Consider the following 72,089-nt stretch of genomic DNA (forward strand, 5'->3'; position numbering starts at 1 on the left):
TCTCTCCTTTAACCTCATGTCTCCTTCCATACTACTTTCTTTTCTTTCATGCTAGCTGTGTCCGTTTTCATTTTTCTACTCCATCCTCTGCTACAGATCTCTGCTACCTGCTTCCCCCTAAAACTGTTCTCACCATTCTTCCCCCATACTCATTATTTCTGGATATCTATTACTATCATATGCTGATGGCTCTCAAGACTATATCTACTGGCAGGGCGCAGTGTCTCATACATGTTATCTCAGCACTTTGGGAGACCAAGGCGGGCAGATGGCTTGAACTCAGAAATTCGAGACCAGCCTGGGCCACACAATGAAACCTCGTCTTTACAAAAAATTCAAAAATTAGCCAGGCGGTGGTGACATGTGCCTGTGGTCCCAGCTACTCAGAAGGCTGAGGCAGGAGGATTGCTTGAGCCCAGGAGGTTGAGACTGCAGTGAGCTGTGATTGTGCCACTGCACTCCAGCCTGGGCAACAGAGTGAGACCCTGTCTTAAAAAGAGAGAGAGAGAGAGAGAGACTACATCTACCCAGATGTCTCCTCTGAGTTTCATACTTTGATATCTAATGAGCTCTACCTCTACCCGGGTGGCAGACAAGCGCTTAAACTCAGAATGTTAATAATTAAGCTCATCATATTTCCCATCAAAACTGTACCTTCTTCATATCTCAGCGAATAGCACCATCATCCACTCAGGTTTCCAAACCAGAAATCAAGTTCGAAAACTCCCATGTGTCTCCCTCCCACTGTCACTTTCCTAGTTTAGGTTTCCTTTATCTCTGGCCTGGAAGAATGCAGTAGTCGTTCCTCCTGAAGTGAAGATCCAATTGTATAATACATTGTGAAGATACCATACAAACATTATGGTTTATCTTCATTATAGACCCATATTATTATATGGATTATTGCCTACTCTGAGAATGTGGGCAATAAATCAATTTTATGGGAGTAGTTGCAACCAATAATGGGCTAAGATGAACAAAAGGAAAATACATTTGCACAACAGTGGATATTTTCAGTGTGTTAGACCTGGTGGCAATGCTGTCCATTTCACAAATATTTGTAATTTCCTACCGTGCGCTAGTAAGTGTGCCTGCAGGAGAGGCTTCCAAGGCACTGATTCACTGTGTACTTTTTTCTGGACCCAGCACTATGTGAGATGCAGAGGATACAAAACTGAAAAATTCGTGGTCTCTATTCCTAAGGGACACTCAACTTCCTTCAGTCACTACCCATGTTGAATGATGTCCCAGATGTTCCCACCTAATGCTGAGGTCCTTCTACAGACAGTGTGGTAGTGAAGTTCCCTTTGTGGACTTAATTTTTGAGAGTAAATTAAGTTCTGAAGGGGAAAAAGGTTCCCATTTCAAAGTCAATCTAGAGACACGTGGAGACTGTTGTCTAGATGCGAGGATTCTTTTCTGGTGACACACAGGAACCACCTCCTTGAGACCTGAATTAAATTGCAAGCAATTTCAGTAATGAATTCAGCCTTGGGCTCAGCCCATTCCCAGAACCTCTGGCTTAATTATGAGAAGAAAACCTATTTATTCTGGGACATCACCACTTTGGGATAAATTCCTGGAAGCCCTCAGAAAAGCAAAGGGAAGATCTTTCTCAGAGTCTCTTCTCTGAATTTCTGAGAAAGAAGTGTTTCATGTTTGGTCTGTCAAGTTGCTTTTAGTTTCAGCCCATGGATTTGCCCCTTATTTAATTATCTCTGAACTTAGGTCTCTCTGTCCATCCAAAGGCCTAGGTCACCTGTGGGAGACTAAGTCAACCTTTCTTGGGCCTTCCTCAGAAACCATCTTCCCCTGAGCACATTCTTCATATCCTTAGTTACAAAATAGAGTAAGAAAAATAATAATACGTATATAGTAGTTTACATTTTACTAAACTCTTTTCGGGTGTTTTAGTTCACTTAATTCTAATAGCAACCAGGAGAGGTGCAGCTATGAGGAATCTGAGCCTCAGAGAAAAGTAACTTGTCCATTACATCATGCTACTGAGAATGAAAAAAGAAAGAAAGAAAAGAAAGAAAGAAAGAAAGAGAGAAAGAGAGAAAGAGAGAAAGAGAGAAAGAAAGAAAAGTAACCTGTTCATGATCACACAGCTATTGCATGACAGACCTCAGTAAGAACCCAGACAGTCTAACTCCTATCCTCTTCCCATCTTTTCTCATATATCTGTCCAGGGGCCAAAGTAATTTCTATATCTGATCTACTTCAAAATTATTATGAAAACTGAGTAAACTATGTTGATACTGGGAGTCAAGGAATACTGATGTCTGTCCTGGGACTAGCTCGGTTGTGGGGACCCATTGAAGACCCCTATAAGCCAGGGTCCCAAGGGGATCTACGAAGAGCAAGGAAAGGCAAGGAAAGCTCTCCTGAGACAGTGGTTTGCAAACTTGGTCACATGTTGAAAACATCCCAGGAGCTTTAAAAAAATACTAAAGCTTTGGTTTCAGCCCCAGAGATTCTGAATCAGTTCAAAAGTCTTGGGGGCAGCCTTTCCATTTAGATATTTTTAAATCTCCCCAGGTGATACTATAATAATATGCAGCCAAGATTCACTAACTTTGCCTAAGGGCACCCACAGTTTCTTTGTAGGGCTTGTGGACTCATTCTTTCTCTTTTCTATATGCTTATTATACCAGTTATATTTAGTTATTGAATAAAATCTAGAAAATACTGATTAATTTTTGGAGGGTAGTCATAATTATTCCACAGAGAAATAAATTTTGTTAACAATTGGCTGTATATCTTTCTGGGATTTGTCTACATACATACACACAAATAAATAATCCTATGCTTCTTCTTTAATCAAAAATGATATACATGCTGTGTAATATGCCTTTTATCTTTGACTTTTTTTTCCATGCCAACAAATTCAAATAAGCCTATTTTCAAAGACGTTATAGTATTCCATTGTGTGGCTGTACCTCACTGCACCTCTAATAACAAAGAGGAGTTTTCTTTTTATCCCCATATCTGTTTCCCTTCCAAGGAGATGCTTGAAATCCTAGAATCTAGTGGGGAGGATCAGATTTTGTCAATCCTCTTGGCTTCTGTGCCATTTCAAATTCATCTGAAAGATTTATGATTAATCAAACAATATACTAATTTGGGAAAATTGGTTTTTGGAGGAAAGTTTGGAAACTACTATTAAATCCCAAGCCCTAATAATCTTAGAGAATGAAAGAAACTGAGGGTTCTACAACTCTCAGAATTCCAACTTGTCTTCAGTTGCTTGAGGTCCTTTCTCAAAATTGTTTAAGTCTAGTCAGTTACCTGGGTAAGTTCATTAAGGGAGTCTATGACATAATGCTAAAGATAATAACAACAATTAGCACTTGCATAGCACTTTAAAGTGAATAATTCTAACATAAAAACAATACGAACTAACTACCATTCATTAAGTATTCTTCTAGAGAATCAGTGTGCCAGGCACTGAACTAGGCACTTGACATAGTCTTCTATTTGATATCTGTCATAAAGTCGTACACAGTGGTATTAGTATCTCAGTTTTACAGATAAGACAGCTGAGGCTCAGTGAATTGCCTGAGCTCACTTAAAACTAGACTGTAAACATGGATTGTGTCATGGTTTTACTCAGCATTGTATCTCAGAATCTGGTTCAGTGCTTTGCATTGTGCCTAGGAGAAGGTAGGGACTCAATACATAATTGATGAATGAAGGAATAATTAAATCACTAGCTGTTTCTTTAATTCATATTGCCTCTGGGTAATGCAGAGATGCTCTACCCAGAGCAGTCTTGCTTCCTGTTTCCATCCTCCAGCAATAATTCACATAGTAATGATATGGGCCTTCATCCTCCAGCAATAATTCATATAGTAATGATTTGATGGGCTGATATGGTTTGGCTCTGTGTCCCCATGCAAATCACATCTTGAATTGTAATCCCCACATGTTGGGGGAGGAGCCTGGTGGGAGGTGATTGAATCATGGGATGAGCTTCCCCCTTGCTGTTCTCATGATAGTGAGTGAGTCCTCACCAGATCTGGTTGTTTGAAAGTGTGTGGCACTTACCCCTTTGCACGCTCTCTTCTTCTCTGCCATCGTAAAGATATGCTTGCTTCCCCTTTGCCTTCCGCCGTGATTGTAAGTTTCCTGAGGCTTAACCATGGTTCCTGTGAAGCCTGCAGAACTGTAAGTCAATTAAACCTCCTTTTTTCATAAATTACCCAGTCTCAGTTCATTCTTTTTAGCAGTGTGAAAACAGACTAATACAGTGGTTTATGGAAATGTGCCTTCATTCTTTACATTCTCTAGGGTAATGGTTCTCCAAATGTGATCCCTTTCCCAATAAATTCATGGACCCCACTTCAGATCACCAAATCAGAATATCTGGTCTCGGATATCAAGAAACTGTTTTAATCAGCTTTTCATCTGTAATCTCAGCACTTTGGGAGACCGAGGTGGGCAGATCACGAGGTCAAGAGATCAAGACCATCCTGGCCAACATGGTGAAACCCCATCTCTACTAAAAATACAAAAATCAGCTGGACGTGGTGGCACATGCCTGTAGTCCCAGCTACTCAGGAGGCTGAGGCAGGAGAATTGCTTGAACCCGGGAGGTGTAGGTTGCAGTAGCTGATTGTGGCATTGCACCCCAGCCTGGCAACGGAGCGAGACTCCGTCTCAAAATAATGATAATAATAACAAGCTTTTCAGATGATTCCAGTGAACATTAAAGATGAACATTGAAGTTTGAGGACTTAATAAATAAATGGCCTTTCTGTCCTGAGACTCATAGTAGTAGTTTGGCCTGGATGATTGGATGGAGGTGCCATTTATAGAGATTGGGGAAACAAATGGTGGAGCAAGTTTGGAAGGAGGTCATGAATTTGGGTCTGGTGTGTTTAATTTGAAGTACCTTTGGGATATCCAGGTGAAGGTATCTGGAGGCATCTGGAGCCTGGAGGTCTGGAGCTCAGAAGACAGGACTGAGTTGGAGATACAGATTTGGGAGTGGTAATTGGAGTCATGAATAAGACTGCTTAGGAGAACAGGAAGCATTAGTTTACCCTAAGTAATAGCATTATTTTAAGAGAGTTGGGGAGGGGTACTGAGAGAATGAAGAATCTGAGGACAGTCATTCTTCCTTGTGAGTGACTTGCATTGGAATGTTTGTCTCATCTTCTCCTCTGGATTATAAGCTCCTTAAAGGCAGGGACTGTGTAAACTTTAATAAGTCCCTCAAACAAAAGTACATTGCTGCACAGGCTGTGAATAATCAGTGAATTCCTTCCAGGATTCTGCTTTGCAGAAATCCAATGTGATCAGAGCCACCAGCAAGATATTTTCCCAAAAATCACTTCTATCATTTCCCAGTGGACAGTATGGCAGATTAAAAATAAGTGAATAAATAAAGGGTATCATTGTAATCCACTGATATCTATGCTAATCACATTAATCAGAGTGAATTAATTACACCTGAAAACAGATGCAAAGTTAAATTCCTCAGAAAATCAATTCATTAAACTCATATTGGAATGCACAGTCAACAACCCCCATGTTTAGAAACTATCAGCATGATTTGTGGCAACTTCTGATTTACTAACGAAACTGCTTAAAACATTTTTAAAGGCAATTACAATTACTGTCTGGCATTTGATGGAAAGAAATCTTGTCAGCATTGTCCCTTGTGTGTCAACTGTCACAATTTTCTAAAAATTTTGCGGCAAAAAATAGGCAGGCTCTACTATTTGCTAGCCTCGATTAGGGTTAATTCAATGTGTGTCTGCAAATAATAGTGTTTAATGTAATCTCTCTAATTACAGATAAAACGCATTTTCAGTCATGCTCATCACTGACAGTATTTTGGGATAAGTTAAACTGACAGCTGCTTTCTGAAGGAAAGGAAAAAACAAACCTTCCTTGGGGTTGTGTTGATTTTCTCTCTCTCTCCGCCCCCCACCCCTTTCTTTTACATTAAAGTTGAGAAAAAGATGAAACTTGACACTTTGGCTCTGGATACCAATTTTGGAAATCATGACATCATCTATCTCTTAGGAATTTGACATGTTTTCCAGCTCCTACTCCCATCAATGGATATCTAACTTGAATTCACTCAACAAGCATTTTCTAAGGGTTTCCAGTGAACCAGGTATTGTGCTAGGCAGTAAGGAAATCAAGAAGGAATGATTCTACCAAACCTGCCCCCCTGCAATTGGCCCCATGAGTCAAGTCAAGCTTCCTACTATACCAGACTTTATAGTCATACAGCCCTTATATTCTCAGTCCCTCCAGAGTGAAACTATTCAAGTCACAATGTTTTCTGAAGGACCACAGATTACTGGATCAGGGACTACCCAAGGACATCTGCTCCTCAGATTGTCCAGGCATCTGTAATGTGGCCTCGCATGACAAGTTGAGCCAGATCAGTCAGATTTTCTTTCTCAGGAATAGAAATTGGAAAATACTAGATGAGGTCGTTAGGGATAAAGGTGAAATTAGAAGGCAGTAAGAGAAAAACCACAAGATAGAAAGAATTAAGACCTTGAGAGGGCAGGCATCATCGGGTCTATGAGACTATGAGGAAGCCGAAACACAGGGCCTAGTTCAAGGTTGAATGAATCAAAGGATGAATAAATAAACAAATAATTGTGACCTACGATGTCTTTGGCTTTTTTTTGGTAGCCTCAAAACATGAGTGATTCACACTGAGTCACTATCCTTGATACTCCTGACTCTTTTTTCACCTATTCTGTAGATAAACCATGTTTCTTGCATCCTGTGTGTCTCAGTTGGAATATAATTCAGGTTTGAGGAATGGAAAAACTCAAAATAACAGTGGTTTAACAAGGAGTTTAATTTTTTTCTCATGAAAAGTCTACTTATATGCAATCCAGCTTGGATAGGGTTGCTCTGCTCCATAAAATCCTCAGGGCTGATTCCTTCCAACTTCCTTTGCTACAGTTCTTAGGAGATACCCTTATCTCCATAGTCTAAAGTGGTATCCATGTTCCAGATGAAAGGATGGAGAGACAGTTGAACAATAAGGGTCAGAAGTCACCAGCCATTGCTTAAGATAAGTTTCTAGAACCTGGGAAAGTCTTATTCATGATGTTTGGGTGGAAATTTTGGAAAAGATGTGAATTCTACTTCTAGAGCAACACGAGAAACAGAGATGATACCAGCGGTACAGCAAAAAAAAAAAAAAAAAAAAAAGAAAGAAATCGTTAACAGAGCTAATATCAAACACACGTGGGAGCCTGAAGCCAGAGCTAACATAAAAGTTGTCAGAATTTACAGATATCTTGAGGAGGACTTTCAGGCTCCCTGTTTGTGGAACAAAGTGTTTAAAACAATCTCTTCTGGATCCTAAGGATAAGAGGCCCCAGCAACCTATGGGTTACAATACATATGAGACATATTCCAAGACTAACCCTACACCTAAGCCATCCTAAAATATCACCTATCATGATACCACCCATGACTTTCTCCAAGTTGAAATTTTCATACATAGAGCCACTCTCTGGAGCCAGACAGTACTGATGTTGTCACTAGAAGGCTACTGTCCATTGCCTTCTGGAAGACAGAGAAGCAGAGTGCCCAGATTTCTAGCCCTCAAGATGGTAGAAATTACACCATCTCAGAAGTGGGGGAGCTGGAAAAGGAAGGAAAGGATAGCTAGTTCTGAAAATAAGGAGTATGTTGACTTTGTTCTGTAAAAAGTGAGATACAAAGCACAGTAAGATGCCATTTTATAACCACTGGATTCACAATAATAAAAAATCCTGGGCCGGGCATGGTGGCTCATGCCTGTAATCCCAGCACTTTGGGGGCTGAGGTGGGTGGATCACCTGAGGTTGAGAGTTCAAGACCAGCCTGACCAACATAGTGAAACCCCATCTCTACTAAAAATACAAAATTAGCCGGACATGGTGTTGCATGCCTGTAATCCCAGCTACTTGGGAGGCTGAGGCAGGAGAATCGCTTGACCCTGGGAGGTGGAAGTTGTGGTAAGCCGAGATTGTGCCATTGCACTCTAGCCTGGGCAACAATTGTGAAACTCCGTCTCAAAAAAAAAAAAAAAAAAAAAAATTCTGGTGAATCCAGGTCTTGGAGAAGAGGTAAAACAGTAGGAATTCTCGTTGTTGGTGAGAATGTAAATTGGTGCACTGCTTTTGAAGAAAACTAATATATCTAGTAAAGGAAACAACATGTATGCCACATATCCTACCGACTCTACTTCTTGGTTGGCCTATAGCTGTGGGTCTCAAACTTTGGTATGCATTATAATTACCTGGAGGGCTTCTAAAACACAGATTGCTGGGCCCTTCCTCAGAGTTTCTGATTCAGTAACTCTGGAGTGGGGCCTGAGAATCTGCATTTAGTAAGGTGATGCTGATGCTGCTGATCCTAGGACTACACTTTGAAAACCCCCCAGCCTAGATAAATTATTTCCTGTGTTTATTAGGAGATGTGTACAAAAATTTCATAACATCATAGCTAGTAATAGCAAGAGCCTGGAAACAACTTAAATATCCCTTGACAGGAAAATGAATAGAGAAATTATCGTGTATTAATTATCGTGTATTAATAGAGAGGTACTACAGAGCAGAGAAAATTAAATTAGAGCTATACAACATCATAGATAAAACAAGTTGCAAAATAATATATGCTTTATGATACTAAATACAAAACTCAAAGACATGTACATTTAAACAAGAAATTACTTAGGAATATATACATATATAATGATAAACCAAAATTCAGAATGGTGGAGGGAAGAGGGAAATGGGATTGGGGAGGCACAGGGATTCCAATAGTTCTTGAGTTGGGTGGTAAGCTCAAATATGTTTGTTCTATTATTCTTTCACATGTATAAAATATTTAACAATTATTTTGTGCTTTAAAATCAGTTTCATCAAGTGTGGTAGCTCATGCCTGTAATCTCAACACTTTTGGAGGCCAAGACAGGTGAATCACTTGAGCCCAGGAGTTTGAGACCAACCTGGGCAAATGGTAAAACCCCTTCTCTAAAATAAATAAATAAATAAATAAATAAATAAATAAATATACAAAAATGGGGTGGGCGTGGTTGCTTGTGCCTGTAGTCCTACCTGCTTGAGAGGTTGAGGTGTGAGGATTACTTGAGCTCAGAAGGTCAAGGCTGCAATGAGCCATGACTGCCCCATTGCTCTCTAGCCTGGGTGACAGACTGTGACCCTGTCTCAAAAATATAAAATAAAATCAATTTCACTTTTGTATGTATGAAATATTTCACTTTTTTCTTTTTAATCAGTTTTATATTTTCTTTTTTTTTTTTTTTTTTTTTTTTGGACGGAGTCTCGCTCTGTCGCCCAGGCTGGAGTGCAGTGGCCAGATCTCAGCTCACTGCAAGCTCCGCCTCCCGGGTTCCTGCCATTCTCCTGCCTCAGCCTCCCGAGTAGCTGGGACCACAGGCGCCGCCACCTCGCCTGGCTAATTTTTTGTGTTTTTAGTAGAGACGGGGTTTCGCCGTGTTAGCCAGGATGGTCTCGATCTCCTGACCTTGTGATCCGCCCGTCTCGGCCTCCCAAAGTGCTGGGATTACAGGCTTGAGCCACCGTGCCCGGCCCAGTTTTATATTTTCAACTTCATATTCTTTTAGTTTCCCATAGAATCTTGACAATATGAAAAGCAAAAATAAAAATATAAAGCTGTATCCTTTTTTTAAAATAAGGAAAAATCCCCTGAATATGTATATACGGATGAGGAAGCATGTAAGCAGCTATGTTAGGATAGTGTGTGTGTGTGTGCATGTGTGTGTATGTGTATTTATACTTAAAATACCTTTATGTAGTTCTGAGCAATTGATTAAAAACTGGCAGGAGAAAACGAGCAAGGGAAGAAAGGGCTGGGGGGAAGAAACTATGGTTTTAGGAACAAAAGGTAAAAAGTGTATTTGTGGACACGTAAATTCAAAGGGTAAGGTGGAGGCCAGGCTGCCAGGAAGGAAATGGCTCTGAGATGAGCAAGGATTGCCTGCTTCTCTGCGTTTGTTCTGGTATCTTTTCTCAGGGATAAAAAAGGCAGATCTGGCGGGTGATGGCTTTGTGGGGTTTATGAAAGTAACCGGAAGGGGACAGAGAGGTGGTTGCAGAGTAAGGAGAACAACTTGGAAGATGTGGACTACAGAGCCTGAGTGGGAGTTTTAAATCACCTGGAAATTGGGAGGTTGGCTGGAAGCAGAAAAGAGTCATGAGGGGTTGAATGATTGAAGCCCACTCTGAGGATAGGGAATGTTTGTGTTTAGAGATGAAAGGACTAGAAAGGGATTCCAAAAGTGGAGCAGGGCCTCGTTATTAAAGGCTCAGTGGGACTGAGGCTGGTGAGGGACAAGCTTTGAGTACTGTGGGGACAATGGTGGGGACCTGTTGAGGCAAGAAGTCTAAAGAATTCACAAGACAGTTGATACCTCTGACAGGCAGGAATGATGAAGTTGAGTCAGAGTATTGGATAGTGGCTGCGTTGTTCGGGTAGAGTTCTTACCATTGTTGATGAGCAAGGAACTGAGAATAGAGGACCCCTGTGTCCTGGGAAGGAACGGGGGTCTAATCACAGCTCCATGAATGCAGCCGGGGGCAGTAGAGTCATATTGACCTGTGTTCAAATTCACTTACTAGCTGTGAGGTCCTGCTGCTAGGTACTTAACCTCTCCTGGCCTCTTTCCTCATTTTCAGACAGAGGATATCACCTCCTTCCTAGAAGTAGTAACCATTAAACTAGAGTATAGATGAAAGGGTTTACTAGAATATCTGGCACACACCATAGATTATTAATAAATGTTAGACAAAGCAGGGGTCCTTCTTAGGGGCCTAATGGGCCCCCCAAGAGTGGAAATAAAGGAAAAATTTTGAATCTCTTCAAGGGAAAGTCCAGGCACCCAGCTATCCCTGAGAAATAAAAAAGCAATCCCATAAGAAAAAAAAAAAAAAAGGAATAGCATAAACAATAATCTCAAGCAAGTTAGAGTCACAAGGTGTTTTAGTTCCCTCTAGAAACTAAAATATAACACCTTAACATATGTTCTTGAGTTGTTTATTAGAAACCAAGACTCCCACTGATGAAAAATGCTGGCCATTGTCAGGGAGACCTTAGGTAAAGGGGACCTGAAGATTGAACACTGACCACCATTCTTTGTTCTAAGTTTCTTCCTGTGGGACCTGGATAAGAGTTACACCCACCAGCCAAACATTAACCTTCCTTTCTGCTGAACCCAAGTTTTTAGACAAAACTTTGTTTCCTTCACCAATTGCAAATCAAAGAATTTCTGAATCCACCTCATGACCTGTAAGCCCCCACTTCAAGATAGCTCATCTTTTCAGGCCAAACCAATGTATAATCTCCATGTTTGACTTACAATTTTACCTGTAACTTCTGCTGTCCTGAAATGTACCCCTCCCTTTAAAAACCTTTTTTTGTGAGCCATCAGGGAATTCGGGTCTTAAGTGTTAATTGCCCAATCCCCTTGCTTGGCATCCTGCAATAAATGCCTCACTTTCTATCACTGCAAATCCCAGTGTCAGTGTTTGGCTTTTTCTGTGCACTGAGTGAGTGGATCCGAGTTTGCTTTAGTAACATTAGGTCTGTCTTCTCTTCCCCTCAAATCAAGCACCCTTAGAGGCCCAGCATGGGGGATGGCCAGCACCACAGGAGGTAATCAGAGAAGGGGCTGATGATCCCTGGGCTCAGTGATGGAGCCATGAAATGAGTCAGACAGGGACAGAAAAACTAAAACAGGAAGGACAGCGCACTTGCAACGAAAGCCAAACAAAACAAGCATTGCCCATGTCAGTGTCACAGTGCAACTCAGAGACAACTCTGAGGAAGACTTTGCTGATGCATTTCATGAAGAACTTTGTTCATGGTGAGGGATGGCAACTAATAGAAGGTGCAAAAACCTTCTTTGAAACTGATGGGATTTTCAACTGGTCAGGCAAAGGATGGGCCTTCTTAGAAGAGCGTTCAGAAAAGGTGATAAATTACTTAAGCCTCTTAGATTTTAGTCCTTTCAGTTTTCAGCCTAGCCCTGGAACAAAGGTTTATAAACAGCCTTGTTCATGGAGCAACCTCAGATGCCTCCTGAGATAAAGAAATGGGGAGGCTCTGAAATCAGTGCCTAAGGCAAAAAAACCCCACATAAAACCAAGATTATTCTTGAAAAGCACTTACATCACACTTAAGCTCAAAAGTCAACAATCAAAATAATGGAAAGCAGGATTTGAAGAGATATTTGCACATCCATGTTCACCGCAATTTTATTCATAATAGTCTAGAGATGGAAGCAACCCAAATGCCCATTGATGGATTAATGGATAAACAAAATGTAGTATGTAAATACCATGGAATATTATTTAGCCTTAAAAAGGAAGGGAATTCTGGCACATGAACAACATGGATGGACCTGAGGACATTATGCTAAGTGAAATAAGCCAGTTATAAAAATGCAAATACTGTATGGTTTTACTTACATGAGTAGTCAAATGTATAGAGACAGAAGGTAGAATGGTGGTTGCCAGGGGCTGCAGAAGGAGGAATGGGGGGTTGTTTAATGGGTATAGAGTTTCAGTTTTACAAGATGAAAAAAGAGTTCTGGAAATTGCTTGCTCAACAATGTAGATGTACTTAACACTCCTGAACTGTACACTTAAAAACAGTTAGGATGGTAGATTTTACGTTATGTGTATTTTACCACAATTTAAAGTCAGAAATTAGTTGCTTGTGTTTCTCTTTGCATTTAACCTATAGGAATTCAACCACAGGCAAGTGCCCCTTTATTTAGCCCTGTTCTTCCTGGACCCTCCCCATTCAAACCACACCTTTGTCCTTATTGTCCCTAGAAGAGGGGCTTAACCCTCTCATTTATTTTTTATTATAACCAAGCACTTATATTTGTTTTGTTTTTTATTGATAAAAGCACCTACATTTGAATTTATGTCAGATGGCACTCCACTATAGCTGTCTTTCTTTTCTTACTAATCATAGTTTATGGTTGAGTAGTGAAGGTCCTGTTGAGAAGCAGGAGGAAGTGTTTGGCTCCTAAACCAAACACTTGCATAAGGTATTGTCTGTGACATCTAAGTACTGTGTCTGCACAGTACACAAATAATATATTTATAATTTAATGCTGAATAATATTCTGCTGTATTTATATACCACATTTTGTTTATCCATTCATCTGTACTTAGATGTCACAGACAATACTTTATGCATGAACTGATGAAGTAAGTCATGAGAACTCCCACACTTTTGAGTCGTCAACACACAAAAAGCACATTTGCACTAACTCAGAACACATGATGTTTTGGGTAGAGTTGAAGAAGTATTACCCACAAAGAAGGGGTTTCTAAGTAATGTAGTAGTGATGGCTCAAACAAAAAGGCAGAGAGCACTCATCCATCTTGGAGAACTATAACCCTGATTCTTGGGAATGTTGGTTCACAAACTGTATCATATTTTCTTGATATAAAAATGAATCTTTCTTACCTTTAAAGAACACTTTTAGCCAACAAATTTTAGCTCCATTTACATTGTATACAGTTGAAAGAAAAATGGGAGTTTCACACACTGTGCATGTTTGTATCTCCTCAAAGCACTCAGCAGTGGTTTGCCCCTAGGAAGTAGTCAATAAATGGTGATTGAATTTAGAATGTCCTTCTTTTCAATCAGTAAGGTTTAATATATATCCAATTCAGAAATCCTATTAATTTTTCAGCATTACTAAGCCTTTAAAAATCAATTTTGGGGATGTGCTTAAGAGTTCACAGCAAATACTATTACATAATAATTAAGAGAAAACTGTTAAATGAATCATGCTTATTCAATACACCAGTAGCCATTGATAAAATGTAATTTAATTTAATCATTTAAATTTACATTGTTAATGTACAAGAGCATTTCTTTCAAACCACAGGTTAACACACACTAAAGAGCAATGCTGTTAGAGGAGCAGAGAAACTTTGGAAAACTCTGCTGTCTGAAATAAAAGCAAGGCACTCTCCATTAACAGCTGGTGGCTTCCTGATTTCCGCCCACAGAAGGCATGTTCACACTGAGAGAGCTCTCCCACAAGGGGAGGAATCACCTGCTTTAATACATGTTGTCCTCTTCTGTGCTAGTGTGGTCATCCACTCTGTATAAACTTATGTGCAACATTCAGACAAAAAAAAAAGGGGGGGGAGTTGAGTTGATAGATGACTTGGGAGGCTCTCATAGTTGTAATAACTATGGAAGACAGAAGAACATGCTATCATCTTTATTTTTAGCACTCATATCTGGACCTAGTACTAAAAAAGCTTCTTCATTCCTTCCAACCACTAGATTATAATGGCTAAAAAGTCTTTTCCTTAAATCTGATGGGTGTAAAAATAAAAAGTAACGGCATTTCTCTAGGGCTCTGTTTTTGTTTTGTTTTGTTCTTCCTTTATAGACATGACAAAAACAAGGATTAACTTTCCAAATATTCATGGTGCACAAGAAGGTTATGTATGCACAGTATTTCTAATTTATCCAAATTCAATTTGAATTTGGTCTGAAGCTATCTTGTATGAAATGTTAGCTTTCCTGATACTTAATAATATTTATTATGTTTGCATATAAGCTCAAAAAATTAATGCAAAAGTATACTTTACTCGTGGTTATCTTCTGGTAAATATTAGTGGTTATGTTTAAAAGCCTGATTTTATATAGATGGAGTAAGTTGAGAAAAAAAGACTACGGAAAGGTAAATTAGGTCTTAGTCTTGATTCTGTTACTAGCTGTTTGACTTTGATTAACTCTTCACCCTTCAATGGGCCCCAGTTTGCTCCTCTATGAATTTTAGGGGTTGGACTAGTTGACAGGCCAGGCCCCTTCCAAGTCTAACATTTCAAAATTCTAACATTCCAGGTTCTATCATCTTGATATATAAAAATAACAATCTTTCATAAAAGCACACATAAACATAACACATAATCAAATATTAGAATGACTCCTGGAAAAAAACATATGATTTCCTATCTGGGTTATACTTTGCAGCAGTTAGGCAATTCATTTGGCATTTGTTTGATTGTATAATTTAATGACAATATAAACAGCATAGTTTTGTTATCTTTCCTTTAAAAAGACTAAAGCAAAAATGATTTAAAGCTAACAAAAACTACATCAGTTTGACATTCAAAGTTTGTTTCTTAGCAAAATGGCCAAAGATATTTTGACTTGATACAGAGTATATAATATAAAGACTTTTAGACCTAAAAATCTTCAAACATTATTCGAATTTAGCAAAACATAAGCAAAATTTTAATATCAAAGTGCTAAACAGTACTGCCTTAAAAGTCACTGCAAATGAACCATAAAGTAACGGCATGGGAAGTGACATTTATTGTACAAATGGTTAATAAAAAGACACATTATAAATATATATATGTAACCTGCTATATTTATATATATATATATATATTTGCTTATTTAATTTCTAATTGGTGTATCCAAGTCACTGTGAACACCCCATTTAATTACTTTGTAACTCAGCTTCCAGGAGCTGGTGGTCTTGCAATAAATACAGGCAAAGCTATTACAATATAACGTGCATACAAATGTTTATACAAATAAGGACACTATGCAACAATTATCTCATAGTAATATGGCATTAACAGTAGAAACATACAAAAGGGAGTACGAACACGGAATGTTGAAACGCAGCCCACTAATCCTTCCTAGTACTCACACTCATACTATTTTTTAAATCTTTTCTAGTATTAACATTCATACTATTTTTTAAAAAGAAGATTTGCTTGCTCTCCAAAATTGTCTCCTTAACAAATAACAAAAATTAAATTATATCTATAAAAATCCTTATTGTCCCTGGTGCTTACCCTGTATGACCCAGTTCCTGCTGATTTGAATGTTCTTATCTAGGGATCAAATACTCGACTGACTTATGGAGCTTCTGAATGAATATACTAGTCAGTTGCTATAACTGAAACAAGTTTAGGGAACTCTGGTGGGGTTGATAGAACACAACCAAAACAGTTACATGTAATCCAGTTTATAATCTGATCCGCTTTCAGGATAGCTGGACAGTCAGGGCAGGGATCTGGTTCCATCAGGAATGGCCTAAAAATCTTGGATAGGCCATACCTCAGAAGGGATCTACAGGAAAGGTGAACCCAGCCTCTGCTAGGAATATTAGCATGCGTTATTTGCTAACGTGACTGCCTCCTTTTTATTTCCATATAGAATAAAGGAGAGTTAATAAACAAGACTTAGTAAGACAGCACTTTTAAAAATTGCACTTGTTTATGGAACAGCCATTATTGTTTTGCTATGTCTGATTTGTAGGTAATCCTCCATCTTTCACCATTTGTTAAAATAAAGGAAGAAGGAAATTAAAAGGAAGTTTCTGCCTTGTTTGCACCACATACGTACCTTTGATACAGGAAGCGTATTTTCAAGGGACAAATCTTTAAGACACATCCTACCCTGGCAAACAACCCTTGGCTGTTCTTGTTTTTAAATACAAAGCAACTATAATTGTAGTCCCCAGAAAGAGTTTTAAAACAGTTATATTATCCTTTTTTTTTTTTCCTGCTGGGATAGCATTGTCCAAAAGTGCTTTGTTAGCAATTTCTTAGAAAACCCTCATGAACTATACCCCCCTCCCACCCTATCCCCCAATGCCTAAATATAAAACACAACCCCAACACAATACTCTGCAAGTTTTCTGGCTTTAGGTTATAAGGAAAAGAGCCAGAAAAAAAAGTCTGCTTTCTACAGGAGCTGTTTTTCCTCTTAAGGAAGGACAGGAAATGATAGGTTTCCAGACCTATCCCTTTGCTGCGTAGCAAGCAGGTGCTAGGAGAAGAGGCGGCTCACTGCTCAGGCTGCTCCTGATTAGAAAGGTAGGGTGTCCAGGAAGAGCTTGTCGATGACGGAAGGTGGAGACACCAAGTCTTCCAGCTTCAGGTAGAAGATGCGCTGGAGGCCCAGGGTGCAGATCTTCCTCAGTTCTACCAGGGCACCCAGGACCTTGGACTCGGTGGGCTCCAGAGCCTGTCCCTTACTCTGATGGTCTTTTAAACTGCTTGTGATCTTGTTGCATAGCTCCTCGACTCTCTTTGGTTCTTTTAACCCATGTCTTTCTGCAGAGGGATAGAGAAGAGCAAGAAGTTTAGGAGGCAAATACATCTTAAGACACTGAGGTCTGTGTCTCATTCTGCCAGTTTGGGTGGCTTCTTAACAATCAAAGTGCCCTCCCTGTTAGAGGTAGCTCATGGCCTTTGGTATTAAACAACACCAAGGTTTGAATCCCAGTCCCAACACTTACTTGCTGTGCGCCCTAGAGTAAGTCTCTTTACTTCTGAGCACCCATTTCCTTATGAGATGAAGAAAATGATCATACCCAATTCGGGGTTTCTGGGATAGCCAGCTTAGGTAAGTAACACAAGGGAAGCACAGTTCCTGGCACACAGCCACATGGAATGAATGGCAGGGTGTTTATTATTTTTGCATACATTGTCCTACTAAGGACTCACAAAGCCCTGTCAGTAGGCAACTATTTTTCAGAGTGACACAGAAACACATCCAGGCAAATGAATTAATGTTTCTATCTTGACAGACTCACTTAAGGGAGGTGGGGAGGCTGTAACTTCCATTTGCTAATGCAAGGGCTGCTCGAAAAGACCCAACATAGCAAAGTGCATTCCTGTGTTTTCATGCTAACCAGCACTGAGAAGAATTCAGCTTTTCTTTTCCTTGTTTTGTTCCCCCCAACTTGAAACCCCTATTGACATACACCTGGCACTCTGTACAAAATACACATGTCCTCCTGCTGTGGAGATGGAAAAGTCATAGAGAAGGGGAGGAAGCCCAGAAGGATGTGGTGCAGGCACTTTATAATGTATCAAGACACAAATACCAGTATCTTATATTTTACAAAACAATATATAAAATGATCTCCATGTTAAATACTATGATCTATTTTATGTATAAGGTTAAATGAATTTCCCAAAGTCACTCAGCTGCTAAAAGCTGGGATGAGAACCCAGTTTTCTGAGGCAAATATTGGCCTCTTGTGCGATCTTGGCTCACTGCTCCCCTACTTCCCCCCACCTCCCTTCCCACAGTTCAAGCAATTCTCCTGCCTCAGCCTCCTGAGTAGCTGGGACTACAGGTGGGCACCATCATGCCCAGCTAATTTTTTGTATTTTCCGTAGAGATGGGGTTTCGCCATATTGGCCAGGCTGGCCTCGAACTCCTGACCTCAAGTGAGCCTCCCACCTTGGCCTCCCAAAGTGTTGGGATTACAGGAATGAGCCACTGTGCTTGGCCTCAGAGCCTCATTTCCAAGGGAAGAGCTTGTCCTCTGTTATCTCAAACTTTTCTTCTCTCAGTACATTTACATGTAAAATCATAATCCTTGAGAGATCGAAGACATCCTTCTAAGGGGAAATCAAGCAATAGTTTCTAATTTTTACGAAATTATTATTATTATTTTTTTTTGAGTCACGGTCTTGCTCTGTTGCCTGGGCTGCAGTGCAGTGGTGCAATCATGGTTCACTGTAGTCTGGAACTCCTGGGCTTAAGTGATCCTCCTGCCTCAGCCTCCCAAGTAGCTAGGACTATAGGCATGCACCACCATACCTGATTGATTTTTAAATTAATTTTTGTAGAGGTAGGGCCTCACTATATTGCCTAGGCTGGTCTTAAACTCCTGGACTCAAGTGATCCTCCTGCCTCAGCTTCCCAAAGTGCTGAAATTACAGGCATGAGCTACCGTGGCTAGCTCTAAATTAATTTTTTTAAGTTGGAGACATTTTTGTTAGAAAAGTTATTTCCTGCTGGGCGCGGTGGCTCACGCCTGTAATCCTGGCACTTTGGGAGGCTGAGGTGGGTGAATCACGAGGTCGGGAGATTGAGACCATACTGGCTAACATGGTGAAACCCCGTCTCTATGAAAAATACAAAAAATTAGGTAGGCTGTGGTGGCGGGCGCCTGTAGTCCCAGCTACTCGGGAGGCTGAGGCAGGAGAATGGCGTGAACCCCGGAGGCAGAGCTTGCAGTGAGCCAAGATCGCACCACTGCACTCCAGCCTGGGTGACAGAGCGAGACTCCGTCTCAAGAAAAAAAAAAAAAAGAAAGAAAAGTTATTTCCTTGAAGCAAAAGTTGCAGTGAGCCAAGATCACGCCACTGCACTCCAGCCTGGGCGACAGAACAAGACTCCGTCTCAAAAAAAAAAAAAAAAAGAAAAGAAAAGTTATTTCCTTGAAGCAAAAGCCAATCAGAAAAATGAAGAACTATCCAGATACTTTTCTCTTGTCCCAAATAAGAGGCCTGGGAACCAGAAAATTTGCATTATCCTCAGTTTGGCTAGTTGTGTATGATTTGGGGAAGTTCCTCCCTCTTTGGGGCCCTGTAAAAGGAGAAGGTTGAACTTAATTATCTGTAAGGCCCCAAAGCTCTGAGTTCTGATGTGTGTCTGTCCTTCTGTCCGTCCGTCCGTCCTTCCTTCCTTCCTTCCTTCCTTCCTTCCTCCCTTCCTCCCTCCCTTCCTCCCTCCCTCCTTCCCTTCCTCCCCTCTCTCTCTTTCTTTCTTTACTTCTCGACAGAGTCTCACTCTGTCACTCAGACTGTAGTGCAGTGGTGAAATCTCAGCTCACTACAACATCCACCTTCTGGATTCAAAAGATCCTCCTGCCTCAGCATCCCAATTAGCTGGGATTACAAGTGTGTGCACCACACCTGGCTAATTTTTGTATTTTTAGTGGAGACAGGGTTTCCCATATCAGCCAGACTGGTCTCAAACTCCTGGCCTCAAGTGATCCACCCACCTCGGCCTCCCAAAGTGCTGGGATTACAGGCACGCACTCCTGCACCTGGCCTGATATGTTATAATATCAAAATTCAGGCACACACTCCTGCACCTGGCCTGATATGTTATAATATCAAAATACTACCATGAAGATTGCCAGCGGCATCTCTGTGGATTGTAAGTTGCAGGCATCTTGTCTCAATGCAATATGCTATAAAGAGAAGGGCACTGGCCCTGGAGTTAGACAGACCTGTGTTCTAGTTCTGGTTCTGTCACTTACTAGCTGGGTGACCTAATTTCTCTAAGGCTCAATGTCTTCACAGGAAAATCAGAATTATTGGGTGGCAGATACACAGCCTTTGCCGTATTCTTCCTGTGTGTCTTCAATGTTATGTAATAAATTAAAAGAAAAAGTAAAATGATAATAAAACCCAACTGCATGGACTGTTGTGGCTCAATTAAGATAATGTTATGGAAAAGTGGTCTGTCAACTGTAGAGAGCTATACACTGGAATAACTGGTTCTGGAATAATCAGAACCAAAGACAATGCTTGCCAGTGGGCAAGTGGCTGGCAACTACAAGGTCTAACAAAAGGCAATTAGTGGCCTAATTTCCAAGCTTTGCAGTGCATCATTTTGCTTTCCCTGAGAAACTATTAGCTAATCAGCCCAGGTGCAGACCTGTCTCCTACGGCTTATCTTTACTAAATACATAGGCTCCATGTTTCAGTCTCAGAAGAAGCACCTGAGGGTGAATTTTAAGAGAATCCTGCATGCAGTGGTGTTCTGCCTAAAGTTTTATTTTTCTCCCCAAAACAAAAGAACACGCTGTAAATTTGGCAGTAAATTTCAAGAGCTATAAATCGTCCATAGCCTCTGACTATGTAATCCCACCCTTGGGAATTTATCCAAAGGAAACATTTAACAGAAGAATAAAACTGTATACATGCAGACATTTGATTCATTATTATCTATTACCAAGACAAAACAAAACAAAAGCAAACAAAAAAACTGGAAAAAGGCAAAGGGCTGAAGAATAGGGGAACTGTTAAGTAAATAATGGTATATGGAAGGGAAGATTCTGGAGACATCAAACAGAACAAATATGAAGGCTGTGAAGCAAAATAAAAAAATGTTTACAACATTAAATAAAGAGTAGAGTATTAAATACTAAAGCTGTGATTCCATCTACGCAAATATTATTTCTTCATATAAAGAAGGGTGAAAGAAAATATAAACATGAAAATACCTATGGGGTTTGGGGATAACTTTTTCCTTTCTTTTAAAATGTCCAGGTTGTGCTCTTTGTATAATAATGTTAAAACAGAACAAGATGGATTTCGTCCTTTGTGAAGTCCTTGAGTAGTTATAACATGATCAAACATCACCTTGCTGATACTAAATTCAATTAATAGTGAGAAATATCCAATTAGATTCATAACCTAGGGAGAGTCGCCTTTCTCAGAATAAATACCAGTTCATTGACTTAAGCTTTCCCTTCCTTTCAGTGTCTCATGTCTTACATAACATTCAAGATCTCATATTCATCATCAGGATACAGGAACTGAGCAATATGTTGGCTGGATTTGGGGAGGGGCTAATTGTGGAACCTTGTAACCAGACTTTCTCATGGCCAGACTCCCAGAAGGTACTGCAGAGTTTTCCCTGCTCTCCAACCAGTTGCCACTGCTCAATAACTATGGCAACCATTATTTATTCAGTGAATTCAAGTGGAGATCGATACCTCCTGCCAGCTGGATCAACTCTAGGCCTGGAATTCCTTGAGGAATTCAGAGACACTCCTGTTAGAAGCCAAAGGCACCTCAACCCTTCTTTGTTGTTTTGAACAGCCACTGGATTTGTAGCTTCTTTACTTTTTCAAAAGGGCTGAGATAATATTCAGTCTCCATGCAAACTACTGCCAGCAGCCAAGAAGATTTTCAAATCACTAGGGAGTCACTAAGTGTCTGGGTCCTTCCCTAGTAATTTGAAATCCCTTAAAACCTAATCACTGACATTTTAGTTAAAGGGATCTCCTTTCTTCTTGTAGCTTGGTAAACATGGTTACGGAGCTGATATACAGAGTTCATAAATTCAGGGAGAAATAAGGCATTTGAACTATCCCCCTTCCTAGAGAATTACACACGGAAGATTTTAGTTTAAGGTCTTTGTCCACCATTAAACAAAACAAGCTTCTTAATATTTCTTGCATTTTGGTCTATATAATTTTCATAGAATGCTTCAGTATTTTAACTCTGGCATTATATATTCAAAACTTTAAAACATAACATACAGAAATGGTTAAGTAATTGACTTATATGTCATAATCATTGTATATATAGATTGGAAAGGGTTTGAGTTATTTAGTTCAAATTCCCATCTAAGACAAGAATCACTACTACAAGTTACCATAAAGAGAGTGTCAGGTAGTGGCTGGACTGGGAGTTAACTATAATATTATGCCTTAACAATACAAATATATTTAATAGCACTTTATATAACACTCTTTTACTTAGATTATTTAGATTATTTTATCTCACTCTCACAACAATCCTGTGAATTAGGCAGGACAAAGATTATCTTTAACAGGTATGGAGAGTAAGGCTCAATTAAGTAGCTTGCCCATAGTCAACATTAGCGAGGGGCTATTTTCTTTCATTCCAAGTCCAGAGATATTTCTCTTATAACAGGATGCCTTCCATCTCTGGACGTCTCTAATTGTTAGAAAGTTTCTCCTCGTCCTGAGATGAGCTAGCCTTTCTATAACTCTCTCCTATTTTCTGTGCACCAAATTAACTAATTACTTCTTTCAACAACTATTTATTGAGCACCTATTCTGTGGCAAGGAATGTTATAACTACTGGGGTTAGAGATGCGACAGACAGATCACACTCCTAATCCTTGTGTGGTATGAACATCTAAAGACACTGTTGGATTCCTGTGCATTTTAGCTATCCAGGCATAGACATCTCTGCTTAGAGCAAGAGGGAGGGGTTGGGAGGTAGGGGGAACCAGGGAAGAAGGAGTCAGGGAGAGAGAGTGATGGAATGAAATAATAGAGCTACATTTAGGTCTGTGCTCATGTTTTCTCCTCTTCACTTGGTTAAGATCTACTCATTCTTTGGATCTCAGATCAAATATTTCTTGAAGGAAGCTTCCCTTTTTACCCCCATTCTAGATCATGTTCTCCTCTGGCATTCTAATCTTTCCCTTTGCAGGACACAACAGTCTGAAATCAGATAGTTACATGATTTTTCTCCTCCCATTAATTGTAAGCACCATGGGAGCATGAACTGTATTTGCTTAACATTGTATCTCCAGCACCAAGCCTAGTACATAGGAGACACCCAATAAATATCTGTTAAATGGATACACAGAGGATCAAGGATCTGTGAAAAATGATTATATAAGTACTAAAAGGGTAAACTGCTAAGAATAAATATACAGGTTGGGAGTTATTAAGAAGCTAACAACAGTAAAGAACTTTACAAAATCTAAAACCTACCATATCAAAGCTTTGGAATTATATTTCCTGGCTGTAAACCTGAGCTCTACCACTTATTTATTTATTTATTTATTTTTGAGATGGAGTCTCACTGTGTCGCCAGGCTGGAGTTCAGTGGTGCAATCTCAGCTCACTGCAACCTCTGCCTCCCGGGTTCAAGCGATTCTCCCGTTTGGCCTCCCAAGTAGCTGGGACTACAGGTGCGGCCAAGCCCAGCTAATTTTTGTACTTTTAGTAGCGACGGGGTTTCACCATGTTGGCCAGGATGGTCTCCATCTCTTGACCTTGTGATCCGCCCGCCTCAGCCTCCCAAAGTGCTGGGATTACAGGCGTAAGCCATCACGCCTGGCCTTGACCACTTATTAACTGGGTGACTTTGGGTCTGTTTCCACATTTGTAAAATGGTGCTAATAATGGTACCTGCCTTATGGGTTGTTATGAGAAGTAAACGAGTTAGTACATGTCAAGTATTTGGAACCATGCCTAGCATATAGTGAGCACTTAGTGAATATTTGCAAGTATCCTCTCTATCTAAAACTCAAGTCATTACCTTCCCCTTCAAATCAGCCACTTCTTTAAGCTTGTCTATTATGGTATTACAGCCTTTCACATCACTCTCATAATCATCTCTAACAATTCCTTCCCTCCGAGCCATCATATTTAATCCATTGCAAGAACTTCCGCTATTATCTCTGTGATGTTCCTTGCATTTATATCTCCCTCTCAATACCCATGGCCTCTGGACCAGGATCTTCAATATCTTTGCTATCTAGATCATTTTAATAGCTCTTGACTGATCTCCATGCTTCTGTATCTGCTGTTAGCCATTCCAGGTACTTCCAAGTTTATTTATTAAGCAACATTAAACAAAATAACACATGTAAAGCCCTTGGCACAGTGCCTGGCACCAAGTATTTTAAAATGGTAGTTATTAATTTCATAGATTGCTAATTACCAATAGGTTCCCTTGTTCCTTGCTACTTAAGGTGTGGGCCCCAGACCAGCAGCATCAGCATCACCTGGGAGCTTGCTGGAAATGCAGAATCCGTTTAGGTAGGTCCTGCCCCAGACCTACCTAACCAGAATCTGCAATGCAACAAGATGCCCAGTGATGTGAACGCTGGAGAAGCTCTGCTCTAGTCAATCCTAGTACCCATAAAATGCTTGACTCAGTCCACACCTAGTGTTCATCTAGTCTCTGTAAACCTCATTCCCCAAAGTGGGAACTCACTCCTCAAGGCAGCTTATTCCAATTTCAAATGGTTCTTTCTATGAGAAAGTTTTTCTTATATTGAGCTAAAATTTGCCATCCTATGTATCAGGGGTCCCCAAATGGTATTGGTCCATGGCCTGTTAGGAACTGCGCCACACAACAGGAGGTGAGCGGCGGGCAAGCAAGTGAAGCTTCATCTGTATTTACAGCCACTCCCCATTATTTGCATTACCACCTGAGCTCCGCCTCCTGTCAGATGAGTGGCGGCATTAGATTCTTATAGGAGTGTGAACCCTATTGTGAACTGTGCATGTGGGGGATCTAGGTTGCACGCTCCTTATGAGAGTCTAACGTGTGGTGATCTGTCACTGTCTCCCGTCACTCCCAGATGAGACCATCTAGTTGCAGGAAAATGAGCTCAGGGTTCCCACTGATTCTACATTATGGTGAGTTATAAAATTATTTAATTATATACTACAATGTAATGATAATAGAAATAAAGTGCCCAATAAATGTAATACACTTGAATCATCCCGAAACCATTCCCCCAACCCCAGTCCAAGGAAAAATTGTCATCCATGAAACCAGTCCCTAGTGCCAAAAAAGTTGGGGACTGCTGTTATATGTAGTTCCCAGTTCTGCCTTTTGGGCTTATATGAGAAATGTCTAATTCTCTTCCTCATGGCAGGGAGTAGGGGATAAAGAAAAGGATGATAGTAACCATCAGGAGCCCCACCAAGGGGAAAAGTAACTCCCCTTTCTGAGCAGGTGTTAGGGCAAAGGTTAACTTGGTGACAGCAATGCAGTTCCAGCCAAAGGGGAAGGAAAGGTGGGCCCCTGGAGAGAGAGGTGTATGTAGTTCAAACACCAACAAACAGGACTCCCCACTCTCTAAGCTCTACCCCTTTTGCTGGGAATTCACCTTATTGCTACCACTCATGCCATATACAACATCCTTTACTGATGGGCAGTCCCAGAGACATTGAGCCCACGCTGGTCAGGAAGCCACAAGTCAGTCAGCAGTCTGTGGTGAGGCTGATTTAAATGGTACTTTTCAGTCTGACTGTCTTTGATTTGGTAGAGTATGTGTCTGTCTCTCTCTCCAGTGAGACCACAGACTCTTTAAGGGTAAGGGAATGTGTGTCTGGTGCACAGTAGATGCTCAATAAGTATTTACTGGATTAATCTGAATCGAAAGAAGGCAATTTTCAAGAATTCATAGTTTTCTCATGACTGTGGTAGGCTAAAAATTAATTCAGATTTTTCTAATTTGGGAGACTTCCTGATACTCACAATTGGCCCATTCATTCAATGAATATTTGTCATATGCCAGATACTTGTAAATGGTAAAGTAATTTTAAAGATACTAATAAGACTCTCCCTGTCCTTAAGAACCTCACAGTCTAGCTGGTAAAGAAAGACACAAAGAAATTCCTTAATACAATGTGTATATTCCATTGCAGGGATGCATGAACACTTTTATGGATTCCTAGAGAGCAAGACAGCTGGCTCTTCATAGAAGTGTGTAAAACAAATAATATAATAATAATAACAATGAAGGTTTGTCTAATTTTTTTCCTGCATAGTACACATTAGTTCGTTCAATCTTTATAAGAAACCTGCAAGTAGACATCTTTATCCCTGTGAGAAAGAAGGAAACTGAGATTCAGAGAGGGTAATGAACTTGTCCAAGATTGCCAAGACAGCACATTTCAGGGTGAAGACCTGAACTCAGATCTCCAGTCTCTAAATCCTGTGGCCTCTCCCCTCTCCCACCTTTTTAAACTATTTTGCCCTGCTAAGTTTTACATTTAGTTTTCCTTGCAATGTAGCTGACGGCTTTATTTGATGCAAAAGCAGGGGTAACCAGGTAACCATATACAGTGAGCAGTGGAGCTCTGGAAAGACAGATGGTGGAGGGTGTGGCATGGTCAGCCACCTGTCTCGTCCTGCTGTGTCACTGTTTCACTACTTTCTGCCCTGGTTCTGCCCTCCTTCCACCTTCTCAGTCTTAGAGGTCATGTTTCAATAAGACCAGGAAAAAGACTACAGTCAGAAGAGAAAGGAGTCATTTTCTCACCTGACAGATGACCTGAGTAGGGAAAAGAAAGTCATGGGGAACAACAAAATGGCATTTGAGCACTTGAGATTCCCTCTGCCATCTGCTTCAAAACTACCTTTCCAATCTTATTTCCCCTATTTCTCTACAGGAAAAGCATTGTGCTCTGAGGTTAGGTCATCACATCAGGCCAGAAGGTAAATAATCCATACAATGACTTTTATCCCTGAAAATCCTTTAACTTTCCCAAAAGCACAAGACATGCTCTCAGCACTCATCACCAGAGGCAGAGAAACCATGACTTCCAGTGGATTCATATCTTCTCTGTCATGCTCACTCCAGGACATACAGTCATCCAATGCAATAGCCTGCACTCTTAATTTTTCTCCTCTTTCTACTTGGATCATATATGTGATTTTAATATATGCACAATGCAACTCCACTGTAATTGTTTTAACCCTAAACTGTACTGAGGCATTCAACTGCCATGCCCTTGCGGTTCTCTTTCCTTCATCTGGAATGTTCTTTATGTCTTCTCATGTCTAGATTCTACCTCTTTGGGAAGTCATTCATGACCAACACTTCTACCTTCCTTCACCTCAAAAAAGTTAGCAGTAATCTGGACTTACCCTGGACTGCCTCTGTGCCTTTTCAGGACCTGAGCACTAATCGCTATACATCAAGTTCATATATCATAATCTATGACTTCCTAGTAGACTACCCACTTCTTGACAGCAGAATGCATGCCTGGCTCATCTTTGCATCCCTAGAGACTGTCACAATGCTTGGTACATAGTAGGCCCTTATGCTTATTTAATGAGTGGATATTTATAAAATGGTAATTCCACACTAACTTTGTTTGGCGGGGGGGCTTCTTATTTATGAAACATTATTAACTGCAACCAGATATCAACTCATTGGTATCCCATCAGATTCAAACCACTTGCATTACTTCAGAGATGCAGCACTGGCAAAGGGTAATGGTTGGGGTAGATAAACAGGGAACCTGAAAAACGTTTGAAAACCAACCACTGTGGGGAACCCCCTATTTACTGCAGGAAAGGAGAGTGATCTGAATGAAACCATTTCCTGCCCCACTTTACCGCCTAGTTTTTCATGAGGGGGTACAGAGAGAGGAGGAGGACAAAGAAAAAAAGAATCAGAAAAAAAAAAAAGCCATGTTTGTGCAAACCACCAATACTGTCCAGATTCTTAATACTTTTCCTGGAAGCAAGCCTAGTTAAACTTCTAAGATGCCATTTCCTTTTCATGAGCTCTCCTCTGTGGTTTAAGAAAAGACAATTTTGGGATGAATTCTGTAATGTAAATAGCCCAGCTGTTACTCCACAATCACCCTTTATGATCAATGAAGCTTATTCAGAAGTCAAGATCCATGGCAGCTCATATTCAAATGAAAATTAATATCCACAGCAATGCACACTGTTTCCCAAGCATCGCCTTTTCTGCCATTTCCTGATATTTTCACACTTATCAAACCCACTTTCAACCAGTAAGTCACAAAGAGTGTTGTAATGTACAGAAATGAGAGAAGAGGGCTTATTTTTGTTGTAGGCTAAAACCACAGCAGGAATGAGGCAGGAAAGGGAGCTACCCGCTCGGGAAGGCCCAAAGACACCACTGTAGTTCACTTGGCTTATTGTAAGTGCTCATTATGTGCAGCTTAATTAGTTTAATATCACTGTCCTCCTTTAAGCCTCTCTCTCAAGCATCCAAGGAGACTGTCACCAAACATACTGCCTTCTAAAGCCACCACCTGTTTCCTCATGCCACTGAGTTTGATGCTTCCAAGGGGCAGGGTAAGGCATATGCCTAACTTGGACTCTGTCACTATCACTCCAAGGGGGACCATAGGTGAATTCAGAGTTGCCTATCCTGAATCCAGTTTGGTTACATCACCAACTGAATTTTCTATAATTCTCACTGCTGCCCTATGAAATAGGCATGGTTATCCCCATTTTACAAATGACAAAACTGAATTTCAGAGAACTGAAATGTGTTCCCAAAGAGCACCTATTTATTAAACACAGGACTGAAGATTAAAATCTGGGTGTGCTCAATTCCAAAGTCCAGGCTATTTCTGCCATGCCAAACTGCCTCCTCCCCCGGCCAATCTCCACATAAATGGGCAGCGGGCTGAGCAGCTGTAACTGCAGGGCACAGAACAAATGGAATGCAGAAAGAGGACCAGCACCACCCTTCTCCTAATTTCTACTCTATATTCTCTGTATTGAACTGCCCAGTCTCTCCAGGTTGGGTCTTCCTGGCACCCACACATCCTGGCCTCTTAGATATTTGTCAATTTCCATTTAAAAAGTGAAACAAAGATATGGCCTTTCAGGGATGGGCCATCCTCTTGAATCATGGCTTTCAGACCTGGACTGACCTTTTTCCTCTTAGATTCTTTCTCACTCTAATCTGTGCCCAAAATGCACTGACAGGGTAAATCTTTCTTTTTTTTTTTTTTTTTTGAGACGGAGTCTCGCTCTGTCGCCCAGGCTGGAGTGCAGTGGCCGGATCTCAGCTCACTGCAAGCTCCGCCTCCCGGGTTCACGCCATTCTCCGGCCTCAGCCTCCCGAGTAGCTGGGACTACAGGCGCCCGCCACCTCGCCCGGCTAGTTTTTTTTTTTGTATTTCTTAATAGAGACAGGGTTTCACCGTGTTAGCCAGGATGGTCTCGATCTCCTGACCTCGTGATCCGCCCGTCTCGGCCTCCCAAAGTGCTGGGATTACAGGCTTGAGCCACCGCGCCCGGCCGGTAAATCTTTCTAAAATGCAAACCTGACCATCAGGCTCCTTTGGACAAAACCTGTGGATCCTTGTTGTGCTCAAGATAAACTCTGCTCCCCTCACCTAGGCGCGGAAGGTTCTTCATGTCCCGCCTCACGCTGACCTATCAGAACAGTCACATCTCCTGCCACTCCAATTTTCAGTTGTTTCCTTTCTGAAACTTAGCCATATTTTCAATGGCTTTTGGCAAATGTTTATTTATGCCTGGATTCTCACTTGTTCCATTTTAGCTTGGAGACATCCTCTGCATTTACAAAGGACCAGCTCCTGTGATCTCTTCTGAGAAGACCACCCCCACCTGCTATCTCTGGGCACTTGAAACTCACTCCCTTGTCTCCATAGTGGCACTCAACACCCTACATCAACTGTAGTACTTTGCATGCCTATCTCCTCTAGGGATGTGTGTTATCATCTCTGAAAACCCAATGACATGCAGCACAGTGCCTAGGTCAGTGAATATTTGTTGATTAACTAGACTCAACACTTGTTCCCATAGAGATGAAGCAATGTACTGCTTTTACTTGTGGGAATCCAAAGCTGGATCTAGACTTTTGTTTTTGTCTTTTTAAAATGAACTAAACTCCATACTTTCTAGTTTTGAATGTTTAACTGACTTAGGAATTGCTGAATGGTTTTGAAATTGAACTAAAGAGCTTCAGTTCAAAGGCAGCCTTGAACCAGTTTCCTTCCAGTCCTGATGAAGTAATATACTTGTGCCTTAAATCTGTTTACTTTCTTCAGATGCTCCAGTATGCCATTTGAAAGCCCTCCAAATGGAATCCATACTCTTTGAGACTGCCTTGGTTTTTGTTTCGTTAATGGCTCTCTTGGAAGTCTAGCAGCCCCATTTAAAAAAAAAAAAAAGTGAGTTTCTCATCCTGGACCAAAGACCAAGAGGAAGTCAGTTTCCATTTGGAATACTGAAGGAACGGCTAGTGTCTGAGTCCTCACTGCAGCCATGCCATTTGCTTGTCTTTGCCTGCATGTCAACCATCAAATGACGAACCAGCCTAGCCTCTTAAGGCACAGATGCATCTAACTTTAGCTAATAGGAGATATCCCAAGAAATACAAGTGAACAATGCTTGGGCAAACCAATGTACATTTCCAGTGAAACAGAAAGAAGGGGCCATCTGTACCAGAGGATGCATTTGATGCTCTGGAAACTCACCACCTGCCTGAGAAACATGTTTTCTATAGCCAAGAGCATATTATTCTGAACTTGAACTCTCAGTTCAACAGCCAAGCCTATGCTTGTGTCTGACCAAAAGGACAAGGATGAGCCCCTCATTTGGCCACTTCTGGAGCCCCCACCCTCTGTCACCACCTCTCCAGGCCCCAGTCTGACCGGAAAGAATGAGGTCTAACAGGAAATTCTCCCCCAGGGCAAAGGGAGCTGGGGCAAGGTCCTCCATGGCCACGGGGAGATGATATTCTTTCCCTTGCCCAACATGCGCCTTTCTCCATCCCACCCCACCTTGGGATCCTTTATCTCCCAAAAGATAGAAAGAGAGAGATCTACAGAGGGAGACAGGCATAAATCAAATATGTTTTATGCTTGTGGTTAAAAAACTGCTCAGTTGGCCAGGTGTGGTGGCTCATGCCAGGAATCCCAGCACTTTGGGGGGCCAAGATGGGTGGATCATTTGAGGTCAGAAGTTCGAGACCAGCTTGGCCTGCATGATGAAACCCCATCTCTACTAAAGATACAAAAATTAGCCGGGTGTGGTGGCAAGTACCTGTAATCCCAGCTACTCAGGAGGGTGAGACAGGAGAATTGCGTGGACCCAGGAGGCAGAGGCTGCAGTAAACCAAGATCACATCATTGCACTCCAGCCTGGGCGACAGAGCGAAACTCCATCTCAAAAATAATGATAATAAAATTTTAAAAAGTAAAAATAAAAACTGCTGTGTTGAGCCATTTTTGCTTTCTCTCAGTCCTTTGCCAATCAAAGTTATTAAATCAAGTTGTATTTGATATGTCTATAGTGTTTTGGTTTTACTTTAGGTCACTAGCCAAGAATTGGGGACGCGGGAAACCTCATCACCTCTGCTCCACAGGAATGGGCTGGGTAAGGTAATCTTCCTAGGAAAGGCTTTGTAAAAAGAACTCTGAACCAGTCTAGGCAATAGGGTGAAACAGGGCTACAAAACAGCCAAATGTGTGGTGGCGTGTGCCTATGGTCCCAGCTACTCAGGAGGCTGAGGTAAGAGGATCACTTGAGCCCAGGAGGTCGAGGCTACACTAGGCCATGATCACACCACTGCTCTCCAGCCTGGGTGACAGAGCAAGACCCTGTCTCAAAACAAACAAACCCTGAAGCAGCTAGTCCCACTGTCCACAGATCTCCGGTAGGAAGTTAGATTTTCATATATTGGGCTTATTGACAATGACAATTCAATAGACTATGGATTCTCTTTCCTAGAAGTTTATGACAACAAATTATAGATGCATGTTTCTTTGCTTAAACTAGGTTAAACTTGACAGATTTCAGAAAAAATGGTAGTTATTTTCCCACTTTTCTGGTGTATGTGGTGGTCAAGGCCCACCATAACAAAGGGAAGGAGAGAAATGAGGATGTGGTTTTGGCAAGGTGGTGCTTACCTGTGATCATGCTCAGTGCTGACAGGCAGGCTAAGGCTTGGATATCAAGGTTCAGGCTCTGCAAATTTAAGGAAAAGTCTTTAATAGAGTCGAGCCACTCCCCAAATCCACGAAGGCACTGAAGTCGATGCAGGACAAGTCCGTTGCAGAACACAAACTTATCTTCAGCAGTGTTTGACCTGGGAGGTGAGAGGAAGAGAAACATTAAACAGGTCTGTCCAGTCTGTCCAACATGATAACATTACGACACACAGGCACCCAGACAGTCATGGGGCAGCATTGGGACCCCAGTGTGGTGCTATGAAGCATGCCCAGATACTCAAAATGAATAAGACTATGTTCTCCGGGATAAACAACTAGCACCACTTGTCTATGCTAATGTCTTTAGTGAACATCAGCCCAGGGGAAGATATGGGCTGTGGCACCTGCTGTCTTATTAGTAGAATCAATTACTGGCTTTCCTTGGAACAGGACATGGGGGAGCAGGCACTCATGGGTTACAGAGGTGAAGCCCAGTGCACCCCTCTCTCAGCAATGAACATGAGACTGTTCCCTCCAGGGCTCCTGAGACAGGGCTTGTCCTTGATTTTCTTAAATGTTAAAAAACTGCCAAGGCCTGAGGCTAGACACTACAATTCCATTGTGTAAACTTTAAAAATACCAAGTCCCTGGCCAGGTGCGATGCCTCACACCTGTAATCCCAGCCCTTTGGGAGGCCAAGGTGGGTGGACCATCTGAGGTCAGGAGTTTGAGACCAGCCTGGGCAACATAGTGGCAACATTTTGTGTCTCTACTAAAAACATAAAAATTAGCCAGGCTTGGTGGCATGCACCTGTAGTCCCAGCTACTCGGGAGCCTGAGGCAGGAGAATCGCTTGAACCCGGGAGGTGGAGGTTGCAGTGAGCCAAGATCGTGCCACTGCACTCCAGCCTGCGTGACAGAGTGGGACTTTGTCTCAACACAAAACAAAACAAAACAAAAACCAAGTCCCTGTAAGTGCCAGAAGTCTATCACAAATTAAAGGGTGGCCTAACAGAAAACAAGTCCTTATTTTGTATTACCTTCTCTGCTTTTAACATTGGGGCTGTGGAGGGCTATTTTTAAATCTGTCCTGATAGTTTACGTTATGTCTATCATCATCTCATTTTTCTTTCATGAAAGGTGCCTTGGAACTTCCACGTGGACATCACCATTTAGGGGTGTGGCTTTGGGTGCTCCTTAAATCTCTCTGGACTTCTTTTTCCTTATTTATAAAACAAAAATTCTAATTGCTACCTCCTAAGAATGTTGAGGGAATTAAATAAAAGAAAGGATTTGAAAGCCCATGCATGGTGCCCAGTACACAGGACGGTTTGACAAGTATTGGGTATAACAAGTAATGGGCTGAATTATATGTGGTTCTTCCTTTAATTTTAGATTTCCTTTAACTTTCAAATCTCTTGCCACAAATTTATCTATCTTGGCCTGTTGTATTCACAAGTCAAATAATCTCGTGTTGCTTCTTGGATGAACAGCTTCATTCATTCCTTCACTCAGCCAAGTGTCTACTGAGCCTGAAGCACGTGTTATTCCTGGAGCCAGACACTGGGAGAAAACATGGTGAATAGGACATACATGGCACCTGCCTGCATGGAGTTTACAGTCTACTTAATCCTTTGTTGCATGTCTAATAGATGACAGTCACCTTGCTGGCTCAGCTCTGGTGTACACTAGATTGGCTACAAATTAAGCTATTACTGGCACTCTAGTTGTAACTCCACCCCATCTCTCCTACTGATCCCGTCACAGAAGGCATACACAGGACAGAATGATTCAGTCTCAGAATATAAAACATGGACCCTGATGACATCAGAATCTGATGGCATCAGAATCATTAAAGCATGAGTTAAAAATGCAGACTTCTGGACTTCTCCCACAGTCCACCAAACCAAAATAGATGGCAATGAGGCCTGGCAATTTGCACCGTAAAAATTAAACAGGAGTTTCTGGTAATGATATGAAATTGGGGAGGGGATGGCAGGAAAGAGAAAGAGGGGAAAGATGGATTTTTCTGATATTTGGTATAAAGTCGGTATCATCTCCTAAAAATATATAACTGAAAGGAAGCAAGGAAGATGGAGTTAAACAGGCTATTTGTGAATAAAAACAATAATAAAATAAAGTTTAAAAAATTTACACGTGGAACTTACTAGAGGAGCTTCCAAGGTTCTATGTTTTTGAAAAATCACTTTTCCTTTTTGTGTTTGGTGTCACTGACTATGATAGGATGGACTAAATCTTTCTATCTAAGAGTGTTCTCTTGGAATAAAACTGGGGGTTGAGAACGTGTGGGAACTCTTTAGGGCCCCATCAGGTGTGCTAGAATAGTAACTTGTTAAACAGAAACCCATGAGGTAAATACAATGTTCCAAAGCAAACACTTGCTCCCAGGAAATAGCTAACGCACCATGAGGATCTTTCCAGAATCACAGAGTGTTGGAGCTGCGAGGGACCTCAAGAGATCATCAAATCCAACCTCTTCCTTTTAAAAAGGAGGGATTTGAGCTTCCGGTCAGGCAAGTGACCTGCTCAGGGTGTGACAGCAAGTTCACATTAGAACTGGGACTAGAACCCAGGGGTTCTGGCAGCAAGCCTAGTGCTCCCTCCATGACTTATTGCTCAGTTTTTTTAGTGCCTGATCATATTTCACATTTGCTTCTTGAGAAAACATTTCACCAATGATTCAGTTACAAACACAGAAGGTTTCAGGCTTCTTCTAAGGAAGTAGACTGAAGATAAAATAGTAGTAATTACCTGATGGAAAGTCTGAGGACAAACAGCTCCAAAAAGGCTGATTCAATAAGTAATGTCTGATCTTCTTTGGGGAGATCAGTAAATCCCGGAATCTTTTCTGCCCAGCTTCTGGATACATCAATGGAGGCTGTCAGGAGGTTGTAGAATTGTTGCACATGCTCAGCATCTGTGCCTGCAGCAGCCTGGTCAGTGGGACAGTACTAGAATGCAAACCAGAGAGAGCAGCATTATCTTGCTTCAGTGGGGATAATAGTATCATTTGCAAACAGGCCCTTCCAAGACCATCAATGCCTAAATTCTTACTTTTAGGTGTCACAGTTTATAAAACCCCTTCACATTCATAGTCTCATGTGATTTTCACAATGGCCCTCTGATACAAATACAGCAAATTTTATTGGTATCACTTAATAGACAAGGAAATTTGCTTAAGTCGAATTAGCAAAGTGGTTTTCACCCTTGACTGTGCAGTGCAATCACCTGGGGAGCTTGAAGGACACAACTCTTGTCTGGGTCCTGCGCCTAGAGATTCTCATTTAATTGGTCTGGGGTGGAGCCTAGGGGTCAAGAATTTTTAAAGCTCCCCAGGTGACTCCAAAGTGGAGTAGCTCAGTTGAGAACTACTGCCCCAGGAGTTTGTGTCCAAGTAGATCTCCAGGGTCTGCTCATTTCACTATGGCACAGCTGTCTCCCCATGAGATACTAAGTTAACCCAGTGGTTCTCAAAGTGTGGTCTCCAGACTGGCAGCATCAGCAACAGCCAGGAATGTGTTAGAAATGACAATTTCGGCCTGGTGCGGTGGCTCATGCCTGTAATTCTACCACTTTGGGAGGCTGGGGGGTGGGGGGGGGGGGTGAATCACCTGAGGTCAGGAGTTCGAGACCAGCCTGGCCAACATGGTGAAACCCCATCTCCACTAAAAATATGAAAATTAGCTGGGTGTAGTGGCATGTCCCTGTAATCCCAGCTACTCAGGAGGCTGAGGCACGAGAATTGCTTGAACCTGGAAGGTGGAGGTTGCAGTGAGCCAAGATCATGCCATTGCACTCCAGCATGGGTGACAGGGCGAGACTCTGTCTCAAAACAAACAAACAAACAAAGAAGTGACAATTTCAGGCCCTACCACAGACCTACTGAATTAGAAACTCTGGGGGTAGACACAGCAAACATTAAAAAATTTTTTTTTTTTGTAGAAATGGTGGCGTGGGTTGGGGATGAGTATCACTGTGTTGCTCAGGTTGGTCTTGATTTCCTAGACTCAAGCAATTCTTCTGTCTCAGCCTCCCGAAGTACTGGGATTACAGGCATGAGGCACCATGCCTGGCCCACCAAACTGTCTAATCAAGATCTCCAGGTGATTCTCATATACAATGAAGTTTAGGAATTGCAGAAATAATCAACAAGACAAAGAATGATTTTTGCTTGCTGTTGATGGATTTCTGTGAGATAAAACCAACCAGGAAGTAGTGGAAGGAAAGGTCTCTTTGGCAGAACCCAGGCAGCTGTGTGCCATTAGACTCAGGACTGTGGCTATTTAAGTTAATACAAATTAAATGAAATTAAAAATTCAGTTCCTCAGTCATGTTAGCCATACTTCAAGTGTTCAGTGGCCAAATTTGGGATAGAACATTTCCATCACTGAGGGGAGGTCTATTGGACAGCATGGATCTAGAGAGTCCAAAGAGCAGAAAGATATAAGTAGGAATAAAGTCTTCACCCAGCTTTCAGAAATTCTGGTAGAACCAGAGTTTTTCTTGAATCACGGGAGGAAAGACTTTTCTGCTGCAGAGAGGAAGACTGATACAGCAAGATACTAATCAAGGGACAGCCAACAACACAGAGATTTAAGAGATACGCAGAAACACGTAAATAGGCACATCATTTCCTACACATTAACATGGCTGTGCATCATTGTGCATTCCTTTTCTGAACTGATCCTCATGGGGTAAGGATTTTAATCTTTATTTTACAGATGAGAAAACTGAGGCTCAGAGAAGCTAAGAGATTTTCTCAAGTTACACAACCAACAGTGGTACAGCCAGGACTTATGCTGACCCTGTGATTTCAAGTTTTACCCCTCCTAGCTGTTAAGTATGTCTGATGTTACTAGATGGTGGGATCGTTTATGAAACCTTTTTTTTTTTTTTTCCCCGAGATGGTATCTTGCTTTGTTGCCCAGGCTGGAGTACAGTGGTGCGATCTTGGCTCACTGAAACCTCCACCTCCTGGGTTCGAGCGATTCAGTGCCTCAGCCTCCCGAGTAGCTGGGACTATAGGCATGTGCTAACATGCCTGGCTAATTTTTGTATTTTTAGTAGAGACAGGGCTTCACCATGTTGGCCAAGCTGGTCTCAAACGCCTGACCTCAAGTGATCCACCTGCCTTGGCCTCCTGACATGTTGGGATTACAGGCATGAGCCACCGCATCTGGCCTATGAAATCTTTAAAAAGCATTTTGCTTTATTCTCACTGGAGCTCTCCAGGTACATATTCATTGGTCCTATGTTTCTGTCAACAGTACAGTGACTGGCACATAATTATACCTCAATAAATAATTGCTGAATATTTTTCCAATGAAAGAATAGTCAGAAGAGTGCTTAGGTTTGCTGTAATACCCTAACCTGGTTGGAGAAGAAACAGCTAATAAGCAACTAGGTGTTTACTGTGGAGCTACCTAGGTGAGAGGAAATGAGATGCTTATTTAATTGGGTCTTTAATCTCAATTTTGTTCTGGCCCCTAATATGTGAAATAATGTAGCATCATTTAACTTTTTTGAACCTCAGTTTTCTACTCTGTAAAATGGGGATACGTTCCTCAAAAAAAAATTTTTTTTGAGACAGGGTCTTGCTCTGTTACCCAGGCTGGAGTGCAGTGGTGTGATCGCGGCTCACTACAGCCTTGACTTCCCCAGCTCGAGCGATCCTCCCACCTCAGCCTCCTGAGTAGCTGGGACCACAGGCAGGAACCACCATGCCCATCTAACTTTTTAAAAACTTTTTGTAAAGGCAGTGTCTCACTATATTGCCTAAGCTGGTCTTGAACTCCTGGGCTTAAGCGATCCACCTGGCTGGGCTTCCCTACAATCTCTACTGGGATTACCAGGTGTACCATGCCTGGCCTTCCTCAAAATTTTGTTGTGATGATTCAATGTGATAACATATGTGAAGGGCCTGATATATAGTACATGATTAACAAATGACAGTGATGATATTGATAGCAGTTATGATGTCTGAAATAATCACCATCCCTCAGCTTCCATATTTATGAAATGGAATGGGTAGAAGTAGAAAGTTTTTGATTTTCAGCCCTGATGTTATAAGATCCTATAGCATCTGGTCCAGTTCAGAATCGTGGCTCCTCTGTTCCCAACAATCCTACACAGTGCCTGGGATTCCATGAAGTCCTGAATATTCTGTTGTGCTAGACCATGGGAGCAAAGTCCAGGAGAAGGAAGCATGGCGGCACGATCCTATGTCATAGACACTTCCCACTACCTCCTGGCACACAGACTCTTTTTTTTTTTTTTTTTTTTTTTTTTGAGAGAGAGTCTTCCTCTGTTGCCAGGCTGGAGTACAGTGGCATGATTTTGGCTCCACGCAACCTCTACCTCCCAGGTTCAAGCGATTCTCCTGCCTCAGCCTCCCAAGTAGCTGGGACTACAGGTGCGTGCCACCACGCCCAGCTAAGTTTTGTATTTTTAGTAGAGACAGGGTTTCACCATGTTGGACAGGATAGTCTCGATCTCCTGACCTTGTGATCCACCTGCCTCGGCCTCCCAAAGTGCTGGGATTACAGGCGTGAGCCACCGTGCCCAGCCGGCATACAGACTCTTAACTGGAAGAGAGTGAGGAAAAGGGAATTAACTTTTCTCTTTTTTATTTTCTCCTTATTTATAAATCTATTTAATAATTAATTCCACAGGCTCTCCAAGAGCAGAATGAAATTCAGGGCAGATCCTCCCTTTCAAAAGCTGAGGGAGCTACTTGTGAAACTCCCAAATGAGTGGGAGTAAAGGAAAGTATGTTGGACCAAGCAGCATGTCATGGGGTCCTCGTCCAGGCTCTGCACTGACTTTCTGTGCAATTCTAGACAAGTCACTTAACTGCTCTGAGTCAGTTTCAGCCTCTGGAACAGGAATAAGTGGACTAGCTGATCCCTAAGATTCCGTCTGGCTCTTGCACTAAATGATTCTAAATATTGCTAAATCACACCAGGTATGATGTTATTGCCCAGAACGTGACACTGATTCAGCATTATTTTGTTTTAAAACAGTGGGTTAAATGGAGAGAAAAATACTAAAGAATGAATAGTTTCCCCTGAGAATGGATCTGACAGCTACCTCCTGCGCTGACTCCCCTGAATCCGTGGCTCACAACTCAACAATCTCTCTGCTTCCAATATTTGTTTAGAATCCACCAGAGCATGTAGCTTTCACCCAGGGTCCTCTGCAGGCTTCTGCCCCTGCTGGGCTCACATTTCATGCCTCCTGCACACAGGGAAGTGAAGTCCCTGCCCACCCTGTGTGTGTATTTTCTCCGATGGAGCCCAGCAAGCAGGAAAGCCAGCCGGCCTGGCCTGCCAGACTCCAGCCAGATCCTCTGGGCTTCACCTGCAGTGGTTTTGATCCAAGTCTCAGAATTTTGGAGCCAAAGTGAATTCAGCCTGAGCCACCAGTAACTTGGGGCTGACTAGAGGGTCAGCATCCAATGCTGGAGGAAAAGAAAAATCTCCTCTGTTGGACATCAGGTTTAAAGGAATGGAACAAAACATTTTAGATTTTTTCTCTGCCTGGCCTACCAGTTTAGAAAAACCTCAACCAATGAATACTGGTCCTAGAGTTGGAAGGACTGGACCCCCAGCTCTGCATCTCTGCTGCCCTACATTGATTGCTCTGTCTCTGGGCTAAGTAGGTTTGGGGTTTGACAAAGAAAATCTAGAAATATTTGCTTACTGATCATGCCAATCGAACATAGGTCAAATGCAAAAAGATTTTTTGTAATGAACTTTTTTCCTGTTTATACTAATTTTTTTTTTCATCTTATAGGTGTTATTTTGATCTGTCAGAACTCTGGCTTTCTCACTAGTTAAAGACACGGTATTACATTTACTGACAGCCAATGCCTAAGGAAGGTTTCTCTGAAGCACCAAGAATGAGAGTCTAGAGCTGCAAACAACAGCAATGGATATTATTTAAACTAAAATGGGTCTGCGTGTTTCATATGGCAGTAATGCAGCTACACAAGCCAGACTTCAGCAACAGCCCAGGCCCCAAATGAGATATTTGTGTGGAAATTAAGTGAGACTCATGGAAAACACCACCCCTCAAAAATTAGTGATGTGAGGCTTTAACAGCAGAGTGGAATCTAATATTTACTCGATCTCACTTTCAGCCCTGGCTAAGTATGTAGACTATGCTAAGGACACGTTTTTCTCCCCTTAAAATGCTACTTTTCTCAACTATAGCTCTGAAAATTTTAGATGTGATCATTGTATAAGTCAAACTATGTATACATATTCTTAGGTTCTTACACTTTAAAAAGTGACATTTTAAAAATTGGCAATGAAAACAATTGGCAATGAATATATTTCCCCCCAAATTTTTCTTTGCTGATCTAACTCTATGCCCCCCACTCCAAAAAGCAAAAAGCGAAAGACACCTCTCCTCCCACAATGACATCACTGCAATTGTATATTTTTTTACTCTTTTTCTCCTTTACTGGTATGTAAGGTTCACGTGGATAAGGGCTTTGCCTTACTCAGCAATGTGTCCATTGCCCTGGAACAGTGCCTACTACCTAGCAGCCATTCAATAAATATTTGTCAAATGAATTAATTGCTTTTAGGAAAATTTATATCTCTATTGCTCATCCCTTCTCAATCCCATGAAAAGCTGGAAAATTCAAGGTAAAATGGAGTTGTTATTATAAACTACATCAATGGTTCTCAAACCTTAGTGTGCCAAAGAATCATCCAATGGCACTTTTTAAAATACAGATTTTTGCCTGCCTCTCCTTCTTCCCAGTCCTAATTCAGTATGTCTGAGAGGGTGTGGTCTGGGAATCTGCATTTTAAAGCAAACACCCCAGCTCTTTCTGGTAGGAGCAGTCTGGGCACCATGTTTTAGGAAATGCAGACTTGTACTCATAGTGGAACTACAGCAGGTATTAATATTATGGTCAGAATATCAGGGAATGAGAAGGCTGGAGGAGATAATGGGAATGGATTTAGCTTAATCTCTTTACCATTTGGATCAGGTAACTGTGGCCCACAGAGGAGCGGGAACTGGCCTGAAATCATCTAGTGAATTGGTAACAATTTGAGAGGGTCTTCTAAGATGCTTCATGAAACCACTCTTTTTGCAGCTTCATTCTGTTTACCTTGTAGATCTAATGTGTCTTAAGCCACATTGTTTCATAGGCTATCTTGTGAACACATTTAAATGCCATTTGCTGGTGCCTGGTTTTATCTGAGCAGTATCTCTTGTATTTGCAAGTCTGTTACTCCATTAAGTGGCACTGATTACCAGAAAACCATCCTAGTATGCTGAAAAATACTTGAAATGATCAACTAATGAGGACACTAAGTATGTTTTCTCATTAGTAATTATGCAGGCTCTGAAGCCAAGCCCAGTATCTATACATACTTGTATGGCTAAATTAAAAGCAACTGTGGTGCAGAGAATAGCAACATTTTGAGGAGAGACAAATCAAACGTGACATGTTTTGACTGCACTGATGTACAATGATCTGAGCTCACTTTTGAGGGAGAGAAGTTTGGCCCAAAGGAGAACTGAAGGTCCCAGAGCCAGGAACGCTTCACAGAACTCAGGAGCTCTTTCTGGCCTCTAAAACATTCATTTCCTCTGTGACTTGGAACAAAACCCCTCCACCTCCCACTCCCACAAATGGAGAAAACTGCTCACTTACTACCTTAAAGGAACACATGCTAGTGCATGAAGATTAAAACATACTGGGCTGGCAACACATTTCCTCCTTTCTCTATTGACCTGACTCATTGGGGGAATCTAGCATCTTTAATAAATTGTAGGGCTCAAATCAACTCTCAAAGTTGGCAGCGAAAATTCTTATTTATAATGTAATAAATTATGGATACACACTAAAATACTGCTAAGGAGTGGGATCAGGCAGCTATAAATGAAGCAGAGACTTTCGTTTTTCATTTTATCCACTTGTAAATGGTTTGCCTTTAAAAAAAAAACCCTATGGAAATATATTACCATTATTGTAATTTTAAAATATTTAATAAAGTTTATATGTTCAAAAATATAATAAATTGTCATTAAATAGAAGTGACAGTATGATAAAATAGAAACATACTACTTTGAGTGATGAGATCTGGATTTTGTCTTCTACTCTGTCACCGACAATAGGCAAGCCAGTTAACCCCTTTAAGCCTTAATTTACTTTTCTGAAAATATGGGACTTGGATTAGATGATCCCAGGGTCACTCTAGTTCTATGAATTTGTATATGTAAAACTTTAAGAAGGAAGGTATTATGAAAATTGAATTTCAGTGAATGACAGTATTAAGAAAATTACTCAAACCATAAATAATACCACACAGACCTAGAGCCTTAGTGAAATTATGTAAGAATATATGTGATGGTCAGCAAAGGAAACAATTTAAAAAGTGAAATACTACAGAACGGGAGAAAATATCTGCAAGCTATCCATCCGACAAGGGATTAATAACCAGAAGATATAAGGAATTCAACTCAATAGCAGGAAAAAATAATCTATTTAAAATATAGGTAAAAAACCTAAATAGACATTTTTCAAAACAAGACATAGAAATAGCCAACAGGCATGTTTAAAAATGCTCAACATCACAAATCAACAGGAAGATGCAAATCCAAACCACAAGGACATATCATCTCATCCCAGTTAGAATGATTATTATTAAAAAGACAAAAAATAAATGCTGGTGAGGATGTAGAGAAAGGGGAGCACTCATATACTGCTGATGAGAATGTAAATTAGTATAGCCATTATGGAAAACAGTATGGGGGTTCCCCAAAAAGCTAAAACTAAAACTACCTTAATTACTCCTTGTGTTGATGAACTCACACTTCCACAGCAGCTAGTATGGTCAATACTTGTTATTAGACAAGTGAGTGGGAAGAGGCCCCCCTCCTTCTCTCTCCAGATCTGTCTTTGGGAGAATAGTTCTTTTTGCCACAGGACAAAAGAGTGACCCAATTTCACCAAATCTTTTCCCTTCCTGCCTACATATTTCCATTTCCCCCAGTCATTCATTACAAGTTCCCAGAAACAGTAAATCCCAGCTTAGAACTGAACTCAATCTGTGAAGTACAGTCTGACAGGACAGAGTCCATGCAACCATCATCAACTTGGGTCTGGTCCCATACTTCTACTACTGCAGCTGAAGGTAATGTGGCATCCCTCCCTTCTACCACACACGTTCTTTGTTGGTTCATTTTGAGTGTATATGGAATAAACTCCCCAGATCTTCTTAACATGAACCACTGACAAGCCAAGGCTCTCCCATTTGTTTAAATTCTAAATGCCGAGCTTCACATTTATTTTTGTTAACTTTCTTTGTGATGGTTTCAGCCCTTCCTGTTCCAACCTGTCGAGATCACTCTGAATGTTGATACTGACATCCATCATATTAGCGATCCCTCCCAGCTTTCTGTCATTTGCAAATGTGATCAGCATGCTCCTATGCTTTCATCCAAGTTTTTGATGAAAACTCACTGTATTTTTAAAAAGTCTTTTAATTTAGTTGATTTGGGTCCAATTTTTGATAATTGTGTAATGCTATCTAAAAGCAGGGGAATCCAAGTTATGAGGTTCAACCTGATTCCAAAATAATGCAATTAAAATAAATATGCTTTGCAAAATTGAGCCAGGCCCCAAAGGTAGTACCAATGTGACCTAGACTCTGGCATGGTCAATCTGCTATTTTGGACAAAGCTAACAATTAAATTGGATAAATGTTTGTTGATGAGGATGATGACTCTAGACTAACAGACTGAATGGTGCAGAGGCAAGCAAACATACTAGATTGATTTTTCAGTGTGGAGACAGTTCCCAGCTGGGACAACTCAAAGTGCTGGGAAAGGTTTGCCATTGAATGACTAATTAGGCCATGTAGACTCATAATTGGATAATTGGGGGCCAAAAAATCACTTTTGAGGCCTAAATTATCTGAAGTGACCATCTATTGTGCTTTCAAATGCCCTGGAACAATGTCAGATTGCGTGCTATAGCCTTAGCCTAGGCAGTGCTAAGAAGCTTCACTAATTCAGATGAACTGCATATGGAGAGGCCAGGGTGCTTCTGGGAGGAGAACTCTTCATTTCTGCATACTTTTCTAGCACCTACTCTCACTGGAAGTAGAGAGGCAGTGAAGGCTGGTATTTAGGAGCACAGATTTTAGGTTCAATACACTTGGCTCCTAATATACTTCGCTCCTAATTCTGTCTCTGCTGCATATTAGGTCAGTGACCTTGGGCAAGTCAGCGCTTTAGATTCTCCCAGTTTAAATTTCCTTATCTGTGAAATAGAGATCATAATACTTACCTCAAGAGTGTTCTGCATGACACCTAACGTGTAGTGTTCGTGCTCATTAGGACATTCAACAGATGGCAGAGTAAGAAAGTTTGGCCAAGGAAATAACATACAGGGCACTGCGCTAAAGCTTTGACAAGTATAATTGTAATTAATCTTCACAAACAACCCCAGGAAGTAGATATTACTATTACCCCACAACACAGAAGAGAAAACTGAGCAATCAAAAGGTGTAATCAGTTGCTCAAGGTCACTTAGCTAGTAAATGACAGTGTTGGGATTTTCATCTAGGCTTGCGTGATTCCAAAGAAGCCTAAACTGTTAACTTAGTTTTATTATTCTGCTTTATTCTCTTACACTATTATTTGAGACTTGATTGTAGTCAAGAGCCACTACTTATAATCAGAATAAGAGTCCTCAGCCTTTGATGCTAAGGATCTACCATGCTTCTCATATGATGTTTTGTGATCAGGTGCAGAGAGGAGGCTTCGCAGCCTATAATGAGGGTGGGGAAGAGGGAAAGAGGATCACAGCAGGTACACTAATCATTTCTATCAACACTGCAACCTAAGAGAAGGGCACATAGCAGGGACACACACTGTTTGCCAGCCATTCAGCCAGAAGCTTGAAACACTGATTAGACCTGGGGAGGGCAGTTTGGTAGTAGCTACCAAGACAGATCAACCGACTGGGGGCCTCTGGACTGGTATTTCTTTATCTGAGTGCAAGCTGTATTTCTAAGGTGTTGTTTTTTGTTTTGTTTTGTTTTTTTCTTCAAGTAGGAGGGATAATGATGCCTACTGTTCATGGTGGTTTAAAGGATTAAATGAGATAATGTACCACAATGTCTAGCATATAGAAACTGCTCAATAATTGTGATATTTTTTTCCTTCCCTTCCCTAGTCATTGAGACCCTGTTTTGCTAGAAGTTTGCTTTTCTAAGTCCTTTAAAGAAATTGGTTACAGAGCTGTTTATTCATTTGCTCAGAAAACCCTTTCTCATGGTTCTTCTCTGTGGTATCCAAATTTTGAGGAATTTACAGGGTTCAGACTGATGGGATTTTACTATATCCCATAGGAAATAAAAATGTTGATATGTTTTGGTTGACTTAACTATAACAACACCAATCATTTATGGTCTTAAAAACGTTTTCACAACCATCATTCTTGTGCGACTGGTGTTCAGAACACCCCTCTGAGGTTAAATATTGTAATCATCTCCACCGTAGGCAGGAGAGAGCCAAAAGCAGGAACCAGGTGACACAGGCAGGAAGCAGCAGAGGTGGCTTTCCGTCCGAGTCCTCCTGACATCTGATGTCACAGCCAGAGCTCGCTCCTCTCCACCAATGGTCTAATCCCTCTGAATAAGCACCAGGTCAATCAGTGCTGATGCAATTGGATAAACTGCTTAAGAATAACTTGAGGCTCACCCAGATGGTTTGAACACAATATGAAAAAAAACAGTAGTCACTTTGTCTAGATCATGAGAGAAATCTACAAATTGTAGTTCGCCTGTGCAGATTTTCATTGGCACAACCACCAGGAATCCTGCAACAATGTGTATGACAGGTGCAGCACTGTCAAGGTCATTTGTTAAGGCATTTAGAGATTCAATAAGGCAAAAATTATTTGGTGCAATGGATGCATTGAATTGCTAAATGAAGCGAGAAATATAGAAAAAGTATGAAAAGTGTCTAACATGATGCCAGACACAAAATCATTCAATCAACTCTTATTACTAGTAGCCATAAATAAGAGACCCTGATCATTCATTTGAAAGAAGGAAATCATAAAACTTACTCTGGAATAATCAAGATCTCTGGGTGTTGAGTCTGTTAAAGCTCGGACAAGGGCATTCATCATGCAGACTGGAGGAGAAGGTGGAGAGGGCTGAGAAGGTTCCTGTTGTAATGGGCTCTTTGGTTTGGAAGGCAGACGACCTCTCCTCCCTTTCAGACTATCTGTACGGACAACTGATGCCAAAAGAGACAAAGAAAACAATCTTCAAAGATTATGGACTGAATGACCATAAATCACAAAAAGGAATAAAAACACATTACAGTTGAGCAATCATTAATGAGACCAACCGTTTAAAAGTGGTAATAAGTTTGGAATAATATTCACACAATGATTTCACGAGAGCTGAAACAAGCAGCATAAAAGCCACCCATATTTACATTTGGTAATGAATTAGCCCTAAAAGTCTCCTTCTTAAATAGAGCAAAGATGTATGTATACAAGTCCCCTATTAATTTTGAGAAATTAGAATAAATAGTCCTAAGTTATTTTAAAATGTAGATATATATGATAAAAATAAAATGTTGAAAGGAAAAAGGAACTAGTAAAATTCACCATCCCAATGTAAATATTAACTTTTTTCAGTGATTTCTGAGAATACGTATAAGCAAACTGCGTAAAAAGCATTATATCCATACCTTCTTTTACCATTCCAACACTGAGACACTTCTGAAATCGACAGTACTGACATCGGTTTCGACGTCTCTTGTCTACTGGGCAGTTTTTATTTGCCAGGCAAACATATTTTGCATTTTTCTGTACTGTTCTCTGAGAAAATATAATACAAGATAGTCAACTGATAGTTTCTGGAAAGAGGTAGGACCTGACAAGATGTATTTTAATTACAATGTGAAAAGCGACAGTGCAATTCGTATAATTCGATAAATTTAATTTCCTAACACGCTAGCCTGCAGGAAAAACAATTTTATTAGTGTTAGCCGCTGACAATGAAAATCATCTCAGATTGTTCTAAAGCAAGTCTCAGGAGACACCCAACTCTGAATGATAAAATCATATCTGAAATTACCAGGTCAACATATCATATCTTGGAGAATTAGATTATCTCCACTTTTAATATCCCTTTGGGAACAATTTTCTACTTGTTCCACTCCCCTGATTATTGCTGACCTTATTAAAATAAAATCAAAATTATCTGGGATGTACTTTGTTTGCTATCACTATTGTAAGTCAAATATCACAGTAACTGGCCTTGTTACCCAACAGAGATGAAATCATAAAAAGCAAAATCAGGATTTTTCTAATTAAAACATATAGGAAATAATGTTTTAATGCAAAATAATTCACTTAATCAACCTGTATAGCTTATTTTATCTTTAAAGACCATATATGATAAACAGTCCATTCCTGACTTTTCAAAGCAAAATCTTAAAAGCAGTTATTACAAAGCATTATTATATCCAAGGAAGAAAACAAAAAACCTCAAGGGACAAAAGAAAAAGAGACAAAGAAAGATATATGAGAGCCATATATTTTCAGTGAAAATTCCTATTAATAGGTCATTTCATAAATGTCTATTGACATAGACTCAATAACCATATTGTAAAAAACATAATAAAACTTAAGCTTGGATAGAAAAATGATGTTGGATTTTTCAGAATCCATATAATTTGGAAATGACACATGGAGAAATAAACATATTTCATCCTCCAAATTTAAACAAATGCTTGCTTTTTAAATTGAAAACATATGTGCAAATGAATGTATTTTTACCACTTAGGGTGAAACTATTCAGAAATTACCTGGATCTATACAACTCCAAATAGAGCAGAAAGTTGAAATTTATTTTGGAAGCCTGGGCTGCATTAAAAAAAAAAAAGAAAATAAATCCAGGTAACTTGGGCTTCATGATCTATTTTGTGTTCAAATATCTAGATTCACTTTCAACCTTTACTTTCAGTCATTCTCAACCCCCATGTTTCAGTTTTACCCTGTTACCTTTTAATTTCATTTTAGGGGATAGTTTCTAGATTGCTTATATAAAACTTAATGTAACAAAGCCAACCTATCTCAAGTCTAAGACATGTCTCCCCCGCCATAGTAGGTGACTTTAGTTTAAAATGCAAAATTCTGAAACACAGGCATACTTCTGAGGTTCCAGCATTTAAATTCTTAGCAGTCTGTAAGGGTAGGAAACGTGTATTTCCTGAATAAAGCTTTCATTGAACATGCAGTAATTTCTAACACTCTATTTCTTGCCATCATCCTCAAGGCTGTATGCCAATTTGAGTGCTGATGGCATTTTGCTTCAGGTATACATTTTCCCAATAACCTGAAGCCTTTCGTACATTTGTGTGTGTGCACAGTTTAAGGACAGGGAGAGATCGTTATGGTTCAATCACCGAATTCCTATCATTAACTGCACTTCATGTCACATTTTTAAAGAACTCAATTTAATGGTAGAAAGCCACTGGGTAAAACCTGCTCCGGTTCCCTTAATTAACAGATCTGTGGGGTGGTTCTCCCCCATCTTGCCCCCACCCTTTCAAGTATAGATTTGTTTTCAAGGGATTGCTGCAGAAAAGGGAAGCTGTTGGGGAACACTTAATTGACATTTCTAGACTCAGAATGTATTACCACTCTGGTATTTTGGTCAACTCTCAATTATTTAGGGATAATTATATTTGTAGATTATTCATAATTCTTGTTTTTTTCTTTTCCCTCTTCTGCTGCCAGTTTCACGGTCCTTCAGCATTTTCCACTGAAATCCTGTAAAAATCAAATCTGCTAAAGGAATGCAGTTACTTGAAAGTAGCTCTGATAAAGCTTGAGTAGTTAAGACAAAAAATGGCTAAACTCAGTGGCTAAAAAATAAAATAAAATAACCGAGATTCTGCATTTAAAACATCACAATCCCAAATATCTGTATGGCACTTAACATATTGCAGTTTTTCCACAAACATTTTCTTGTTTATCTGCAGAACTCAAGTAGTGATATAATTAGTATCTGAAGATCAAAAGTAACTGTTGCTTGTTGCTATGTATATCCCTCCACAAATGTGTATTTTTACAAATACTTTATAGCTTTTGTTTAATAATGAACTATTTGTATAACCCTTTAAAGATTATAAAGCGCTTTCATATATATTTCATCTCATTGAATACACAGCCCTTCTCTGAGTTTTATTCACTGATACGGAAACAGGCCTAGAATGAAGGGTCATGCCCAACATGATACAACTGGAAGGTGGAAGATTAAGGTCTTCTATTTGAATCTTCTCTCTCCAATTCTGGTGTGCTCACAGATATATCCTATTGGCCTCCCAAATCCAAGTTACCCAATCAGCATCCCGCTTCCTCTTTCTCTCTACCCTGTCCAGCACTAGAGGATAGGGAATAATTTGTGTGGGTTTGTAAATGACTGAAATAATGGCCAGTGGGGTGGGGAGTGAGAAGGATGGCACAGAAGTAAGTGTCTGATAAAGTCTGGGAGTCAATAGCAAAAGGTAGCACAGCAAAAGAGCAAGGTCTTTTCCCTAAGTGGCAGAAATAACACTGAACTCAGGAGTCAGGGGAAATCAGCTGGAAACATCTCATGGGCAGCTAAATCACTGCTTACAGCCTGCATAAGGCTTCACCGCTCCAGGCCTCAGCTTCCTCGTGGGTAAAATATGGGGCGGGCTGATGGCCCTCCCACTGGAAAATTTCTCCGTTAGGCCTATGAGGGAATGAACTATGTCTACACCTGGCACCGTATATGGTACAGAGGTAGGGAAAGGTTCCTAGAGGACACAAGACCCCAAGTTCTATCTTCTATGGAAAGAGCTGCCTCTTTCCACAGAAGAAGACAGTTGTCCCGTCTCCCAGAGCTGCAGAACTGTGAAAAGGGAGTGGACTTTGGGGTCACACAAACATGGGTTGGTACCCTGCCTCCATCTCCCTTCTCTGAAGGTGTGTCCTGAGGCAGCTGATTAACTTCTTCAAACCTCAACATCCTCATCTACAAAACAAGGATAATTAATATCTACCTTTAAAACACTGTTACTAAAAATAGCTAGTGAGTGGCCAGAATTCAATCTTGGATGTGTCTGACTCTAGAGCCCCAGCTCTTACTGTAAGGATTAAATGAGACACAAATGTCCAGGGCTTGGTATGCACACCCTATCCCCTCAGACACCCTGGATGGACAGACAAAGCAATGAGGTTTTTGCATTTTCGAAGTCACAGGTCCTTTTAAGACTCTGCTGAAAGCTCTCCAGAAAAATGTTCATAGGGCAGTGTCCGGCCAGGAGGTTCACGGACCCCTCGGAGTCCGTCTGGGGCGGCCTGCTGTACATGGACCTCAGTAGAAAGTCCCTGAGAAAATGGATGTGAAGGTGCTAGGAAGGGCTGCAATAAAGCACGATGCACCGATTACAGCTCTCAAACAGGGAAGAACAAGGATGCTCCTAAACCCACTTAGAAGCTCCCTTCAGTGAGGGGTCTGGGTGCGGAGGGGAGGGGACGCCGAGCGCTCACCTTGAAGAAGCCCTTGCAGCCCTCGCAGGTGCGCACGCCGTAGTGCTGGCAGGCGGCATTGTCCCCGCACACTGCACACGTGCCCTCGCCGGACGACGAGCTCCTGTTGGGCGGCGACGGCAGGCTGGGACTCTCGCCCAGCAGGCTGGACGCGGTAGGAGAGGGCGTGAGGCCGAGAGGCGGGAAGGCCAGCGGGGCCGCCCTCTTGGCCAGCGGCAGCCCGTACGGGTGGCCCTCCAGCGCGGCGACCTGGCTGCCCGCGGCAGCTGCGGCTCCCAGAGGCAGGCTGAGCGCGGCAGCGGCCGTCGGGTCGTAGCCGAGGTGGTGGCCGCCGGCCGGGCTGGGCGCGGGGGGGTGCGGCGGCGAGGGCTTGAAGTGGAAGAGCGGGAAGCGCGCGCCGGCCACCGTAGGCACCGCCTTCATCGGCGGGTCCAGCAGCGAGCCGGGCGCAATGCAGCCGGGCGCCGAGGGCAGCGCGTCGTCCCATAGCGCCCCCGCCTGCGGGGGGAAGGCCGGCGTGGTGGGGGTGGACGGTGGGGACTGTTTGAAGTACATGGAGGTGCTGGGGAGCACCTCGTCCTCTGGGCTGGAGGCGGGAGGAATGGATGGCTGTTGATGCTGCTGCTGGTGATGGTGGTGGTGGTGGTGGTGGTGGTGGTGATGGTGGTGGTAGCTGGGCGCCCGCCCCTCCTCCACTTTGATCAAGGGCCGCTGCATTTGGTACACGCAGGAGGGCTTGAGTTCGTAGTTGCTCGAGTAGCCCTCGACGAAGGTACTGATGCTGGGCAGGGACGTGGTGGCCGTAGCCGTGATCTCAGTGCTGCCGAGGTCCATGGTCAGCTTGGTGTAGTCAGGGTTCATGATCTCCGTGGTGTATTCCGAGCTGTATGTCTGCGCAGCATAACTGGAACCTGGAGGCGAAGGGCTATATTGGGCTTGGACGCAGGGCATATCTGCAGGGACCGAGAAAAGGGTCTCTCAGAAGCAAGTTAACACTTGTTTTCTAGCCAACAGGCAGCACTGAGTTCACTGTTCTCTAATCTGGGAAATAGAGAGGAAGTGTCATCCTGTCCTCCTCCTGGTAGCACAGACACAAAGCCCCACACTTATTTACTTCATCCCTAGTAAGGAAGCTGAATTCTTGACAAAGGGGTGCCAAAACCTGACCTCCTGTGGACCTCTGTGCCTATCTTCCCTCCCTTGCCCTGTCCTCCACCAGATTTGGGAAACTTGAAGTCTTTCCTCATAAGCTCACAGATGTTTTTAAAAAGAGGCGTTCAGTCCTGTAAACTAATTGGAGTGGCCTCCTCAGCTATAACCTAGGAGGACAAAGAGAAAGCCAGCGGTTTATTTGGGGGGAAAGAGGCCATTGGTCCCCCAAGGCACACACATTGATTTGTAAACCTGAGTTAGTCAAAAAAAAGCTACCCTGTGAGAGATTTAGTGGCCAAGGGAGAGAGTTGACATTCTAACATTTTATGAGTGCCAATTGAGGCTGCCCACACACGTTGTGGTTGCTTTCTCCCACCCCCTCCCCACTCCTCCAATAGGGCTAGCAGCCTGCACAAACTGGACCCCTGTTGATAACTTCAGTCAGCTAGGTGGGGACATAGGCCCAGGAAATGGACTCGGGGGAGTTTATACCATCTGCAAAGAAAAAGATCAGCAGCTGCAACAAAACACCCACCCATATATATATATACACACACACACACATATATATCCCAATTCTAACTAATAAAACAAATCAGTGGCTGTTTTGTGATAACAGTTTATAACTATTATAATAGGCAAGTTAGTATTGGTATTTCCTTATGACACTAGAATTAGTACACCGATAAAGAAAAAAGCAGTTTCTGAATAGACTTGATTTCTCTGCCAGTTTGACTATGTTGCCCCCAAAGTGGCTGGTATCCAGGGTGCTTACTATTGTTCAGAGAGGCTGAACTAAGTGAGAAGGCTCTGAGAATTATTAGATGTTGTGGATGATTTATCTAAATATTTTCCTTTCTTTATGGCTAAATATAAATGGTAAAAAAACGGTGGTTTCTGGTGGTTGGTTTTTCTGAGCCAAAGGAAAACCAGGTGCTTAACGCCTCTTTGGAGTCTATGGTGTAAAAGGTGTGACTAATAGAGAAGTGAATACTTCACATTTCCTTTGACATCTTTCTCTTACCCACATTTCCAAATCTGATTGAGTCATGCATGTATGGGATGAAATCTTGACTTGAAAAAAGGTGATGAGGGCCTGTTGGAAGAAGCAGTGATGAGGAGAGGCCAGTTCAAGCTTTTCTTTAACAAGCAGGGCCTTAAAAATACACTCACTAGTTTGAAGTCCAGTTACTTATCTTGCTGTCCAGTTGCTGGGATGAAATGAAAGGCTAATCATTTAAAAGAAAGAACACTGCCTGATCTTTCATCTATTCTCCTTCTCCCTTCAGCACCTCTAGGATTTCTCCCTTAGTCTTTTCTGTCATTCTTTCTGGCCAGTCCCTTCCTATTGCTCTTATTTGTGTCCTTCTGAGGTTTCTCTCTAGAAGATGAGCTTGCTGGGATTGCATTCTATTTATCTGCATTATCTATTGTGCCCACACAGGCTTGGCACCTAGTATTCCTTTAACAAATTTGTAAAGAGGTGGTACAAACCAAACGTGCAATCTGTTCTTTCACCAAACTCAAATTTACTCTTTGGTTTTCAGCTCAAATGCTTTTCTCCTTCCCTCCCAGCTTCAATCATCCAAACTTCTGCACCCAAATGATTTGAGTTGTATATAAATGAAAATGCTCAGTATTGCTCTAAGTGATTCCATAACTCTTACATGTGTACACTGACTACAAAAGAAGAGCAAAAATGAAATAAAAATGTGTAATATACCCTAATCTATTGGTGTATTTGTATTTCTCTTAGGAAAATTAATTTTGAGCAATGCAAGCTTAATTTAATTTGGCTGCTCCACTCAGTAGCAACAGGGTGTGGTATACAGAGGAGCTTCCCATGAGGAAGCCACCTGTGTTGTGAAATTCGCGGCCAGCCGTCACTGTCCTGGCACTGGGCAGATCGACCACGCTGCCCGCCGAGTGTGTGGTTCCCCCACCCACTTCCCTCGGCCAGGGAGGAGAAAAGGGTCGTGCCTTCGTACCTACCTGGAGGGTATCTTGCGCGCTGAATGGTGGGGCTGGGGGTCTCTCCAGCGGAGGCTGAGAGTGTAGGAGCAGCGGACGTCCGGTGAGGCGAAGTGCCGGCAGTGCTCCCCGGCACCGCCGAGGGTCCAGGCTCAGGGCCCGGGCTTGCCGGGCTGCGCTCTTCCACAGTGGGCTCTACAGGCACGGGGAGAGAGGACATAGGTCACAGTGAGACCAGGATGGGTCACTACGACCCGGGCTGGGCGCATTGGGGACTGGGGGAATTGGTTGGCGACCTCTAGAAATGCTACATTAATTACAAAGAATTATCATAAAATTAAGGGTGATTAATGGTACAGGAGTCCCCCTGGGCAAAAAGCATCACACAGCCTTGGGGAAGCCGAGGAAAGGTTGTACGAACCCACTGCGCCTACCACTGTTTTGTGGCACTGGAACCGAGGCTAAAAAACGCGCAGCCTGTTATCGCCCAGAAATTGATCTCTCTGCCCCCACAATTGATTCCGAGCTTGCTAAGTCAGGAAAACCGAAGAAAGCAGAACACTTGAAGAACGAGCTCCGCCGGAATACGGGGGTCAGTGAGTGTTCACTAGCGGAAAAAAGCCATTTTCCAACTCCGCCCGCCCCCATCCCTCAAATACAAATTTTACACGTTGCATAGGAAATGCACAAGGTCCGGAACGAATGCATGAATGCCCCAAGGAATTAAGAAAGTCTGCGCTTTTCATTCTAAATGCTAATGGAGCTTCGCTTCTATTAGCCGCGAGTTTCAAGGGCCAGGGGTCAAGCAAACAAAAGGGCACAGCAAAGGAAGCCTGGCGCTGGAAGCAAGGGGACGAAGCGGACGGCGTTCGCGGCCGATGGGGCGGGCGAAGGCAGGTCCCCTGTACCCAGAGGGCGGTGTCTTCGAGGGTGGGCCGCTTAGAGACTCCCGGCCACCCAGCGGCCTAGAGGGGGCACATTCCTGAGGGCGCCCATCGCGCCTCCGGGACCAGCGTCTCAGCGCACAGCCTCAGCGAAACTTTGTAGCTGAAAGCGCAGCTCAGCAGGCCTCAGGGAAGGAACTGGGTGCCCCAAACTCCGGCCTATAGCGCCCCCTTTGCCCGGGGTGGGCACAGCTCGAAGAGTGGGAACATGCATCGAAAAACCCCCAAATCAAACCAAGCCAAAAACCTCTGAGGTGCGCGGGGCCACGAGGGTCGACTGCTGGCGCCCCTGAGCCCGGGGCTTGCCTGCAGGAAGAGAGAAAGGGACTCGGAGCTCCCAGGCCCAGGTAACCCTCAACGGCCAGGAAATGGGGGATTCCCTTGCCACCCCCAGCCCCAGCCAGAGCTGCTCCGACGGAAACCTTTCGCTCGCTGTAGAGCGGGTAGAAGCGGATCTTCCCATGGCTGTAGCGTGTGCTTCCCGTCTCCCCGCATCTTCAATGGGGGTCTCCAGCAATCCCCCACCCGCCCCTTCAGTGGGTGCCCGCAATCCCGTCCCGCATTCCCCGAGGGCCTTTCAAGCGGAGTCGTTCTCTGAGGGGAGGCCTCTGAACTCGGGTGGGCGGGGACCGCCTCTCCCCAACGAAGGAGTTCCCCTCGAGCGCCCAGCGTTCGCGGGAGGGCCCACACTACCTTTCCTCCAGCCCAGCCCAGCGCCCCGCCGCTCTCTCCGCCCCACAAACGACCGGTTACCTAGGCAAAGCCTCAGCGCCTGGAAACACGTTCTGCCGCTCCGGTTTGCGGCCGCCGGGGCCAGGAGCACAGAGCCTTGGGGTTGTAAATTAGTAAGAAATAACTACCTCTGTCAAAGCCCCTTTCTTTCTCGTGGGCAGACGAAAGGAACACCCCCGTGTTCCCCTCCCCGTGGTGAAGTGTGTGGAGGAAACCGTGAAACGCACCATTGTGACCGGGGCTCCTCTGCGGAGTTTCCAACCCTGGGGAGCGGGGGCGGAGGTTGGGCGGGGGCAAGAGCAGCGAAGGAGAGACTGACAGAAAGGGAAAGACTGAGATTCTCAGAAAGACCGAGGGAGACGAGACAAACCGCGGGGAAGAATTTCTGTGAGCGCACGGTCCCAGGGAACGGGGTGGGTGGGTGCCGGGCGTGGGGGCGGAGCGGGCGTGGAGGTTGCTGTGGCCTAAGGAGCCTTTGATACTAACTCTGCGAGCATCTTGTTCAGCGAAAATAACTCGAATAAAGTAACTTCATTCATTGTGCCCATTAGCCACGTTGGGCAGCTTTTTCTTTCCCCAGCTTGGTTCTATAAAATATTCCCCCGTCGTGGGAAAAGGAGATCCGGCATTGGACTCGTGATGGAATGACTGACGGCTCCCTGTACTTATCTCCCGGCACCGCAAGGCCCTGGGATCACAGCCCGACATTTCTGATTACTAACTCCTCGCAGCTCTTCGCTCTGGAGAATCCGGACGCATAAATAAATAAAAGACAATCTCCAAGAACGTTTTTGGAAATCAAGGGACAAATGCGTTCTTCCTCGCCTCTGCCCCGAGGCTTCCAACAGGTTGGATAGGTGCCTTTGGAAGTCAGTCTCCGCAGACCGCGCTCGCATGACCGCTTTCGTCTCACCACCGAGAACTTTCCTTTCTACTAATAGTAAAACACTCGGAGCAACTTCTCCAAAAGCGCGAGTTCTGTCAGTGAAAAAGTAAAGCATGCCTTTCCCACACCGAACCAAGGTCCGGAGGAGAGGGACACCGTCCCCACACGTGTCAGCGCGCGGGAGTCGCCAATTACACCCGATTTACCTCCTAAGGGAAAAGTGTAAACCGGCATGTCAGCGACGCCAGGCAGACGTGCCTAGTGGAACCCCAGGCTCATTTCAATACAATAAGCCACATTCCTACAATTACGCCCTCTTTCCTGAGGTCCTCCGAGTGCCTCTGCAAACTCTGGCCACGGCTGCCTAGGCCTTTCCCTCCCAAGCTTCCTTCCAGAGAACCAGCTCGGTGCCACCATTAGGAACATTTTCTTGGACCCACCAGAGCTCCTATTTTCAATCCTACTTAAAAGGCAGGAAAATTACTGCCGTTCATCACCGGAGCTGCAACTCCCTGCCGCTGCCGCCGCCGCCGCCGAGAGCATCATTACCATGACAACTAGAGCCGAAATACCCTGAATTACATCGCTGGAGCCGCTATAGCACAAATCCCGGTCCTCCTCTTTGTTAGAGGCTTTTCGCCTCTTCGAGTGGGGGAGGAATCCCACGAGCTCCAGAGATCCTCGCGGGCCCACTACAGGGGAAAAGTTTCAGATCAGAACCTATGGGCCGCTGGGCTAGCAAAGCCGGAGCCGGGCGGCAAGGTCGGGGAGGGAACCCCACACTCAAAGTTGTCAATTTCAGGAGCGACGCTTCCCAGCAAGCCAACTTTTTTAGCAAGTCCCCTTATTAACTGGGCGAATCTCATACGTACTTGAGTGCTGTGGCGGTTCCGTCTTTAGAGCGAGTTTCTAGAGAGCTGTCCCGAAATCTGCACTGGTGGGGAGTCACAGCTGCTGTCCCGGAAGGGCTGCGGTGTACAAGCCCAGCGGCTCCCGGAGGCGGTGAGCGGCTGGTAGGGGATGCTGCGATCCCGACTCATGGGAGAGCACAGCCGAGAGGTTCCGCGGGCGTCCTGGCTCGGGCTGTGACCAGGGGGGAGGATGCCGCCGCTGTTCCCACCTCCACGGCCACTGCCGGCACCGTCAGCGTTGCAAAGTGAGCCCGGGAGGGGCGTCCGGCTGCGGCGCCGCGCTGCACCAGCAAGGGCTCAGGTCAAGAGGGGTGTGAGCGCGCGGGAGAGCGAAGTGTGTGTGCGGAGCGTGTGTGCGCGCTTGTGTCTGTGTGTGCGAGTGAGGGAGCGGGTGTGAGCGCGTCTGTGTATGGGGAGCGGAGGAGGAGCAGGAGCTGGAGGGGTGGGGGGCGGGAGGCAGGAGACTCCGCTCTCCCGGCTGCGCGTTCGCTCGCTCTCTCGGCACGTCATTTATGCCACAGGAGCCCTAGCGGCCTCTCCATAGAGTGCCTGGAATGCGAGACGTCAATGTGACGCCATGGGACGCTACGTCACCCTCCTCCTCCCTCCCCTGGCCCAGCCGGTTCCGCGTGTGCGAGGGAGGGTGTGTGTGTTCGTGTGCGCGCGCGCGCGCGTTTCTCGGCCAGTCGCACGGCCGCACAATGGAAACTCCGCTGCACGGCCGACCGGGGGCTTCTCGGACCCGCGGTGCCAGCCCTTTTGCAGCGGAACCGCTCGCCAGGGCGTGCGTCTGCGGGAGGGTGCAGCGGCCTGCCCACGGGTCAGGCGGGACCGCCCAGCTGTCAGGCTCGGGTGGAGTAGAGTTGGAGGAGTGCTGCTGGCGCGCCTCCGAGGCTGCCCCGAGGCACGGAGCCAGGGCGAGGGGGGTAAGGGAGAGGACAGCTCTTCCGAAAGGGAAGGCTCCGCCAGCCAGCTTCTGACCAGCTTCAGTGACCTGGCAGCCGGTGCAGAAGGCGTCTGGCACCAGCCCGAAGACGCCCTGAGGTGCAGCTGCACTTTCCTCATGCAAAGGCTCTAAAGCTGTTTACGTCTCTCCGGTCCTCTGCGCCCAGGCTAATCCTCCCTCCCCGCATCATTTACTGGGTGCGTGTTTCACACAGGGATGCAGATAGTTCCGGGGATAAGGTTTGATTTCTTTACACGTACGGCGTGGGTTTCTTAACTGGACACGTTATAACCCAGCGAAGTGCACATCCATCATCCACACGCGCGCTGCAGCAGAAACTACTCAATGTGTATAAAACAAACACACACGTGTTGAACAGCTGAGCGGGTCTGACTACTGCAAATCATTCCTCCTCCCCAGCACCGGGTCAGAAATGGAACTCTCAACTAGCACTTTCACTTTTTGATGGTTGTAGATGCCCTCCGCCCACATCTCCCAAATTAAACATTTCGAAATCAATCAACAGGATTTATTAGTCAGTCCCTCGCTAGGGGATTTGCTTTGGTCTCCTGGGACACATTTGTCATGAAATGGTGTGCCGATAGCCTGGGTGACTGTATGAGGGAAAGCAATTTCTTCCTGGAAATGATAGATTTAAGTGTAAATTTCTTGATGAAAACAAAATTTATCAGAGTTAAAGACCCCTAGTCCCAAAGGTTGCTGCTGAGTGAACGCAACCTCTTTCAGAAATGAATTTTTGGAGAGGAGAAAATATTTCAGTGAAACAATGCAGATAGAGTGGTCCCCATGTGGTCCGCTTGAATCACAAATACCATTTTATATATTTGACCTGTCCCAATTTGTGTGTGTGTGGTGGGGGCGGTGGCGGGGGGCGGGGTGCACCGAGGGGAGATAAAGGATTCCTTCGTAGACAGCGCACGTTTCAGAATCGAAGGTTCGAGCTAGGACCAGAAACTTGAAAACAAACTACACATAGGTAAATATGGCATGTATATCTTTCTCCGCCTCCACTTCCAATTCATACAGGGTGGTGCGGAGAGGATCGTGGGAGGATGCCCCGAAAGTTGACCCAGCCGAGAGCAACCGAGTCTCTGCACCGCCGCGGGTTCCAATCCAGCCTCGGAAGGAAGGAGGGCGCTGCTACATTGTATCCATTCAAAGGCTGGAGGGGGGGAGCAGGACCTGGAGCCGCGCTGCGCTGACGCACGCGAGGCGCGTGATTGACGCAGGCGATGTTACTAAATTCGGCGGTTGGCCGGGACCCGCCGCCGGCGCGCGCCGCAGATAGCGGAGTAGGTTCCCCTCGGTCACCCCCGCCCCTTCTCCATTCAACGCCTCGCGGGGCGGGGCAGGGCGCGCGGGGCGGGGCGGGGCGGGGTGCGCGCGGCCGCGCCGGGATCCGGCCGAACCAAATATAGTCGGGCCTGGCTATTTTTAGCAGGGTCTCGGGCGCGAGCCCGCCGCGTGAGGGGGCGCCCTGACCCCGCCGGGAGTGCGGAGGGGGAGGGGGCGGGGGCGGAGTCGCCATGTTGGACTCGGTTCGACGCTGTCTGGTGACCGGCGACGCGGGGCCGGGCTCGGCGCCGGGGGTTGGGGTGAGTGGGTGCGAGCCGTGAGAGAGAGGACGCCGGCGGCTCTCTGCGTCCAGCGCAGGCTGTGAGGAGTGAGCAGGGCCAGGCGCGGGCATGTGTGTGCGCGCGGAGGTGGGTAGACGGTGATCCCCGCCCGCCCTGCGGAAGGCCCGGCGGTCTTGCCACCCGGTAGCCCGGCCAGCCCCGAGTCGAGTGGGGGCGGAGCTGCCCGCGGCTACCACTTCCTGAGTGCCGGGGATACCCTTCCCGGACGTCACGGAGGAGCCGAGGCGGCGGTGGCGGCCCGGGGCTCATCCTGCACTTGCATCACGGGTGCAGCAGCAGCTGCTCTGCTCCTTTGTGGCTTTTTCCCCTGTTGAGTAACTGCTTTGTTAACTGAAAATACCATGACGGGCCAGTGTGATCACCAGCTCCAGATCTCAAAGAAAGTGAAGCTGTCAGGCAAGAAGAGGGAGACTCCCCCAGCCGGCTGCGATGGTATCTGGTGGGTGGATGTGTAGAGAAGCACTTGACAGTTTCCACGTATTATTTCTTGCCTAACTCTTCACCCCCAAGAAGATTTAAAAATACTTTTATTTCCATGCTGTAAAAATTTCATTTGTGTTCTGCACCTCCCTCACCCCCCTAATCCCCTTTCAATTAAAACTCTCATGCAGAACTGGAATCACTGTAAGCAGGAACCCTAAAATTAGGTACAGTTTTTAGGAAACATGACATCTTTCAATGAATTTATTGAATAAACTACATTTTCTAAATGTTAATATAGATGAAAGGTCCTTGTCCACTCAGGGTTGTTATAAAGCTACTAAATTGTTCATAGGAGTTGGGCTCCAGTGACCGTTTCAAACCAGTATCCTTGTTTACTTAAAAAAAAAAAAAATCTCGTCTCTCTGGCTGAGAACCTCCAAGTAAAGTTTTCTCTCTTTGAGTGGGTGTGTCTTCTGGACCTCTGTCTTGGTTACTTATGTGGATCCTCCTCCCTTCTTCCCTCCACCTTCCTTTACATCCTTACTCCTTTACATCCTTTTCTTCCTATCAAGTGGCCAATATCTGTTCTTGGACTGCTCTGTGAGACTGAGGGCTGCTGTCTGACCTCCCTGAGCCAATCCACTGTTCCTGGCTCAGTGCTTCTCTGGGTAGGATGCGGGACTGACTGCTGGAGAGGTCACTGAGTGGCAGCCTTTTAAAACTCAAATAGAAATTCATGGAAGCAGAGACACAGCTCTCTCACAGACGGAGACACCGTCCTCTGCTTAATCCTATGTCCCTAAACGTATGCTGTTCTTTAGATGACCCAAACAGAATTAGTTTTTCTCGAGTCTTTTTTTTTTTTTTTTTAGAATTAGTGTCTACTGCTCTATATCTTTTCAAAAGTCGGATTTATTAGAAACCAGGCATAATATTATGTAAGGCATATGTAATGTGACTATTTCAGTAATCTCAATTTCCTTTTTAAGATTTTATTAACTTTTTAATCTCTTCTTTGGGGAAATCAAATAAGACTACCTTAATCTGTTAAACGTTGAAAACTTTTTTGGCTCAGTCCTTTTTCTATAACAGAAGAGAGACATTTATATGTCACCAGTTTACATACACAAAGTTAAGTTTCTGCTTTCATGATGCTTATAGCAGCCAGCCTGTTAAAGAACTCTCTAAATTAACCATTACAGATTCACTGGATAGTTACCTTTCATTTTGTTTTGGATTTGTAGGCCTAATCTGCCTGCAAGAAAGAACTATGTCTCTTAGAAAATAAAATATGAAATTTTGGGGAAACTTATGTGTGGTATAAAGCAATTGTTTTAAATTGCTTTAAACGCTGTTCTGATGAAGTAATGATGTATAATCTTGTTGCTTTTGCTAATATATAAAGATGATGATTTCTTATTAATGCAAAGATTGGGTGAGGAATGGTGAAATAAAAATTCTGAGCCAGAAGTTATTACCTAGGGTGAAAACAGGAAAGAAAACTAAAAAATTGTAAGTTCAAGTTTTCTGGAATCAATGTAGAAGTTCTATATTATATTTAAGGTACATATATAAAATTTAATAACTTCAGCTGACATTGATTTATACACTTAAGATGTACCTGGCTCAGTAACCTGCAATCATTATAGTAAGTTTCTATCTCACCTACATGCTTGCCATTCCTTATCAATTCCATCATTGCCAGATTCGTCTTCCTAAAATTTAGATTTTGTTATATAACTTTTGGCCTCAAAAGTCTTCAGCAGCTGGATATTTTCTCCAAAATCAAACCTAGAGCCTCTTTTATTTCCACAGAATTTCCCTGTCCTAGTCAAACTGGTGTTCTCACTGTTCTTCAAATGTCCTTTCAACCTCCCACATTTGTTCATAGTTTTCCTTTTTATGGCATCCCCTCCTTCCTCTTCTTCTCCACTAATTGAAATTTACCCTTCCTCTAAAACTAGCTCAAGAAGTGAACTCAGATTGTACTTTACAAAGTCTTTCACAGAGTCTTTCACAGAGTTCTTATTTTTCTGTCTTCTTTTTGTGCTCTTGTGTCCACGGTCTATTCCCTTGTCAAACTGTAAGCTTCAAAAACATGCCCCACACATCTTTGAAATCCCTGTGGCACCTAAGAATGTTCAATATAGGTAGTAAATGTCCATAAAATATTGCCTCATTTAATTTGGATATGAATAGAGAGAATAGCCATATTGTAAGTAACAAATTATAGGGATTAGGGTGTTTTTGTTTTGTTTGTTTTGAGATGGAGTCTTGCTCTGTCACACAGGCTGAAGTACAGTGGGACGATCTTTGCTCACTGCGACCTCCGCCTCCCGGGGTTAAGTGATTCTCCTACCTCAGCCTCTGGAGTAGCTGGGATTACAGGCGCCCGCCACTGCACCTGGCTAATTTTTGCATTTTTAGAGACAGGGTTTTCGCCATGTTGGCCAGGCTGGTCTCCAACTCCTGACCTCAAGTGATCTGCCCACCTCTGCCTCCCAAAGTGCTGGGATTACAGGCATGTGCCACCATGCCTGGCTGGATTAGGGTATTTTTGGCATGAGTGGGCATGTATGTTTATTCATTAGTTGCTTTCTTTACTTCAACTTGATGCTCCAGATAGAACATACCTTACCAAGGTGCCTGCCACAAGTCCAGGCAGCTCCGTGGTGATAACAAGAAAATGGCAGTTTGGTTTGTATCTATTGTATCTGCATAGGAAGATTTGCTATGATTTTTTTGTTTCGCTGATAGACTTTTGGTTTGACTCTTATTCTAACCTCTTTCCCCTCTATTTGTGCTTTCTCTTATGCTGCTTTCTCTCACTTATGGACTAGAAGCTATAGGCTAGGAAATGTTAATATCAGTTTCTTTTGGAAAAAAAATTTTTAAGGTTTGGAAAATTGAGAACCATGACATTTTTGTATAACCAATTAAATATGAAAATTCTTGAATCTCTTATCTTTTCCAAAATATATTGAAATAGGTTTGCATGCTACTATATGCAGAAGTAAAATGAGCAAAACAATTTTGGATTACGATTTTTTAGAATTTTAAGATAGAAGCTCAATAAGACTGAATATTAATATAAATGACTGAATATTAAAATTTACTTTAACAAGGAGAAAGTAATATAGTAGATCAGGAAAGACTTTCTAATTGTAGAAAATTTTAGAAAAAAGTAGAAACCTGAGATGGAAAGATTACTTAATACTATAAATGCCAATAATACTTTAAAATCTCATTAAATAATGTCTTTTCATCCATTAGAAATAATAAGAGTCAGGACAGGCTTGCAGTCTGGTTAAAAAGATAGTTTATTTCTTAGTCATATTTTCCTCAATCATTGGTAAACTCTGGAAGACCTCAATAATTTGGGGGAGAAAAGTTATTACTCGTGTGATAAACCAATTCAGGATATTATTTATGCCTATGAAATAAGATCTGCCTTTTAACTAGAGTTGATGGATGAAGTAAATACGTCTTTCCAAATATAACTGTATAACCCTTTCCCATCATTTCAACTCTGAAAAAAACAAAAAGATTTCCTCACATACAAGTTCAGTTCCTTCAGCATATTCTCCAACAGTGAGATGGTGTATGTCACAAAAAGCACTAGACTGCTTCTCAGAGGACTGGGTCTGGTTTTGCTGCAATGAAGGTGCCTAGCCTTGGGTAAGTTCATCTTTTCGGGGGGCCTAAATATTATTTGTAAAATGACAGTGTTGGGTTCACTTTATGATCTTTAAGGAAACTTCAAGTTCTAAAGTTGAATGCTTTTTTAGACACATTAAATATTGTGAATCATGAGTCAGCTGTGCCCTGGTCTCCTAAAGTGATTGCTATGGCCAGGAGACTTATGAACTGTCTTGTATACAACATGTGTGCTTTTAGTAGTAATGTTATATTAAACTGCTTTGGCCTGCATGGTAATGAACTATAGCCACTGAGTGGGATCTTGGTGGCCTGAGAGTTAATGCTGCCAGCATCACAGCCTTCTGTCCATGAAGTAGAAATGAACAGAAACCTGGATAGTCCAAAAGTCATTTTATATTTAGCTTTGGAATTTGTTTTTGTGCCTTCATTTGAATATGGATGAGTCACAAATTGACTTCATACAAATTAGCAAACTTTCATTGGAATGGATTCTGTTGTTTGCTCCTCTTCAGTTCCTTTCTGATCCTCACTGCATGCAAAGCACAAACCATTTCTTAAGTGTAGCAGTGGAGGCAGAACTGTCCTTTTTCTGCTTCTTCCTAGAAAAGGCTTGATGATGATGGAGTTGCAAGTCTACATCTCCCTTCAGAGTGTAAATAAATAGTGAATTAGTGAGAAGGCAGGTCACAAAGAAAGTACCAAGTAGGTGTTAAGTTGAAAGAAATATTGGCAAAACAACCAGGATGAATACAGTAGGCTGTATTTGCAAACTTGTTAAGTTTGTGGATGGATAGACCTTTATAGATAAGTAAGAGCTGACTTTGTAGGCATTGGGAATTATCTGAATTTTAGCAGATTGCAGGTTGAGGTATCATTTTAGTTAGGTTTAGATAGTAAAAACATGGTTTATCTATTCTTTAAATGCCTATTCTACATATTTAGGTATCTGGTTTCCTCCTTAGATCATGTAATTAGTAACCAATTCTGATTTTTTTTTTTTACCATAATACATTTTCCAGTATTTATTCTGCATGTTTATAGTTCACTACTGGAAAAATTCCTCCCTGACATCTGTTCTGAATTAGTTCCCTTTTCCAGTTATGTTTTCCTGTTTTATCAATTGTGGTGAGGAGAATAGAAAGCCATATTTTAAAGATTTCTGCTACTTATGTTTAGTAAAATTGAAATAAACTACCTAACTTTTTCTAATTTCTAGAAATTTGCATGTTAAATTACTGGTTTCATTTTTTTAAAACAACAGCATAAACTGAACAAAATTTGAAACCCAATCACCGTAGTCTTTCATAGTTGTCAAATTGACTTTTCTATAGTTAAAAAAGTTTTTTGAGAACAGCTTCTGTTGTCTCAATGTCTTTAAAAACGTCTTTTTGTTTCAATTATCTTGGACTTGTGTATTCTTTGGGATGAATCTTCTTTGGGATGAACTTATTGAGTACTTAACAGTTCTTGGCATGCTAAGAGTAGATGTTAAGAGGAAGAGTGGTGCTCATTAAACATTTGATGAATGAATGAAAGCAATTTTCAGGAAGCTTTATCCAAAATATTCTGTTTTCTTTATCTTAATGATCCTCACGGCCTTAGAACTTTTCTGGGATAGTCTCACTCAGGGGTTAGGCATAAGGGAGAAGCAGAGAAGGCATAAGAGAGGAGCATACATCACTGTGCTGCTGCTCCTGCTTCTACACTACCCTCTTCCACCTTTGCACCGAGTTTACAGACACTTCTGGTTGCCCAGATTGAGGGAGGTACCCCTGAGTTATAGCACTCTGGGACATCTGTGTTTGAACTGAGAACCAGTTCAGGTGTCCTAAGGAATTGTTATGCCTCACCTTTTGACCCCAGACACCCCCAGGAATTAATCTCTGGCTTCTCTCTTTATTTTGATATGCCACTTCTGCTGCAGTACTTTCACAAGATTGTGTTCTTTTCTCTTTTCTTCACTGTCTGTGCCTGGGTGGCATATATAACCTATTCATCAGTGAGTTCCTGAACTCTAATTGATTTCCAACTGTAATCTTCACTTTGCTTTCCAGTTCTAGACGTTACTATTCAAGGCCTCGAAGTGCATAGTTACTTGTCTACTATATCACCCATAGACTGAGGGACTCACATGTAGGGTATTAACTAGGAACTCATATCTACTTAACATATTTAAACATTTTAAGATTTCATTTTTGAAAAGATAATACATTTACATGATTCAAATGACAAAACATTTAGAAATGAGAAATTTACTTTCCACTCCTGTCCCCTACTAAATGACCCTCCTTCCAGAGTTGTTGTTGTTTTTGAGACAGAGTCCTTCTCTGTTGCCCAGGCTGGAGTGCAGTGGTGCAATCTTGGCTCACTGCAACCTCTGCCTCCTGAGTTCAAGAGATTCTCCTACCTCAGCCTCCTGAGTAGCTGGGAGCTGGGACTACAGGCGCACGCCACCAGACTCGGCTAATTTTTGTCTTTTTAGTGGAGACGGGGTCTTACCATGTTGGCCAGGGTGGTCTGAAACTCCTGACTTCAAGCAATCTGCCTGCCTCAGCCTGCCAGAGTGCCAAGATCCTTCCAGAGTGTTTTAATGCATTTCCAAGACAGTACAAATATAAATTGTTTCCCTTTCCTTTTTTATACACATGGAAGCTTACACGTATTGTTCTGCCTTTTTCACTTAACAGTGTATCTTGGAGTTCTTTCCATACAGTGGAAAAATATCTGGGATATATCTGAGATATATTTCATGTATAATGTACCTTGGAGATCTCTTCATGTCATTGTGTGAATATATCATTATTTAGCCAGCCCCATATTGATGGACATTTGGGAAGTTTTCAATCTTTTGCTGTTTCAAGTAATGCTACAATAAATACTTTTGTTATATAGATTACTTTGTACTTGTGCAAATATATTTGTAGGGTAAATTCCTAGAAATTGAATTACTGTGCCAAAGGGTATATATCATAGTAGTTTGATAGGTACTACCAAATTGCTCTCCATAGAGATTGTACAGTTAACACTCCACTAGAAATATAGGCAAGTGCCTGATTACCCATATTCTTGCCAACAGTGTATTATTTAACCTTAGGTTTTTTCCAGTCTGGTCGGTGAAAATGTTATCTTAGTGTAACTTTAATTTCTTTCTCTCATGAGTAAGTTTGAACATCTTTTCATATGCTTAACAGCCATTTATATTTCCTTTTGGTGAAGTGTCTCTTATATCCTTTGCCTATTTTGGGAGGCGGGGGTGGTTTAAAAATCACTGTGTAGTTGCTGTTTATAATATGGAGATTTGCCCTTTGTTATATGAGTTGCAGCATATTTCCCTGTAGTTTGTCATTTGTCTTTCAACTTTGCTTATGATGTTTTTGCTATGTAGATTTTTTAAAAAATGTACTTGAATTTGTCAGTCTTTTATGACTTCTGGATTTAGTCATAGTTAGAAAAACCTGTACTACTCTAAGGTTATGAAAGAATTCCCTCATGTTGGCTTTTACTACTTTCATGGTTTCTGTTTTACATTTAAATTTTTGATCCATTTTTCCTGGTGTATGGTACGAGAGGTAGGTCCAACTTTATTTTTTTCCAAATGGCTATGCAGTTGTCTCAACACCATTTGTGAATAGTCTACCTCTACGCTGTTTTGCTTCTTACTCAAAACAAGACTGATTCATCTCCTTTTTTTTTTCACACCTACTCTGCTGTGACTGAATATGAATACAATTCTCTGCTTTCCTTCCTGTAGAACACCTTCTTCAGTGGCAGAGATGTCTTTCTCCCTGCTGCCTCCCTGCTTTCATCAGAAACACCACATGCAGCCTGGCAGCCAGTTAATGTTGGAATCAATACGGGGTACTCAGAAGGCTCTCCAGGATTTTTCATTGAGCAATGACTGGTTAAAAAGAAATTCTAACTGTGATCAGGTTCCTTAGAAGACTGTTCAAACTGGAGATGTCTTCGGGCTCTCTCTAGTCATGGTGATCAGTTATTCCGGAAGCTAAAGGTGTACTACCTGGGTCCTTTACTCTAGAGGCAGTCCAATTTGGGTTGCTTCCCTCCATGCAAATTACTCTCATCTGCTACCTCTGCTTTGTCTGACAGCATGGGATAGTACCTTCTGTAATTTGAGATGGGAACCATAAAATGCCAACAAGGTGGTGTTGGATTCTCCATGATGCAATGGCCAACTCCAGAACCTCCTTTACTTGGAAAATGAGGCTGTGGATAAATGATTTTGGAAACATTCTTCCTCAGTTTGAGCCCCAAGCAGATGTTGTTTCATCTGTGGAACCTAGGGAAAACCCTAGCTTTGTTCTACTAGGTGAGAGTGTCCAAGCAGGCAGATGAAATTGAATTTACTTGATACCTTTCCTTACTAGCATTCTCTAAGCTATGTGGGCTAGTTTTATAGCTACCTGATAAAAGACTTCCTTCCACTTTGAACCATTGCCCTAGGCTATCTTTCCTTTCTAAGGCCATCTTGTTCAGGCCATCTTGTTCAGGCCATCTTGCCTGTTCTTTATTATTGAGCCTTACCTTTTGATCCTGTTTCTTATCTCTGCCTTCCGACTTACCCCGTGATGCTGGTAGTACCCTCTTTGTCCAGTACCAATTTTACTTAAAAGTTATTTTGGCCAAAAGCAATTTGGTCAAGTACAATTTAGTTGAAAGCAAGCTGGTTAACTGATTTGTTGTAATCAGCTATTAATTGAAACAATGATTTGGTCAAAACAATTAGTTGGTCAAAATGAATATCCTGTTAATAGTTTTTGAGAAGTGGTAATTTCAGTGTAAAATGATTAGATACTTTTGGTCCATTTTCTAGGGACTTTTCCAGTATTTTTCTTTTACAGTTCAAGTTAGCTTTCAGCTATGGCAGCATTTTATTGCTTGTGATTTCAAAAAGTTAAAGCAACCTAGCTACCTAGTAATAGGAGAATAGTTGGACAAGAGTAATCTTAACTAAAAGGCAATAAGAGGTTAATTGGAACAAACACTCAGCGATAAGATAAAACCATGTTTCCTGTATTATTTTTCTTTTCCCCTCATAAAAAAGGCAGTGCATGTGCAGTACAGGACATTCAGAAAAATGTAGATAAAGAATAGAAGGAAAAAAGAAAATAGCTGAAAATTGAATCACCCAGGAATAACCGCTGTTGTCCTTCCCTATCCTTCTAAGTGCATTTTATACACATAAACTCTACCTACAGTTTGCAATTTGCCATAATGTATTTAAGCATTCTCCAGTTAGTCACTTTTGTTCAGAATCAGATTTTGGTTCCTTTTTGCAACTGTGGGCCAGGCTACCTTTAGTTGGGAATAGATTGCCTTTCTCTTTTCCCTTCTGTCCCTCAATCCTGCCTAGGCCTGCATCCAGCCTGGGCTCTCAAGGCCCCCCTGCCTGCTTTAAGTGAGACACTTTGTAAATGAAACCATTCTGCCAAGCCTTTCTATGGTTACTAAAGAGGCCTGGTTCCAGAATTCCTGTGGAAGTCTCTGGTTATATATAAAAATTTTTTTGGAGTTCATGCTTGATATATGTTATATGTATATGTATGCAAATTAGATGAGTGAAGAGATGGGAGGGATTATATTGGGTCTCCATTAAAATAAGAATAAAGAGGCATTGCAGCAGAGAACTCCATTATCAGTGGAGGGAAATTACTTAAGAGATTTTCTCTGAAACAGGGTTGGCAAATATGTGCTATATGTTGTTGTGCCTGAACCTGAGTCATGGTAGACTCACTAATCAGTCATGGCACCATTTCTCACTAGATTGAGACTCAGCTTTAAGTCTTTCTCAAGGTTGGGTTCTAGGTGGCTGTATCCACTGTAGCTGCTGTGGGAGACAAACATTACTACTCTTGCTTCTAAAATGTTACATTAAAGTTATTTTGTCTTACAGTGGATTGACCAAGAAAGTTTTTGTTTGTTCGTTTTTCTTAGAGACAAGGTCTCCATCTGTTGTTCAGGCTGGAGTGCAGTGTCTAGACCATGGCCCATTGCATCCTTGACCTCCCGGCTCAAGCGATCCTCCCTGCTTCAGGTAGCTGGGACTATAGGTATACACCATGCCACCACACCTGGCTTTTTTTTTTTTTTTTGTAGAGATAGGGGTTTCCCTATGTTGTCCAGGCTGGTCTTGAACTCTTGGGCTCAAGGGATCCTCCCACCTCGGCCTCCCAAAGTGCTGGGTTTATAGGTGTGAGCCACCATGCTTGGCCTGACTGAGAAAGTTTTAATAAAATGTTTTCTATCTGATAAATAAGTTCATGTTGAAAAATATGGGATGTGAGCAAAGAGTAATTATCTGGATCTCAGGCAAAGCACATGCCTCGTAGTTAAGATCATGGAAGCAGCATAATCACATTATGGATTTATTATGGAGTGAAAACAATGTCATAATAATACTCATCATTATAAATTGCCCATGGTGTGGTCATGGTGATTGACTCCTCAGTATTGATTCCACCACAGGTGATTAGTCTAAGCGGTCATGATTAATCCCACTTCCCTTGCCAATGAAGAGTTAGGAATGGCCTGTAACCTATTCTGGCCAATGAAATACAAAGGAAAAGTCTGCAGAGGACTTGAGTGCTTCTGGGAAAGGATTTATTGATCCTAAGCAGAGAGAAATGAAAGAGATGATGCCTCGTCTCCCTGTAATTTTATGTTTGAGTATGGTGGCTAGAACTGCTCTATCCATCTTGGGACCATGAGGGAAACTAGCTTTGAGGGGTGCAGCTGATCTAGATGATGACAGAACAGAGATAGAAGAAACCTGAGCCCTTGATGACCTTCCTGAATTGCTGATTGTATTGTACTTGGTCTGCCTTACCTCTGAACTTCCAGTTCTGTGAGATAATACAGTTCCTCATTGTGTAAGTAGGCATGATCTGCGAATTTGTCATTTGCAGCCAGAAACATCCTGATGTTATACCCACTTTGTCCCAAGCAGATTCACGTCAGGTGGATTTGATATTATTTGGATAGGTTTCTTTTTGTTGGGGCTCTTCCCTCCCCATGTCTTCCGCCTTCATAAAGTCCATGCAGATTCTAACTGGCCAGGTCTTGTCTCTATCTTTTCTAAGGGGCTCTGCCTTAGACCAGGGATCTTCACAGGAAGCAGCAAGGAATCAAACAGCACTCATTATCTCTTCCAGAGTCTTTTGGGTTGTTCGAATATCTGATGGTGTGACTGCTACCATTTGTTCTTCATTCCTTCTTTTTCTGATTCTGATTTCTTGCTGAGATCTTGGTCCTCACTTTTGTATATTTTGTGTCTCATGCCTAACCTCAAGATTGTTTGATAGATTTATTTTCTTCTCTTCCTTCTCTCTGCAGCAACTCTTTCCCTTTATCTCCGTCATCCACTCCTTCCTCACCTTGTGACTTTACTTTGTGGCCAGTGGAGACTATTCTAAGCAGATGTAGTATTTATTGTTTGCCAGGAGCAATAGTGAATTACATGAGTAATCATACGTCTATTTGCTCTAGACTGGTAGGGTAAAAAGGAAGAGTAGTTCAGCCCTTGGTCTTCTCATCTAGTACCTTTCACTCATGGCATAAAATAATACAACTGGAAATGGTCTAGGAGTCAGAGCATTTGAGTCTTCATTATGGCTTAACCATTTGCTACCTGAAATTTTGGGCAAGTCTCTTAAGTATATTTTTTTCCTTTAAGTTTGTTACTAATGTCTGTCTAATTTTAAAAATAGTATTATAGTGATTCAAATGAAATAATGAACCTGGCAAATGAAAAAAATTTTTTTTTTTAAAAACTCAAACTTGGTTGGATTTTCTGATTATTTTCAGTGAACTAATGTCAAAGTCTCTAAATTGTGTAGCTTGTTCATCTCTTTGTAGAAAGGCAATGGAGTATGATATGGGGCATAATAATACAAGTAATTAGGGATTGAAATTTATATTTTAGTGTTAACTAAGGCCCCAAAAAAAGGAAAAGGCCACATGATATTAAAAATAAAGGTCAGGATGTTGATCTTGAGGCTTATTTCTAGTTCAACCAGAAATTCTGGTCAGCCGAATTAGGGGGAAAGAGAAACCAATAGAAGAAACACCCCCTCTAGTGGCGAGGGGCCAGATTCTGCACTTGGTTGCTAAGATGGATGAGGGGAATGGATGACTTCTTAGGATGTTTTTTAAGTTTCTTAAGAATTCTGAGGTT

General features: G+C 42.5%; 1 protein-coding gene across 3 annotated transcripts; it reads right to left on the reverse strand.

Moving 5' to 3' along the window:
* Positions 1-13,848: 13,848 nt before the first annotated feature.
* NR4A3 (nuclear receptor subfamily 4 group A member 3) lies at positions 13,849-57,725 on the reverse strand. 3 transcript variants are annotated; one of them, XM_025360708.1, is made up of 9 exons: positions 57,173-57,725; positions 53,760-53,933; positions 52,792-52,863; positions 50,616-51,568; positions 46,778-46,907; positions 46,143-46,315; positions 34,790-34,989; positions 31,997-32,175; positions 13,849-17,135 (listed from the first exon to the last, which is right to left on the reverse strand). In XM_025360708.1, the coding sequence occupies exons 3-9, from the start codon at positions 52,820-52,822 to the stop codon at positions 16,888-16,890; spliced, it is 1,914 nt and encodes a 637-aa protein (XP_025216493.1). In that variant the 5' UTR covers positions 52,823-52,863; positions 53,760-53,933; positions 57,173-57,725; the 3' UTR covers positions 13,849-16,887. The 3 variants fall into 3 exon arrangements, with proteins under 3 accessions (XP_025216493.1, XP_025216495.1, XP_025216494.1); XM_025360710.1 differs by lacking the exon at positions 52,792-52,863; XM_025360709.1 differs by lacking the exons at positions 53,760-53,933; positions 57,173-57,725 and having other exon boundaries at positions 15,053-17,135; positions 52,792-53,657.
* Positions 57,726-72,089: the final 14,364 nt, after the last annotated feature.

Source organism: Theropithecus gelada, chromosome 15, assembly GCF_003255815.1.
Source record: "Theropithecus gelada isolate Dixy chromosome 15, Tgel_1.0, whole genome shotgun sequence".
Lineage (NCBI taxonomy): Eukaryota > Metazoa > Chordata > Mammalia > Primates > Cercopithecidae > Theropithecus > Theropithecus gelada.

Coding starts and splice junctions, on each gene's coding strand:
- NR4A3 (XM_025360708.1), bottom strand. CDS start 52,822: ATGCATGACTCAATCAGATTTGGAAATGTGG. Junction 51,569..52,791: donor AATCAGATTTGGAAATGTGG/GTAAGAGAAAGA, acceptor CGGTCCCTGCAG/ATATGCCCTGCGTCCAAGCC. Junction 34,990..46,142: donor GAGATCTTGATTATTCCAGA/GTAAGTTTTATG, acceptor TTTGCATTCTAG/TACTGTCCCACTGACCAGGC.